The following is a 72,089-nucleotide window of genomic DNA, read 5'->3' as shown; positions in this document are numbered from 1 at the left end:
CGATTCAATTTGGATGATTGTGGATAGAATGATGAAATTAGCTCACTTCTTGGCAGTTAAGACTATGGACACCGCAGAAGATTATGCCAAATTATTCATTCAGGAGATCGTCAAATTGCATGGGGTTCCCTTGTCTATCATCTCAGACAGAGGAGATCAATTCACTTCCCAATTTTGGAAATCCTTTCAGAAGGGACTGGGTTCCAATGTGAACTTAAGTACGACCTTTCATCCCCAGACAGATGGCCAAGAAGAGTGCACCATCCATACATTGGAGGATATGTTGAGGTCATGTGTGCTTGACTTCAAAGGAAATTGGGATGATCACTTACCTCTCATAGAGTTTGCATATAATAATAGCTATCATGCAAGCATTCAAATGGCTCCTTATGAAGCTTTGTATGGGAGAAGGTGTAGATCGCCAATTGGATGGTTTGAAATTGGTGAAGTTGAGTTGATTGGACCCGATTTTGTTCACCAAGCCATGGAGAAGGTGAGAGTTATTCAAGATAGGCTAAAGCTAGCCTAAAGCCGCCAAAAATCTTACACCGATGTGAGGAGGAGAGACTTAGAGTTTGAAGTGGATGATTGGGTGTATTTGAAAGTGTCACCCATGAAGGGTTTCATGAGGTTTGGGAGGAAGGGGAAGCTTAGTCCTTGATACATTGGTTCTTACCAGATTGCGAGATGGATTAGGAGTGTCGCCTATGAGTTGGAATTACCCCCGGAGCTCACCTCTATTCATCCGGTATTTCACGTTTCGATGTTGAAGAAGTGCTTAGGCGATCCCTCGTTGGTAGTTCCCATTGATAGTATTGGAGTTAAAGATAGCTTATCCTATGAAGAGGTTCCGGTCTAAATTCTTGATCGCCAAATTCGCAAGTTGAGGAACAAAGAGATCGCCTCAGTCAAAGTCCTGTGGAGAAATTAGTTTATTGAGGAAGCCACATGGGAAGTGGAGAAAGATATAAAGTCTAAATATCCCCATCTATTCGTGCCTACCGATGAGAATGTTGAAGGTAATGCCTACTTTCTTGACTTAAATTCGTTTGTGCATTTTGAATTTGGATAATAATTTGATCGAAAATTTGATTGGTTGATTGGTTAAATTCCGATTATGATTTGTACATATATTCCATTCTTGGTTTACTCGTTATTTGAGAACGAATGATCCTAAGGGGGAGATATTGTAACACCCTCCAAAAATTTTCCCTAAGATTCGGATCTTTCTTGTATTTGTGTAGGGTCTAACTCTATTATTGTGGAGTATACGCATGAGTTACAATGAGTCCCTAAGAGATTAAGCAGTGTTAGAGGTGATGTGGGGTCACAAAGGGCCCCTATGACCAAGCTAAGTCCAAACGATTCATCGTGGCTAAGTTTTAGGACGAGTTCATATAATGGGTTGACTTCTAACGACCCTATCTTTCGAAAGAAGAAAATCTGGGTGGCCCACGACTTATTAAATTAAAGGTCGTCGAGTCTTCTTTCCAACGCCACCAAGAATGTAATTTTTGGAGTTCGGAGTCAAAAGATAGGACGATCCTAAGACAAACTAGCATGGTAGGAATTTCAGGCCTGGGTTGCAATTACTGGAAAACTAGGCTTGGCGCCACAGTGGCGCGACGCGCCACTATCACGCCAGGAATACACCTCTGTAGTTTGGTCCCTGGCGCGGTGCACCACTATGAGATGTGCAGGGTTTTCAAGCCTATTTTCCAGAACCCAGGAAATATGGCCTTGGCGCTGTAAGGGCGCGACGCGCCACTATCGCGCCAAGAACATGCCTCAGTAGTTTGGTCTTTGGCGCGGCGCACCACTAATAGATGTGCAGGTTTTAGGCCTAATTGACCTGGCACTGCAATGGCGCAATGCGCCACTATATCTCCAGGAGCATTTTCAGCCTATGTTTTAGAATTTTGGGAAAAGGGCGATTTGGGAATTGTCCCAAATTATATACGTATCATCCTTGAACGATTTTAGACTATATTTTTAGCCTCTCTCTCTCTAAAAAGCCCTAGAAAATTCTCTCTTCTTCTTCCTCTTCTTCTTCTCCATTTCCAACAAGGGTTTGTTCCAAAAGCTTCAAGACTTCAAGTTTCCATTGAATACCCAACAACAAAGTTTCTTCAAGAATCTATTCTAAGGTATGTAAGGCTACTCAAAACATGGGTTGAGTCCGCCCATGTGCCCTACACTTTCTTTGAGGTTAAATGTTCATAAGAATGGAGTTTCTTGATAGGCCTATGTCTAAATGAGTCTTATCATCCATCAATGTGATTCTTGTTTTGTTGGTGTTGTTGAGACAAGAAATTTCTAGAAAGGACCTTCATGTGAGTATGAGTTGATGAAGATGAGTTGTTAAACATGCTTTATTGATTTTCTTAGCTATGTGGATTAGGGGTGGGCATAAAATACCGGAAACCGAATTACCGGACCGAACCGACTATTTTGGTATTTTGGTATTCGGTATTCGGTACTTCGGTTCGGTATTCGGTACCAAAATTTAATATTTCGGTATTTCGGTTTCGGTTTCGGTATTTATAATTTTCCCGTTCGGTATTCGGTAAATACCGAATACCAAAATTATTTCTGTTGGGCCTCCTAAAAAATGACTTTTAAACATAAAGGGCTATAGGCCCATTCCTATAATTTAACTTGAAGTCCAGCCCAGTCCTTAACAGCCCAATTAAGTATGTTTTACATTCACTACATCTAGCCCAATTGAACAAGGGTTCTTATGCTCTCTACAGCAATAGTAATGGCAGAAACTGCTGCATCAGCTTCACTGCTTCACTCCGCTTTCACCTTCACCGCTTCACGCCGCCATCCGCTTCACTTGAAGGTAAGTTCTCTTTGCTTCTTCTCTTCCTCTTCCTCTTCCATTCTTCCTTCACATTCTGTCTCTATTTTTCCCCCAAATAATACGCGTACCCTAAATAACATTTCAAATAGATTATGAAGTTTTCAAATAGATCAAGAACCTTCAACATCAAGGAGGCCTTATGATCTACTTTGGTTTTCTTGGTTCCCGTCCTCTTGAAAAACACGGCTGCTCTTATTTTTAGCAATCTTCGACAAATTTGAGTTTGATGATGTGGTTTTTCTTTGTGTAGTTACAAATTTAACAAATTTTGATGATATAAATGAAGCTTAGACGAAGAACCAGAGGATTTAATATGTTGGTATATATTCTTGAAATTTGATAAATTGATTGATATTTCAAGACAAGTGTAAGAGTTGAGTGCTTGTTTTCTGCCTGGATTATAAAATTGGAGATTGCAGGGAATCTCACACTATCGACACAACAATAAAATTATATAGGTTGCTACTTGCTATTGCTGAAGATAATAAATACTGTTGTCAGAGTGGGACTATATTATATGGCAAGCCCCTCTTCTCCAGAATAGAATAATTATTGTTGCTAATGTGAATATTACAGTAGCTAAAAGTTGATACATTACAATTTTTCTCATGCTTTTAAATGAAATCTTCACATCTTTTGACTTCAATATGGGATTACCGAATACCGTACCGAACCGAATTTTGATTTACCGATTACCGAATCACCGAACCGAAGTTTGAAAGTTCGGTATTTGGTATATACTTTGAATTACCGATTACCGAATTATCGAACCCAAACTTTGAAAATACCGAACCGAATACCGAATGCCCAGCCCTAATGTGGATTATGACAAAATGCTAATTTTATTAACTATGTTGTTCATTTTAAAAATTGTTGGTCTAAAGCCTTAGAGTTGTGATGAGTTCCAAAGATTTGTTAAATGAATAGAGGAATGATTGGATAGATTTGTATGTTGTTATAAATGCATATTTAATATACTCTTGAAAAATATGATTGGGATCGATCGTATTGTATGATAGAGAGAGGTTTGATTGTGATGGAGTTGATGAGTTGACAAGGTCATAATGAGACTTGTCGATATGATTTGATTGAGTTGATTGGATGGAGTTTTATGAGAATTGAGTCTTGGGAGGAGTATCGAGCACCGAATTGGGTAAGAGTACAGTCCATACTCAAACCCAATAATTACGTCGCCAAACGTATGAAGAGATTAAACAGTTAAAGTCGGATGTTTCCCCAAAATTATTGTCTTGACATTATAGGACTTGGTTGGATTAGATCCATGATTGGTTGATCCGTTCATACCCTGGAAAAGTATGAACGGACGCGGCAACAACGTCAATTTGTTATGCTTTCACTAGCTCATAAGTGATGGTTGTCGGATAAGAAAAACTCCCACATAAGTCTTGATAGTACTCCGAGTCGGATTGAGTTGATTTGTATATGATATGGTCCCGTCTAAACTATATGCTTGCTTAGACTTAGGACGCTTGTCGAGTTATATTTCTTTTCTGAGTTAAAATTCCCGAGTTGATTTGGTCCTTCTAATGTTGTTTCATTCGGCCATTTTACATACTCTTACATTCCATGTACTGACGCCATTTGGCCTGCATCATTTCATGATGCAGAGACAGGTACTAAAGATCATCAACCGGTGCGCCATTGAAGATCCACACACTCCCAGCTAGTTGGTGAGTCCTCCTAGTTTCCGGAGGATGTTGAGTTTCTTATATAGTTTCGTATTATTTCCTTTATTTTGATTGTTGGTAGCCATGGGCTTGTCATTGGCACCCCCCTAGATTGTTGATAGAGGCTTCATGGACCAGAGTGTAGAAATATTGGATTGTTCTTCTGAGTAATTCTTTTATAACTGTTTGTTGTGTTGATAGTTATTTGGCCTTTGGCCCTAAATTATGAATAGTACTTCATTGAATCAGTCTTCCGCTGAGAGAATGTGTTTGAATGAATGTGTGACTAGACTAGGTAGTTCGCTTGGAAGCCAGAAATAACTTTCGAGTGCCGGCCACGCCTAGAATATCCTCCCGGGGCATGACAATGAGGTCGAGCAAGGGGAACGACACCTGATCGTGGACGAGATAGAGAGCCATCAACTGAGCCCATGTACGAGCATGAGGATAACTTGAGCAGAAGACTTAAGAGCAGAGGCTATCCCAGCCTCCTGTGGTTCCCGATAGTTCTCAGATGCTTTAGGAGCTACTGGTTCGATTATTGGCTAGACTGGATGGTGCTCCTACCTCTGGTATTCTTTCAAGTAGCGTACGTTCTCCTATCATAATTGGTGCTACACCGCCAGTTCAGGGGCCTAGTGTAGGATTTCATACTCATGGTTCTTCTTTAGTGCCTTTTATTGCACCTCTAAGATTTGCAGCTCCGCCAGTTTCTGCTAGTGCTGCCATGTCGATAGCTGAGCAGAAGAGCTTCGAGAGGTTTATTCGATTGTCGCCTCCAAGGTTTGATGGTACAGCCGGAGAGAAAGCCTATGACTTTTTGACTAAGTGCCAAGACAGGTTGTTCAACCTAGGCATCTTAGAGGCACATGGAGTAGCGTACACTTCATATCAATTTGCGGGAGTAGCCAAGGAGTGGTGGAGGTCGGTTCTTACCCGTGGACCTATTGGTTCTCCTTTGATGAGTTAGGAATAGTTTACTGAGATATTCCTTGAGAGATTTGTGCCTTATAGCCTCCGTGATCAGTACAGGGATGAGTTTGACAGACTAGAGCAGGGCTCCCTATCTGTATCTGAGTACGAGACTCACTTTCATGAGTTATCTCATTATGCTATGTCGAGTATTCCCACTGCATTCGAGCGGATTCCCAAGCTAGTGAAGGGATTCGCCGGTTATCTCCAAGAGGCTACAACCTCTCTTATACAGTCTAGAGGTACGTTTTAGAGTATTATTGATCATACCAGGATGATAGAGAGTATCCAACGTGCTAGACAGGGCGGGGCCAAAAGGTTTCATTAGCAGGGTCAGTTCAGCGGTCATTCCTCCAAGGGTAAAGAATATTCGGGTTCAGGAACCCATGGTTATCAGGGCAGACCGGTCCAGGCAGCTATTCAGGGTTCTTCGGGCTCCGGAGGCTGTTTTGACACTTTTGGTTATCCTCCATGGGGTTCAGGTCCTCGAGGTTGTTATGTGTGTGATGAGTTTGGGGATAAGGCCCAAGATTTCTCCAAACGTGCTCCTTCTACTGGGCGGCTTGGGGCACCAGTTGTTCGTTATATAAATGCTCCAGCTATTCGGGGTTCTTTGCAGAATACTAGAGGTGGCATCCTTGGTGCTAAGGGTGGAGCATGAGGTGGTGCTCATGGTGGTTTGCATTCTAAAGGTGACTGTCAGTTATGCTATGCTATACCGGGTAGATATGAGGCAGAAGCCTCTGATGCAGTTATTACAGGTATTGTTCCAGTTTGCCATTGTTCTGCTTCAGTATTATTTGACCCAGGGTCTACCTATTCTTATGTGTCGACTTATTTCGGTGTAGGTATTGATTATGTGAGTGAGTCCCTTATTGTGCCTATTACTATTTCTACCCAGTAGGTGAATCTTTAGTGGTGAATCGGGTATACAAGGGATGTTTGGTGATATTTTTGGGTAGAGAGACCCGTGCAGACTTGATTGTATTAGAAATGCTTGATTTTGATGTGATACTGGGTATGGACTGGTTATCTCCTTATCATGCTATATTAGATTGTTATGCAAAGACCGTGACCTTAGCTTATCTGATTGGTATGGAAGGGTAATCCGAGTTCGTATCCTAAGGGGGTGATATCTTATATTCGTGCTCGTCGCTTGATGGATAAGGGTTGTTTGTCTTATTTGGCTCATGTACATGATCTCACTACAGAGTCATCTCCTATAGAGACTATGAGGGTGGTGAGAGAGTTTATGGATGTATTTCCTACAGACTTGCCAGGAGTTCCTCCTGACCGTGATATCAATTTTGTGATTGATTTGGAGCCTAACACTAAACCCATCTCTATTTCTCCTTATCGGATGGCTCCGGTAGAATTGAAAGAGTTGAAAAAACAATTGGAAGATTTATTGGAGAAAGGGTTTATTAGACCTAGTGTATCACCATGGGGTGCACCGGTTTTATTTGTGAAGAAGAAAGATGGTACTATGAGAATGTGTATTAACTACCGATAGTTGAACAAAGTCACTATAAAGAACAAGTGTCCTCTCCCTCGCATTAATGATTTATTTGACCAGCTTTAGGGTGCATCGGTGTTCTCAAAGATTGATTTGAGGTCGGGTTACCATCAGTTGAGAGTTCGGGAATCTGATATCCCGAAGACTGCATTCAGGATTCGTTATGGGCATTAGAGTTATTGAAAGACTATGATATCACCATACTTTATCATCCAGGCAAAGCTAATGTGGTAGCGGATGCCCTGAGTCGCAAAGTAGTTAGCATGGGTAGTTTGGCCATCCTTAAGGTTGTTGAGAAGCCTTTGGCGTTGGAGGTTCAGTCATTGGCTAGACAGTTGGTCCGACTTGATATTTCTACACATCATGGTATTTTGGCCATTGTGGAGTCTAGGTCTACTTTGATGGACCAGATTCGTACACACCAGTTTGAAGATGACAAACGGAGGGCCATTCGAGATAAAGTGTTGAGTAGTGAAGCAAAATCAGCCTCTCTTGATCCAAAAGGATTTTTGAGGATTAATGGTCGCATTTGTGTGCCCAAGGTGAGTGAATGGGTACGTATGATATTGGAGGAGGCTCATTGTTCCAAATATTCGATTCACTCGGGAGTGGCAAAGATGTTTCATGAATTGAAACAACACTATTGGTCGTATGGCATAAAGAGAGACATTATTGATTTTGTGGCTAAGTATCTAAATTGCCAATAAGTGAAGTATGAGCATCAGAAACCGGGTGGTCCTATGCAAAGGATGCCCATTCCTGAGTAGAAATGGGAGCGTATCACTATGGACTTTTTGTCTGGATTACCCATGGCATTAGGTAAGTATGACTCTGTCTGGGTGATTGTGGATCGATTGACCAAATCAGCTCATTTTCTTCCGGTGAAGACTAGCTACAATGCGGATCAGTTAGCTAGGATCTATATTCATGAGATTGTTAGGCTGCATGGGGTGCCTATCTCTATTGTGTCGGATCAGAGTTCAGTGTTCACCTCTCATTTTTAGAAGGCATTACAGCGTGGTTTGCGTACGCGGCTAGAGATGAGTTCAGCATTTTATCCCCAAACCGATGGTCAGTCCAAGCGGACTATTCAAGTGTTGGAGGATATTCATAGGGCTTGTGTGATTGATTTTGGTGCCTGATGGGACCAACACTTGTCCTTAGCAGAGTTTGCCTATAATAACATTTATCACTCCAATATTCAGATGGCACCATTTGAGGCATTGTATGGTCATAGGTGTAGATCACCCATTGGATGGTTTGATTCTGTTGCGGTTGATGCATTGGATACTGACTTACTTAGGGATGCTGTGGAGAAGGTATGTTTGATTCAGGGTCGACTATTGAAAGCTCAGAGTTGTCAGAAGAGTTATGCTGACAGGAGGGTTCGTCCCTTAGAGTTCATGGTGGGTGATTGTGTGTGGCTTAAAATATCACCCATGAAGGGTGTGATGAGGTTCGAAAAGAAGGGCAAGCTTAGCCGAAGGTTTGTTGGCCCATTTGAAATGCTGAGGAGAGTAGGTGGAGTGGTATATGAGTTGGCCTTACCCCCTAAATTGTCAGTTGTCCATCCGGTGTTTCATGTTTCCATGCTTCGCAAGTACATACCGGATGAGTCTCATATGATTTCTTATGATGCGGTAGAGTTGAGTCCGGATTTGACTTATGAGGAGGAGCCGACAGTTATTCTAGATAGGCGGATTCGTAGACTCAGGACCAAGAAGGTCGCTTCGATTAAGGTGCAATGGCAGCATCGGTCTGCTGAGAAGGCGACTTGGGAGTTAGAGTCTGATATGTAGGCTCGATACCCTCAACTTTTTGAGACCCAGGTACTTTATTTTATCTTATGTTTGAGGACGAACATCCTTTTTAGTGGTGGATATTGTAATGACCTTGCGGGTAATTTTTGAAAATTTGTACAAAACACGCGTGAACAGTAACACACATGAACAGTAACACGCATGAACAGTAATGTTTTGGGCAGAAAATGCTCTTTTCTTCCCATTTCAATATTTTTCATCATTTGTTTGAGTTCTTGAACTCCTTGAGGTGATTTGAGAAGAGATTTCTAAGGCAAAGTGTTGGGTAAGTGATTTTTGACCTAAAATCTTCCCTTTTCATTAAGTTTTTGATGGTTTTAACCCCTAAAGTTTAGTTTCAAACCCCAAAAATCTTTGTTTCTTCCCTAATTTGAATTTAAGGAAAATGGTGATTTCTAACTCGTTTTGAGCTCTATTTTTATGGGTTTTTCAACCATGAATTTCTTATTACAAGTAGAATGTGATTGTCCAATAAATATCCAGATTTGACCTTTTTTAGAAATAATTATTTTTAGACTATTTTACCCCCGGTTCCGAAACCTATCAATATGGGTGTCATTGGACTCCTTGTGATGTGTATGTGTTATTGTTGATAATGGATTGTCAGTCCGGGCATTGAATTCGAGAATTGCTTGTTCGATGGAGGTGTTCGAGTGCAGTTTCGGCAATTGAGGTAGGTTTGGCTATCCTTCTTTGAGATTGAGATGGGGTAATTAGTCATTCATATGTTATAGACTTTGGGATGAGGTCATAGTATGATTTGAGAATGTTATATATATATAGATATATATATATTGTGATACCCGTGTGGGGGCTTATTTATTAATGTATTGCCATGTGGGGGTTTATTTATATTATATAGCCCGTGTGGATGCCTTATTTGTTATCTTATTTGCTTTGAGAGCATGTGATTTGTGATTTGCCTAAGAGAGAGGATTGAGTATATTATTTGACTTGTGATGCTCGCCTGAGAGGTTGAGTTGGGGGTTTTGAGAATGCTTGAGTATTGAAATATTGTTGAGAAAGGGATGAATATTCCTATTACTATTTATTGAGGATGAATATCATGTGTAGGTTAAGTTTTGAGAACTTTGAACCTTCTACCACATGTGAGTTGAATATTACTTTCATGTCATATATGTTTTGATGCATTCATCCTCATTCATCATAGAAGTTGAGAAATATGGAAATTCTTTTTGAGAAAGAAAATGAAACACTTTTAAACCTTTGTATCTTGAGTCCCTGTTCGAGGCAGTATTGCGGCAGGGTAGTAGATGCATTGTGATCCCTTGACCACGAGGAGGTGGCAAGGATAATGAGATATTGTGATTGAGGTATATGGTCTGCGAGACCCCCATGGGTCCTGCTTGGTAGCACAGCTCGGCAGGTGTATACGACAGGCTGTGCGACAGTCTTGATTCCACCGTACCACCACATCATTGCATCATCATATTGCATTGCATTGCATTGATATCCGTGCTGCTTGAATTATCTGATTAATTATGATTATGAGCTGTTATTATGGGTCTACTTTACTTGCGCCACTATATATATAAACTGGCGGCACCGATGCCGAAGTGGGACTGTTTTGTATGTAGGTGGAAGCGTTCCTTAGTTTATTTCATAGGTTTGATTAATTTCTTATACTCAATCAGCTAAAACCTACTGAGTACATGTGAATTGTACTCACCCCTACTTCTGTATCCCTTTTTGATGCAGATACTAATCGGGGTACCTCACGTGGCAGTTGATATTCTAGCGGATTGTGTATTCTCAGATTAGTGGTGAGGTCCCAAAATTTGGATCGTCACTAGTCTATCCTTATTTTTCAATCTCTTGTATCATTCAGAGACTTATGTTGTATCTTCAGATGCGAACCTTGTATTAGATGCTCTTTATACTTATGACACCAGGTTTTTGGATAATTTTCTCTTTATTGTTTTTCTTTATATTTAAATTGTGGCATCACTTTCTCCTTTGGGAGTCTTGTATGAGTTTTATTTTTAGGGTTATACATCAGATTGGGTTTTGAGATGTGAGCCATCATGACCTCGATTTTTGGGTCGTGACACCACAAAGGTCTATTGTACGTGTTGACACCCAATTTTGACCCTTCACAAACGAAATTAATTTTTATATAGTAATTTTTTCTTATAAATCTAACCATTTTTTTTTACTCCACTCTTAACCAAATTTCAAATCATTTTTTTTAAACTCAAAATTTGGGCCTAAATTCATCTTAATCCAATATTGTCATCCACTCTCTACAAGTCCAATAACAACAACAACCTACAATATTCTAACACCTATTCACCTAAAGCCCAATCCTTATAATAGTTTTGGCCCAACACCAACTTATTACAATACATATATTATACATATATTATACTTATACAATATTATACAATACATATATTATACTTATACAATACTAACCCCACCCCTTTTACTTTTTCCTTTTCCACCTCCCAATCCCACCTAAATCATCTTTTCTTAAAATCCCAAACATCATCATTCTCCTATCTTCATCTTTTTCCTTTTCCTTTTTTTCTTTTTCCTTTTTCACCCCACCAAAACCATCATTATTCAAAACTTCATTATTACTCTCACCAACCCCATTCTTTTTAAAAGACTTCTTCATCTTCTTCATAAGAAAAAAAAAAAGATGAACAAAAAAGAAGGAGACACCATTTTTTCACCAAGAACACACACACAAAAAAAAAATGAAGAGCACACACAAAAAAAAAGGAGAGAAAGGAAGAAGAACAAAAGGGAGAATTAACCTACAATCATCAATATTCATCAATATACAAGAAGAAAAAGAAAAAAAAAAGAAAGCAAGAACATAATACTACGAAAAAGAAAATCATAAAAAAAAAAAAAGTTTAGTCTTGTATTTTTCATTTTTTTTTTAGTTCTTTCTCTCATTTCTTGATAGGTTAAAGGAGTTCATCGCCCTCAAATTCGTCGTCTCAAGCGCTGCCCGAAAATAGGTAAGAATCTTTTCTCGATTTTATTTACTTAATTAATAATTATTTCATGTCTTCTATGTAGTTGATTTGTAATTATTTTTTTTAGTTAGCATGTGTTAGAATCAATTAGATTAATGATAAAAATGAAACTTTTTTTTTTGTCTTGCTTAAAGTGTAGAGACATCTTATAAAAAAAAAAAAAATCTCAATTTCGTTCATGACTTTTTTAGTAGTTTTGTTTGACCATATAGATTCTCATATTTTTAATTTTTTCTTTATCATGATTTAAATAATAAATATATACTTAAGTTATCATTGAGTTAGAATTTTCATTTTTTCATGGCTTAATTGATGTAAATCTTGCTTTAAAATTTGAGTTAGTTTACTATATAGGTTAATTTCATGTTCTTTAGTTATTTAAATATATATATTTTCTACATGTATGCATGTTGTTAGTCACTATATTGATGTAAATCTTGCTTTAAAATTTGAGTTAGTTTAATGTATAGGTTGATTTCATGTTCTTTAGTTATTTGAATATATTTCTCTCTCTCTCTCTCTCTATATATATATATATTATTATTATTTTCTACATGTATGCATGTTGTTAGTCACTATATTGATGTAAATCTTGCTTTAAAATTTGAGTTAGTTTAATGTATAGGTTGATTTCATGTTCTTTAGTTATTTGAATATATATATTATTTTCTACATGTATGCATGTTGTTAGTCACTATGTTACTTTATATGCACTTCTAGTTGCATTCTCCAAATTGACATAGAAAGATAATCTTCAATTTATTGTCTTAAAATATTATGTTATATTTGTTTGTTCAATTTAAAATGAGTAGTAGCTTATATGATTTTATTTTGGTGCATGTGACACCATCCGAGTCCATCTTTGGACTAAATCCTCGCATATCATTGAGTTTTGAGTCAACTTCACCCTTGTTTGAATTTTGAAAGCTGATACGCAGATGTAAAGGAGGTTTACTATAGGTTCCGGAGGAAGAAAATAGACTGATATACAATCTATATACAGGAGATACAGAAAAAGGGTGACTGTATATATTGATATATATTTATATATAATCATGATATACAGAAACGAAATGGGCCAAAGGTCCAAAATACAGGTGGCCCAATATCTTAGTCCAGGTGTACAGAAACTAAGTATTGGGCCGGATTTTGTTTTGTTTATATTGTTATTCTATTTATTTGGGTTGTAATAATTTAATTTATTTATGGTTGTGTATACTTGCTTAGATGTTAATTTTTAGTTTGGTTTGACTTAATCGAACTCTCCTTAAAAGAGAAACCATTTTTCTGTTAATTTGCTCTAAAAATGACTTTGTTCAAGTATTTTTCTTTTAGTTAGATATTTAAAAAAAAATAGAATTTTCTTTCAAATTATCTTAAAGTTTTTTTTTATATATAAGTTGATGTTCTTTCAAATCAATTGAGTTTAAAGTGTCTTTCGGTAAAAGAAAAAATATTCTAAATAGCTCAAATAATTTTTCTTATGTAATCAAAGTCTTAATCATCTTTAATTTTGCTAAAATATATTAGATCTACCACTTCTCTTTAAATATATTTAAAATCCATTTACTCAGTCATTTAATAGAATATATTTTCTTAATAAATTATCTCAAATATCTCAAGTTGATTTACTATTCAAATAAATATATTTATCTTTACTACTTACAAGTAATTTTTTAAAGTTAGTCAAATACTTTTCAAATCGTCGGATAACCGCACGTTAGCGGCCATTTTGAGTGCTCACACCTTCTCAAAGTGGAAATAAGAACCTCGTACCCTTTTCTCTGAATTTTTAAGACTTAAATCTGTTAGGGTCTTTTAAATTAAGTTTTCTTAATTTCTTTAAAAAATTAAGTGGCGACTCCTTTTTTTTTCTAAAATTGATTTTTTCTCTAAAAAGTTGAAATTAATTTTAAACCATCTTTTTTCGATATAACAGAAATGGCGACTCCGCTGGGGAATAATTAGGTTCTAACCATTAGATTTGATTGTTTATTTGACTAACTATTTGGGTTTGTAATAATTAGTAATTCTTGTTTTCCTTATTTGTGCAATTATGTGTTTAATTTATATATTAAATTGTTATTTGCATTTCATAGCATTTTTCCTATTTAATGTATAGTATATTAAAGAACGATTTTGCGGTACCGCAGTCGGGCTTTTTATACTTAACCCTTTTCGGAACGATCGACAATTTATTGATACGTCATGCGTCCAATAGTTGTCGTAAGTTCCAGCCTGAGTTGTCCGCTTGGGTTACCAGTCTTGTAAAAGCCACTCTTAGTCAACCTAGCGTAGAGCAAAGCCAAATCCCTAATTTAGTGCATTGGCCTAAGATGACCCAATACCCAAGGCGTATTGGGCCCATTAGAAAGACCACCTTGAGTTCAAAACGGCCCTCGGCCTAAATGGACAATCATACCTATATGTTTAAATTTGAAGGTTTTATACGCGGTTTGGCAAACCATTGTCCCTCGGGGTTGGGAGTTTTTTTTGTAGCTTAGTCTAGTCAAAGAAGGACCTTCAGTGAATGACACTTCATCCAAAAGGCGTTGACGTTCAGAGATGTCAAGAAATCAAGAAAGAAGGATTTTCCACGAAGGCTTAGTTGGGATTGTACCCCTGCGTGGGACTGATTATTTATATTCCTTTTTTCTATTTATGTATCCCCATTCAAATTATTCATAATATTTGTATAAATATAAGTTTTGGGGCAATGGAATGTTTCAAATGACGTAATACATCCTTCAAATCGTTAGGCCTACCTTTGGCACAAAAAGGTCACATATCTATTTAGGATGCGCAATAATTGTTTGTGTGTTATATGCTATAACTGTTTTGTGAATATGTTGCTTTATTTGGAGACATGCTAGTCTACTCTTTTAGATTTTTTTAGAGCCTTATAGGCATAAATATCGAGTCATTATCGATAGTGCGTCCAAATATTCAATGAGTCTTTAATTTCCTAACAAAATTCGAACTTTACACTCAAATCATAAACTTTGCTTTCTCATATCCACAAAAAAAAAATCAAGTGGTCGAACTACGTAGGACCTGAATTCTCCTTTGTGAGATACGTAGGCAGTCTTTCAAGGCTCGGTCCCTGTTTTTGAAGTTTTCAGTTTTCCTCATTCTTTCAAAGAAATTGAGAACTTTTTCTGCATCTAAGAAAAACAAGGGTACAAAAGTTGAAACGCAAAAAAAAAATCTGTGATTCACAAGTCAACTTTTCTCACACATTTATCATAAAATTAATTTTTGTCCGTTTACTCTTTCTTCACCCATAGATTAGTTTGTCTTAAAACAAAGCAACATTTATGTGTTTAGAATTATGTGATATTTTGCATTAATTATTACAAGCACAGACTAATACTTTGGCTTTTGAGTTATTTTTCTTTTTCAGGGAAAGACTAATTTATGTCGGAAAACAAACTTGCTTACTTCTCAAAGATCGAGGGTTCAACAAAGTTGTTTCTTTCTTTGTAGGGGCTGTTATCAAAGGACATCATGCGATAAATGAAAGGATCTCAATTTGGAGGTCAATTCCCTCTCCCTAACTAAGAAGTTTTCTTTGTACACAGAAGAGACGACATTATTTCAAGAGAGGGGATCACGGGACAAAGAGTTCATGGGAAATAACGATGACATTAAATTTCACAAGACACCAATACACAGCCTGAAAGATAAATCGGGGGAGTCTTTGACTATGAAATCTTACTCCTATATCTTGTTACTTATTTTTTTTTTATATATAGAATGGCCCCGCTTTCACACTTTTCTCATATCTTTGCAGGAAAACTGTCCCCGACAATAGTCGGGGATGGTTATAACAACGTATGATTCTTTGAATAGTTGGAAGAATTCAAATCATAAGAGACAATCCTCAAGAAAAACACAACAACAATAACCAGAGCTCAAGAAATTGGATTTATTGGAGAAGTATCAATTTGAGGAAGAAAGATATAGGGTGATAAACATCCAACGTCTATATTAGATGAAGAATTAAAGAGATACATATTCCAAGAGTCTCCTAAAAAAATGATATAAAAATTCAAGATAAACAAGAAATAGATACTGAGTATGACAGCATAAAATACTGAAAGCAGAGAGCTAAATATTGGGACAAATTATTGGAAACAAGTGTTCAACAGGATGCAAATACTAATTGAGAAATTATAGGAAAGCATAGAAAACATTGAAAGACAATCCTCTCTAGTAGAAGAATTATCCCAGATTCTGAAAAGAGCAGATAATTCGTACAATTTGTCCTCCAAAATGCACCTGTTATTATCCGTCACCAGGACAATGAGTTATGTTATCTACAATTGTTTGTCAAGTCTGCATGAAGAGGACATCATCAATAAATAAATGTAAAGATTTTACTAGTACTGATGTAAAGGAATCTCGAGACTTCAAATGAGAGGTTTTGGAAAGGGGAATATCGGCAAAGAAGGGATTATTTGGGTCAAAGAATTTTCTAATATATGTTGAACCTGTGTTCAGTAAGGCAGGAGAGACAATTGTTGTAAATTACATAGAAATGGAGATAACTGATCAGATAAGAAAAAGAGAAAAAAAAATGGCAAAATTGCAAGAAGAGATAGTTGTACATAAAGCCAAGGAGACTGAACTTAACAGAGAAAACTATGCGAGAGAAACAAATGCTTGCAACCATGTCTCATTAGATTAGATCCTTTTGTCAGGAGTGGTCAATATGATCGAGATTTTTTCTACCATAAAATTAGATAAAGAACTTCGTCAGCTTGTGAATGTAATATTGTCTTCAGGAGATTTGGTTCTTCAACTAATAAATGACATCATTGACCTTTCCAAAGTCGAATCAGGAGTAATGAAGTTGGAAGCCACAACATTCCGACCAAGAGAGGTTATAAAGCACGCTGCAGCATCTCCACAGAAAATATTAATATTGGAAGACCACACCAAGTTTGTCTAAAGCTCTGAATTATTTTATATATCATATCTGCAAGAACTACGCACACCTGATTCTCATCTCGATGAGATACGTAGGCAGCCCTTCTTGGGTTCGGTATTTCTTTTTTCAAAAAAAAATGATTAAAAAAATAGAAAATAAATAAAATAAAAAATTGTGTACATATGTTAAGTGTCATATCTTCTTGATTGGAACGAATACAGTTAGGAGCATGCGAAATATTTGGTATGATCAAAATGATTGGCTTTGTGGTAAACCATAGCTTCTGTTGGTATCTTTCATTCGTACTTTTGTGATGCTTGAAAATTCTCTTGCGGGCATTCAAGGTAAGAATATAACCAACCTCATGGCTTCATGTGCATTGTGTGGTGAGCTTTAGATTAAAATTCAATTGCATCGCACTGTTGATCTAGAACTTGGCCTGATATGTTTGTTGAGGCGAAATCCTGAGTTATGTTTGGTTTGAGAAAGGATTGTAGGCCTTTTTTGACCCGATTGTGCCTTTCAGAGCCTACCAAATAACATTAATCCCTAGTTTTCCCACCTTGAGCCTAAAACCTTTTCTTTGGACAACCACATCTTAGCCCTTTCCCTTCTGAGTGCTTACATGCACTATCCCTCTCTTGGCCCAACCTCCTTGAGCGCACCAAAGACGCGCAAATTATAGAAGAAGATCCAACTTCGAAATTGCCAAAGGCAAAAGACGTAAAGTCTCCAAAGTCAAGAAAGCAAAGACGACTTTCTCATAAAAAAAAAAAAGAACCTCCTACAAGGTCGATGTAAGACAAAAAGGAAACTACTCCAACAAAAAAGGAGAAACCTCAAAAAGGAACGAAAAGAGAAAAGCTCTAACAACTAAGGACTCAAAGAAGTCAAGACAAAAGAAAGAGGTGAAAAGAGGAAAAACTCTATCAAATAAAGACTCGAAGAAGTTGAGACAAAAGAAAGAGGATTAGACGTCAAAAGGCGTATCGATCATCAAAAGCACAAATTCAGTGTGATGCTCAAGGAGAGATTAAGTCACTTTTATCCCAAATTAATATCCCACCCGTTCCCTTAGCCTACATTACAAACCAATAAACAAGCCCTATATGATCTCATTCCAAATATTCTCACATTAGTGGAGACTTACATGCAGGCCAAGCATATGGTATCACAGTTGCATGCGTTGAACTTTCTTGAGAGTGTGAGTGCACTTTGTAAAATGTTCTCAAAATCAAACACTTCATATATGTGCGAAATAGAACTTTCTTTATTGTGAGGGCACTTGAAACATGATGATTGGTATAATTCTAAACCTTTGTTGGAAGCAGGATGAAAAAAAATCTTGTCGACACTTAAGTATGTTTGAGGTACTACTTGAAGCTATAAGAATTACCTTGAAGTCAATCTCAGTTATGAGAAAGGAAATGAGAAAGGAAATGAGAAATATTTCTATGCATTCCTAACTGTTGATACCAATTGTAGTCAAAATTTGACTATCTCTTTACATTCACTAAAAAAAAAAAAAAAAAAAAAAAAAAAAAAAACTCTTGCATTTGTCCTTTGAAAGTGGGTAATCCCATTGATGTGAGATGCCTATTTTACTTCATTGGATCGTCCATATCAAACTGGTGGAATAGCTCGTGTTTTAAGCTGGAAATGTTGTAAGTAATACAGTTTTCCATGTCATTATGCTCATATTACACATGTGTCTACTGATTATCTTGTCTCAGATTTTGCAGCATTCATCATCCAGAGAATTGGAACTACATTTGACCTGATTCCTGCACCAACAGGATATGTAGGCGCCACAATGGCTCGGTCATGTTCCCCGTAAGATTTTCATTTCTCCCTTTTAATGAAAACTGGGACAGAATTTTTGAGATCTTCTCAAAAATTCAGAAGAAGATACTATCTCCAGCAAGTCAAGATTGGAGATCATGTTAATATATGCAACTGGGACAGAATTTTTGAGAAGATCTCAAAAATTCCATCAAGAATTGTCAGAAGTTCGAAGTCAACTTCAAATAATCTCCAACATTGCTAGAATGAAGCGAACTCAAATTCAAGTTGCGAGCCACCGAGGCCTCGTATAACTTCTATCAAAGACATGAGTTCCAACGAACACAAGTTGTTCAAAAAAAAAAAAATAATAATAATAATAATAATAATAAAAATAAATAAATAAAAAAATTGTCAAATCATCCAAGAAGATGACAATGCATTTCATTTCCATTGCATTTTCATTGCCAAGAGGGCCATTGCATTTTCATTTGCCAAGAGGGCCATTCATATTTTATTTTATTCATATTATATTATCGGAGGTGGTAATATCATTTGCCAAAAAGGCCATTCATATTTTATTTTATTCATATTATATTACCGGAGGTGGTAATATCATTGCCAAGAGGGCCATTGCATTCATATTATATTACCGGAGGTGGTAATATCATTGCCAAGAGGGCCATTGCATTCATCATTGCCAAGAGAGCCATTGCATTTTCATTGCCAAGAGGGCCATTGCATTTTCATTTGCCAAGAGGGCCATTCATATTTTATTTTATTCATATTATATTATCGGAGGTGGTAATATCATTTGCCGAGAAGGCCATTCATATTTTATTGCATTCATATTATATTGCCGGAGGTGGTAATATCATTGCCAAGAGGGCCATTGCATTCATCATTGCCAAGAGGGCCATTCATATTTTATTTTATTCATATTATATTATCGGAGGTGGTAATATCATTTGCCAAGAGGCCATTCATATTTTATTGCATTCATATTATATTACCGGAGGTGGTAATATCATTGCCAAGAGGGCCATTGCATTCATCATTGCCAAGAGGGCCATTGCATTTTCATTGCCAAGAGGGCCATTGCATTTTCATTTGCCAAGAGGGCCATTCATATTTTATTTTATTCATATTATATTATCGGAGGTGGTAATATCATTTGCCGAGAAGGCCATTCATATTTTATTGCATTCATATTATATTGCCGGAGGTGGTAATATCATTGCCAAGAGGGCCATTGCATTCATCATTGCCAAGAGGGCCATTGCATTTTCATCTGCCAAGAGGGCCATTCATATTTTATTTTATTCATATTATATTACCGGAGGTGGTAATATCATTGCCAAGAGGGTCATTGCATTCATCATTGCCAAGAGGGCCATTGCATAATCATTGCCAAGAGGGCCATTGCATTCATATTATATTACCGGAGGTGGTAATATCATTGCCAAGAGGGCCATTGCATTTTTATCTGCCAAGAGGGCCATTCATATTTTATTCATATTATATTACCGGAGGTGGTAATATCATTGCCAAGAGGGTCATTGCATTCATCATTGCCAAGAGGGCCATTGCATATTCATTGCCAAAAGGGTCATTGCATTTTAATTTGCCAAGAGGGCCATTGCATTTTCATTTGCCAAAAGGGTCATTGCATATTCATTGCCAAGAAGGTCATTGCATATATCCAACCAATGGATTTTCATTCGTCCTACCAATGGACATGCAACATATCCTACCAATAGATCTTCATTTGTCCTACCGATGGACAGATAGTTATTTTTTCAAGTATCCTATCAATGGATCACAATCCTACCGATAGTGCAGCATTATCCTACCAACGAATCAATGAGGATTTTTCCAACATGCAAAGAGGATGAAAGAAAGTGCGAACGACATCAAAGAGGATGCAGCACAACGTGGAATCCTTTTAGCAGCGAACTGGGACACAGTCCAAAGAATAATGTCAAACTCATAGGACACGAGCTAAGAAAACGACTTCCACCACAATAAACTATATTTCTATCGGAAGGCGTGTGGTTATTTTGGGATCTAACCATAATCCAAAATCCGTATCAACCTTTTTTAAAAAAGATGAAATATGGTCAGTCAAAATTGATTTTGTCAATTTTCTTTGTCCAGGATCTCTTTCATCGACCCTACCCAAAGAAAGGGACAGCTGTTGACACCCAATTTTGACCCTTCACAAACGAAATTAATTTTTATATAGTAATTTTTTCTTATAAATCTAACCATTTTTTTTTTACTCCACTCTTAACCAAATTTCAAATCATTTTTTTTAAACTCAAAATTTGGGCCTAAATTCATCTTAATCCAATATTGTCATCCACTCTCTACAAGTCCAATAACAACAACAACCTACAATATTCTAACACCTATTCACCTAAAGCCCAATCCTTATAATAGTTTTGGCCCAACACCAACTTATTACAATACATATATTATACATATATTATACTTATACAATATTATACAATACATATATTATACTTATACAATACTAACCCCACCCCTTTTACTTTTTCCTTTTCCACCTCCCAATCCCACCTAAATCATCTTTTCTTAAAATCCCAAACATCATCATTCTCCTATCTTCATCTTTTTCCTTTTCCTTTTTTTCTTTTTCCTTTTTCACCCCACCAAAACCATCATTATTCAAAACTTCATTATTACTCTCACCAACCCCATTCTTTTTAAAAGACTTCTTCATCTTCTTCATAAGAAAAAAAAAAAGATGAACAAAAAAGAAGGAGACACCATTTTTTCACCAAGAACACACACACAAAAAAAAAAATGAAGAGCACACACAAAAAAAAAGGAGAGAAAGGAAGAAGAACAAAAGGGAGAATTAACCTACAATCATCAATATTCATCAATATACAAGAAGAAAAAGAAAAAAAAAAGAAAGCAAGAACATAATACTACGAAAAAGAAAATCATAAAAAAAAAAAAAAGTTTAGTCTTGTATTTTTCATTTTTTTTTTAGTTCTTTCTCTCATTTCTTGATAGGTTAAAGGAGTTCATCGCCCTCAAATTCGTCGTCTCAAGCGCTGCCCGAAAATAGGTAAGAATCTTTTCTCGATTTTATTTACTTAATTAATAATTATTTCATGTCTTCTATGTAGTTGATTTGTAATTATTTTTTTTAGTTAGCATGTGTTAGAATCAATTAGATTAATGATAAAAATGAAACTTTTTTTTTGTCTTGCTTAAAGTGTAGAGACATCTTATAAAAAAAAAAAAAAAATCTCAATTTCGTTCATGACTTTTTTAGTAGTTTTGTTTGACCATATAGATTCTCATATTTTTAATTTTTTCTTTATCATGATTTAAATAATAAATATATACTTAAGTTATCATTGAGTTAGAATTTTCATTTTTTCATGGCTTAATTGATGTAAATCTTGCTTTAAAATTTGAGTTAGTTTACTATATAGGTTAATTTCATGTTCTTTAGTTATTTAAATATATATATTTTCTACATGTATGCATGTTGTTAGTCACTATATTGATGTAAATCTTGCTTTAAAATTTGAGTTAGTTTAATGTATAGGTTGATTTCATGTTCTTTAGTTATTTGAATATATTTCTCTCTCTCTCTCTCTCTATATATATATATATTATTATTATTTTCTACATGTATGCATGTTGTTAGTCACTATATTGATGTAAATCTTGCTTTAAAATTTGAGTTAGTTTAATGTATAGGTTGATTTCATGTTCTTTAGTTATTTGAATATATATATTATTTTCTACATGTATGCATGTTGTTAGTCACTATGTTACTTTATATGCACTTCTAGTTGCATTCTCCAAATTGACATAGAAAGATAATCTTCAATTTATTGTCTTAAAATATTATGTTATATTTGTTTGTTCAATTTAAAATGAGTAGTAGCTTATATGATTTTATTTTGGTGCATGTGACACCATCCGAGTCCATCTTTGGACTAAATCCTCGCATATCATTGAGTTTTGAGTCAACTTCACCCTTGTTTGAATTTTGAAAGCTGATACGCAGATGTAAAGGAGGTTTACTATAGGTTCCGGAGGAAGAAAATAGACTGATATACAATCTATATACAGGAGATACAGAAAAAGGGTGACTGTATATATTGATATATATTTATATATAATCATGATATACAGAAACGAAATGGGCCAAAGGTCCAAAATACAGGTGGCCCAATATCTTAGTCCAGGTGTACAGAAACTAAGTATTGGGCCGGATTTTGTTTTGTTTATATTGTTATTCTATTTATTTGGGTTGTAATAATTTAATTTATTTATGGTTGTGTATACTTGCTTAGATGTTAATTTTTAGTTTGGTTTGACTTAATCGAACTCTCCTTAAAAGAGAAACCATTTTTCTGTTAATTTGCTCTAAAAATGACTTTGTTCAAGTATTTTTCTTTTAGTTAGATATTTAAAAAAAAATAGAATTTTCTTTCAAATTATCTTAAAGTTTTTTTTTATATATAAGTTGATGTTCTTTCAAATCAATTGAGTTTAAAGTGTCTTTCGGTAAAAGAAAAAATATTCTAAATAGCTCAAATAATTTTTCTTATGTAATCAAAGTCTTAATCATCTTTAATTTTGCTAAAATATATTAGATCTACCACTTCTCTTTAAATATATTTAAAATCCATTTACTCAGTCATTTAATAGAATATATTTTCTTAATAAATTATCTCAAATATCTCAAGTTGATTTACTATTCAAATAAATATATTTATCTTTACTACTTACAAGTAATTTTTTAAAGTTAGTCAAATACTTTTCAAATCGTCGGATAACCGCACGTTAGCGGCCATTTTGAGTGCTCACACCTTCTCAAAGTGGAAATAAGAACCTCGTACCCTTTTCTCTGAATTTTTAAGACTTAAATCTGTTAGGGTCTTTTAAATTAAGTTTTCTTAATTTCTTTAAAAAATTAAGTGGCGACTCCTTTTTTTTTCTAAAATTGATTTTTTCTCTAAAAAGTTGAAATTAATTTTAAACCATCTTTTTTCGATATAACAGTACGCAGTCTTACCTTCCATTTCTGCCAGATGCTATTTTCAAGGCTTGAACCCGTGACCTCCTTATTACATGACAGCAAATTTCTTATAATTTATTCATGTATTAGTTATGCGATTATAATTTAAATATCATATTAATTATATATATAAACTTACTTTCTAACTAGCTATTAAATATTATATAATTTATATAAAAATTAATACATGACTAAATTACATCTTTACTAACTAACAAACGACCCCTTAATTAATAAACTTTATTTTCCGTTGGTATCCTCTTGAGGGTTGACATTCAATTTCATCACTCTTAAGACATGGATTTGGACATTTCTCTTTAACCATTCATATCAACTAAACGGGGGGACTAAAGGAAATTTTGTGAAGAGAAAATGAATTATGGGAGTGTGACTTGAACTATTGATTGGTCTGTGTAGATATATGTCTGCCATATGAGAATTCACAATCAAATGTGTCTCTTTGTTCTAATCACTGTGTAAGCCCTATACATAGAATAGGTTGGTTTGCTTAAAGAGAATCTTTTCTATGATCTGAATCATGTTGTACATGGACAGGCTACGTAAGATCCAGTATAAGTAAACTAGATAAAACGGAATATATATCCTAATGCTATTTGACCACCTTATTCATGCTAAGGCTTGGCATATGTATCCTTCTTTTATTTGATCAACTTATTTATTTTATGTGTTGTTTGAAAATACTTTTATTTGGAAAGTTTTTGTATGTTGATCTATTTTGAAGTGATCAATGAAATGAAAGAAAGAGTTTTCGTTCGATTATCACAAAAAAATAGAAGAAAAAACAAAAAGATTTCTTATTTTAGAAGTTCTTACACATTTATTAAAAACAAAAATTCTCAAAAAGAAAATACTTCTATCACAAAAAGAGTTTTTTTTTTTAGTTTCTTTTGTATACATAAAAACAAAACACAAAAGATTTTGCCTTCATAGCACTTTTATGGAAAAAAAATATTACATTGGTCAAGTCAAATTTTAATATCTAAAAATTTTCTTAAATGTGCACACTTAATTCTCATCCTTATGAGATACATAGGCATCCCTCCTTACACGGTAATCCTTATTTTTAAAAAATAAATAAATAAAATTTGATCCTTATTTTAAAATTCAAAAAGAGAGGTAAAAAGTTTTGAATTCTTTATGCAAACAAAACAAAAAAGACCGAGATTTTCTTTTGTTAATATTTAGATTTCATTTTGATAGGAAATTCAAAACTAAAAAGAGAATTCTCTTAAATTTAACTTAGTCTGGCTATTTAAATTTTTTATATTTTTATTGATCCAAAACAATAAGTTAATATTTTTATCATTATATTTTTATTTTTTAAAACAAAACAAAAAAAAGTAATTTTCTAAAACGAAACATAGAAACCACCTCACTAATCCTTAAAAACTCCTCAACCTCATATAACCCCTTATGACCTCCATTAATTTGCAACACACACATAGCATGACACAACACATACATATATAATACACACACCTACAGGCTACAGAGAGAAAAAGAAACAGAAAAAAAGATAGGGAAGGGAGAAGCAACACAAAACAGATTGAAAAATAAGAACAAAACGGAAGAAAGAATAAAAAAATAGTGAGAGTTTAAGGTTAGAGTTTATGATAGAAAATCGTTTTGCTCAAGAAAAAAAAAATCAAGACCTACAGAATATAGGATTTCAGCAGCCACTTTCCACTAACTTTAAAGAGTGGCTTCAGATTATAAATCTATAATTTAAGGGACTAACTATTCTAGTACCTCAATCGCAATAGTTAACTATTACTGTTTTAACTATTCTCCAAGAAGTGACACTAACTTCTTGTTACAAGGCTTACCAGCACAACTATTCACTCCAATATGTAGAAATTATTACAACTCAATAATAACCCTAAAACAATACCAATTCAACTATTACATAAAGAATAACTGATGCTCTAATTCTTCTTTCTTCTGCCACTAACTGTTCTTCTTCCGCTTTTTGCTCTTTGTTGAGATCTCAGATTTAGTGTGTGCAAAAGCACTTGTACAAGTCTTATAACTAATAAAAAGGTCCAACAACTTGAATTATTTTTTTTACAACATGAATCAAGGAACAATTGAAGACGAAGACATGAGTGATCAAGAACTAGACCAAGAAGCACGAAGAAGCACAAGGAGAATAGGGAACAAAAGCAGTGGATCCAAAATAAGTTTTCTTGATTTATTACTCTCTAACATGGCTGAATCTTTTGTCACAAAGAGCCTAGAAAACATTAATTTCCAGGATGAACAAGACAACCCCCAAAATCATCCTAACTTCATTCCTATCACTGCCAATGATAAACTAAGACTCTACACTCCCTGGAAACAACGCCTTCATCGTAAAGCTAGTGGGAAAAAAATGGGTTATCTAGCCTTACAAAACAGACTCTTGTACTACACAACCTATATCCCCAATCAAAAAGCCTATGTCAAATCTAGGAAAATCTAACCAACTAAATCCCACCTTTTGGGGATCAAATCCTACTGGCCAACCGGAACCCCTCATTACCACAAATGGAAAAATAAGTTATGGGTGTGAACCTGTTATAGTACAATTTAGAGACTTTTGGACTGGCTTATAAGTTACTTCTAAGCTTTTTTCAGCTTTTTTGAGTGTGTGGCTAGCCGAATTAATATCATTTTATGCTTAAAATAAGCCCAATAGATAATTGAGTTTGTTTGGATGGACTTATTTTAAGTCGTTCATAAGTTGAAAATAGCTTATAATTCAAAAAAAAAAAAAAAATTGGACTGCACCTACTTAATTTTTTAAAACTTATAAGTTACTTAAAATTAATAAATCCATCCAAACAGATTCTTAATCAATAATTTAATCCGTCATCCAATTAACAAATACATACACTTGGATGTTTTAGCCATAGAGAAGAATTTTATTTGTTAGAGATAATTTACAAGCCCAAAGGCTAGTGATTTAAAACTGCTCTCTTCCTAGAACTTTGACGAAGATGTCAGCTAGCTGGTTCTCCATTTTGCAAGATTTCATGATTCCCTTTTAGACATTGTCTCTGAGAAAATGGTGACACACAATGGTATGTTTGGTGCTCTTGTGATGTACTGGATTCTTTGACATGTTGACAACTCTTGTGTTATCACATATGATCGGTATAAATCCCATAATTATTCCAAATTCAAGTAGTTATTGCTTGATTCATAATAGTTGTGCACAATAAATGTAGCTGCTATATATTCTTCCTCCACAGTAAACAGAGCTACTGAATTATATTTTCTGATTGCCCATGATACAAGCCATGGTCCTAGGAAGTAAGTCATACCTGAAGTGCTTTTTAAATACATAGTATATAATGTGTAGTCAGCATCAACAAAGCCTACTAAGTCGAATAAATGTCTAACAGGGTACCAGAAAATATTGTTTTGAGTCCCTTTGAGATATTTGAGAATTCTTTTGACTGCCTTCATATGGGACTATTTGGGGTAGGACTAAAATCTAGCACAAAATCATATATTGAACCCTGTATCAGGTCTTTTGGTAATGAGATATAGTAAGATCCCAATCATTCCTCTGTATTTCGTATCACCCACAAGAAGTCCAGGTTCATCCGTTTCAAGTTTGGTAGTTGTAGCAATTAGAGTATCATTAACCTTAGCCCCTTCCATATCAAACCTTTTGAGAAGCTCCTTGATATACTTCTCTTGATGAATTGGCATTCCTGTTGAGGATGGTTTGATTTGCAGTGCGAGGAAGAAGTTGAGTTTCCCCATAATTCTCATTTTGCATTAACTGCTCATCAATCTTGAAAAATCTACCCATAATTTATCGCTTGTTCCTCCAAAGATGATGTCATCTACATACACTTGTACTCAATAGATTGTGTTTTAACCTCAGGATGCAATATACACTCTCGATTGCATGTAAGTGTGTTCATCCAAAGTGTTTAATTCTAATTATTTCATCTTTCTTTCTATTTTCAAAGGCCACACTCCCCCCTTTGAAATCTGTGAGTGAGAGAAAGTTTTCTTTCTTTCATGTCATGCATCTAGTACAAATGTTCTCTAGACACCAAAGTTTTTGCTTTCCTCCCACTTGTACCTGTACAAGCGGTCATAGGTTAGTTTTGGGTACCCACATCCCTTGGTCCCCTTTTTGTGACTGAAAGGGTGTATTAGATTTCTCTTAGCACATCAAGGAAGTGGCTTAGTTTTAGGAACCAGGTTCCTAGCCTTTCCATGTTTATGCCTCTTAGTAAATATCATATAATTTTCAGTTTCTTTATTATTATTATTATTTTGCATAATTGCTCTAGTGGCCATATTGACCACAACAGGTGTAGAAAGTCTTATTTTGATTTTCACTTAGATTAGCCTTTTGTTCTTTATTAAAGCCTATATTGTGTATGATTGAGGATTAATTTTTCTGAATTTGGCCTAATATTTCAGAGGATCTGGTCCATCTCATGTTATGCTCTAGCTTTAGATTTTCCTAATGAAGTTCTTCATGGAGGATCTCATTATTCTTAGAGATAGTTTGCAGATTCTAGCTTTCTTTTGGAGAATGATCCAAAAAAAAATTAATGTAAATTTATTTTTACCTTTGACTGTTTCTGTTCTTCCTTAGCGTTAGAGTCCGATCCTACTATCAGTGTCATAATGATCTCCTTTGGTTGACTGTCATTCTCTTCTTCACCTGAATCAGCTATTAAGACTAATGCAAGTGGATCATCATCGTTTGATTCTTATGTCACAGATAGAGATTGATTCTTAGGTCCTCCATCAAATTCTTCTCTAGACGAGGTTTTCATGGAAAAAAAAAAGCTTTTTTAACTGCGAGATCAGCTTCTTGAGTGATCATTCTCCGACTTGAAGGAATAGTATGATCGTTTGTTGTCTCCTTCACCTTCTCTGGATTGTTCTTTTTGTTCTCCAAACTCCACAATGGACGGAATATAATAAAGTGATTGAACTTTTATTTTCGTGATATAGCTATTCCCTGAGTTCTTTGTCCAACATCTTTTGTGAGTTCCTTCTTTAAAACCCTTGATGCTTTTTGAACATCCTTTGAAATCTTCTAGTCATACGGATCAGATTTTCTTCCTCAAATTCATTCTTATCTGAAGCTTTAAGAACTAGGTTCTTGTCCTTCTTCTTATTCCTTATCTCTTTTTCTTGATTCTTCTTGAGTTTATACGTTGTGAAATTTCCTAGGATTTCATCCATGGACAATGTATCAAGATCACGAGCTTTAGTAATTGCTTTCATTTTGCTTTTTCATGATTTTGGAAGGATACCCAGGATCTTTCAGATTACCTTTCCAATGGGAATCATCTCTCCTAATGAGCATATCTCATTAATAATTATTGTGAATCTTGTGTGCGTGCCTTGAATAGTTTCACCCTCATTCATTCTAAATAGTTCATATTGTCTGTTGAGATTATCTAATGGACTTCTTGACTTGACTTGTTCCTTCATGAGCAACTGTGGTGTATCTCAGATTGAATTGACATTTGAGTATGCTGAGATCCTGTTGTATACATACGGACCTATTCTACATATATCTTTTTAGCCTTAACATTATTTTAGATTGCTAACTTATTAGCAGTATCCCATTCCCATCTTTCTTTAGGAACTTTATTTTTTCCATCTTCTCTTTTCTTCATTAGAATTGTGGGACCATCTAAAATTACTCTACAAAGATCTAGATCTTCTCCAACTAGGTGGTCCATCATTCTAATTCTCCACCGGCCATCATACTTTCTGTTGAACAATAGTGGTCTTGTTTGTGAAGTTCCTTCTTACGCAATTGGTGGTGCAGCCATGAATCTTTTTTCAAGGTGTTAGCCTTTTGATAAAAAGACCCGCTCTGATATAATTGAAGAAACCAGAACCAACTAAGATTTATGGGAACCTGATTCCTGTAAGACTAGCGCTAAACAATTGAGAAAAAGAACATAAGCTTGTAGAAAATCTTCTTGCTAAAGGAAAGAAAAATCACGACCTACAAAATATAGAATTTCAGCAATCACTTTCTACTAACTTCAAAGAACGGCTTTAGATTACAACTCTAAAATCTAAGGGACTAACTCTAATACCTCATTCTCAATAATTAACTGTAACCGTTTCAACTACTCTCCAAAAATTGACACTAACTTCTTGTTACAATCCTCAACCATACAAATATTCACTTCAATCTAGAAATTATTACAACTTAATAATAACCCTATAACAATTCAACTCAACTATTACAGAAAGAATAACTAATGATCTAGTTCTTCTTTCCGTTTGTTGAGATCCCAGAGTAAGTGTGTGCAAAAGTACTTGTACAAGTCATGTAACTATGCTTTTATAGTTGGACTTGTAAAACCCTAATTGAATCCCAGAAGGAAACTAAATCATAGTCAATTAGATTTTCCTTCAATAGAGTCCTACGCAGATTCCAACATCAACTTTGGCTCTGTCCTTTTAATTTCCTACTTCTCTGACACTGATTTTTATTACTTGCGAACCTGGTCCTTTAGCATATTTATCCATCATCAAAAATTCCATGAAATCTGATATAGGCTTTCCATCAAGTAGATTGAATTAATATTCGCAACAAAAAAAAAAAAAGATAATGCTCAATATTTCTTGGTATAGTTTTTAATGTCAAAATTAAATGAAGTACGTTCAGGTAATTATTTTTACATGCAAAAATGTTTATATGCCAATGCGGTTACGTATATTGTTTACAATTTCATTTTTTCTTAGTTGAAATTTTACTCCATAAACGAAAATATATTTGTTAGCTTATATGGAAGATCACCGTTAGTCTATTGTAGAATTACTAATTTTAGTTTAAGTAATTTGATGAGTGAGTCATTGTAGTGGGTTAATTTGGTTGCTGCTGAAATAAATTTAAATATTGGAACTAAGAAAATTTTTGTTATTTTAATTCTCATAGAGTGTTGTGATTATTTACATTTTATTAAGTAACCCTATGATTAAGCTTATCAAAGTTCCGGAAAAATAGTAGTTTTGCCAGATTAGTAACGTTAGATGTTAAAAATGAGAGCTAATTATATATTTAGAAAAATTTTATTTCTTGAATCATTGCTCCAAAAGTACATTTCTCAATTTATTCTTAGTGCGGTAAAAGTTGTTGTTGTCTGCTCACGTCTTTCCTTATTCCACTTTTTAGTCATGTTTAGTTAGTGCTCATATTTGCTATGATGATTTTTTGTCAATTTCTTTATCATTTTTCCTTATACAATAATGGTTAATTAGTGCTAATTGTGGAAGTATTTGTTTAATGCAATGAATAGAGATTTCATATTGTTTGGAATTTATTTTTATTGGACAATGCCGTGATTACTCGGATTTCAAATATTTTATCCATTGGTTCTTTAGGATCATATCTCAATCATCTTGGATAGGGGCAAATATTAAGGTATAATAATTATTGGGTTGATTCGCAAATATTAGACAATAATAAAATTTTATTTAGATTAAGAATACAATTACACATTTTTTCTGAAGCGTTTGAAAGAAATTTAAGGATGCAATTATGTGGCTTGGCCAAGTTTTTTTAATAATTAACTTTCATCAATCAAGACATATAACAGAGATTATTAGGTACAATGGCAATAATGCACTCGAACAAGAAAGCAGTTATGCTTCTAAGTCGGTCTATGTCTAGACTGAAAATGCGATTACACATCCACGTTGAGATCAATAAAAGTTTAATAATAAGTAAAATCATGGCCAGTACTTCTGAGTTAAGAGAAAGAAAATAGACACACTCTTACATAGCCTTAATTAATAATAATATATAGGGGGCACAATTTTTCCCAAAATTTTAGTTTAATCTGAATATTAATCAATAAAAGAGATTGTACTAAAACCACGTGACTTGAAGGGTGCCTTTACCTTTCCCGCAATCAACATAATTTCTTACTTGATATTTTATTTGTGTGGACCAATAAAAAGAGTTATTTTTCTTTAGAACCTTGCGATTTTTTTAGGGATGTTAGAAGGCGTCACTGGGGCTAAGTCTATATTCATCAAGCTCAATACTAGACCCATCAAACACATAAGTTTATTATGATATCCATTATTACATTTACAAATTCGATTACATTTATGAATTATCATACAATCCAAAATAGTTAAAATTAAATAAATGGGTCATTGCAGTTTTGCAGCTGGTCTTTAATTTTTTTCCTCAAGGCAAATAATTTTTTTGTGGGGCATAAGTTTATATTTTCGCATCATATTAATATTTTACAAGTTACGCCCTGCTTTCTTAAAAAAATCCATGTCCCGCTAGACATAAGTTCGATTATTAAAAGCAAAATTAAAGATTAGCCTATCTAAAGAATAAAAATTAAAGATTGATTCATTTAAAGGATAAACTGTGCAATTAAATGATATTTTAGGTAATGTAAACCCATTTTTTAACCATGAAATCTAAAGAGCTACTTGTATTGTTTCCTTCGTGACGTAGTTATCTAGAATGTCTAACTAGTTTTGCACTCTTATATTGCCAAGTATGGATAGACAATTGGTAAAAAATAATAATAATAATAATAATAATTATTATTATTATTATTATGGATAGAACCTGCCTAGATGGAAGATAAAGAAAATTGTATTTCAACCTGATCAAAGAAAAAAAATGTTTCTATATGTAACTGTCTCCATACACACAAAAATATAAAATAAAGAGATATAGTTTAGGTAGAAAAAAAGAATATTTGATAATTAAAGTATGAAACTCCTGAGAAATTGATAGCTTAAATATGTTTTTGGCCATTATCTACAAATAAAATGCAAAAAGTTGTGCACCATTTTTCATATTTGGCTACAATAATTAAGTACTAAACTTGTTCCCTATTATGCCTTCACTAATTAAGACCTACATACCTGAATAACTAATCATATCTATTATACTCTAATGTGTAATACCAATTTACTTAATTAAGAAATTGGGAAATAGCATTTCATTTTGAAGAAGCAAAGGAATTATTTTATTAAAAAACTTATTATTAACCGACACACAATTGAAAGAAAGAGTTGATCACAATTAATTAATAGTTACTAAAAGTTTAAAAGTCACTTTCAAGAAAATTGAGGGTGATTATTTGATTAATTGGAGAAGATGACAAACGAAAATTTTAATTTTGATTGAATAGTGAGTCTTTTTAATTAGGTGGGATGTGGACCTCCAATAAAAGGTCAGGTGACATAAATGATTTTGTAAAATTGGATATATTTTTTTATTTAAAAATAATGGTACAAATAAATATTGGAAAAAAGCACCGATTAATTCCTGTTCCTTTCGGATCGTCTTCAAGTAGAAAATAATAACAGAGAAATTTAAAGAGAATAACAACACAAGATTTAACGTGGAAACTCAATGCGGAAAAAACCACGGACCACCCAGAAAAATATTTACTATATGAAAAATTGTTACAACTATATAATACACAATATTTCTCTCACACACCTCAATTCCTAAAATACTATTTCCAAGGAGATCTTCAAGAGAATTATCTCTAAACTTCTCCTCTAGTATACAAAAAATTAAATTTTTGGTGATGTTGTGTTCACGGTGGAGATGCCTATTTATAGGCGATTTAGAGGCATGGTTGGTGATATAAACACATTTATGCTACCATATTTGACAAAATACGTGAAAACAATTAGTCTTCTTTCTTGACTTTCACCAACCAAATGTCCATAATTTTGACATTTTTCTTTTTTATTCAAACAAATACAACAAATCTCCACCTTTGAAAAAGAAGAAAAATATAACTCGTTGTCTTTTGCAACTGTCCAACTACACATAATAGAATCAGTTCTTCACTTGATTCTAAACTCGGCCAACCATGCGCAACTGCAAACTTCACATTGTATGCTACCGACAATCATAATTCTAATATCAAGAATTATCATATCCCCACCATAAAGAGTACATCCACTCAGATTGAAAAATCAATCTAAGAATTTTCACTTGAAATCACTTCACAATTTCAAGAATTTCAATTTCGGATCATGTCGAAAAACTTGTTAATAACTTATGGTGCAACCCTCTTGTTGATTTCTTGAGAGTTCATGTCACGCCCCGGGAGGGTACCCTAGACGTAACCGGCACTCAGAAACCATTCTGGCTCCCAAGCGAACCACATAGCCTGATCAGACATCCGTTCATCCATTCAATCAGCGAAAGACTTAAAATAAAGAGGATAGTCGGTGGGCAACTCACAACATCAATCTAACTCATGAGTAAAGGCCATGGGCCAACAAATCAATTCTAATATTTGTCATAAAAAATAGTTTGACAAAAATAATTCTAGGAAAGAAATACTCAATCGATCCATCACTATCTAGTATATGAAGCCTCTATCACTACTATCTAGTTGGTGCCAATGACATGTTCATGGCTACCTCAAATCAAAATGAAAAAGGGCTAACTCGATGCAAGAATGATATAAGCGGTGTCCTCCGGATATAGGGAAGGACTCACCAATACGCTGAGTGTGTATAGATCCTCAATGGTGCTTCTATTGACGATCTCTTAAACCTGTCTATGCATCATGAAATGATGCAGGTCCAAATGGACGTCAGTACATGGAATGTACGAGTATGTAATATGGCGGAATGAAACATACCTCAAGGAAGAATAACATATGTTCAAATATCTCAAATCAGAAAGATAAGAGAGATTCAGTCAAAGTATCATAAGTCTAAAGTAAGAATACATTTAGACAAAGACCAATCACACACCATACAATCCAATCCAATCCAATCATGTACAATACAGTTCAAATCCAATCATATACCATCCGATCCGACCCAATCACATACCATTCTATTCAACCCAATCACATATCATCTAATCCAATCCATCACACATCCAACCAAATCTTGTACAATCCAATCACAATTCGTCTAACCCAATCCAATCATATACCATCAACTCAACAATCAACTCAAAGGACTCAACTCAATAAATATGCAAATTAAATTATGCAATGTTTTACAATTCAACTCAATAATCTACAATCACAATCAAGCCAATCATATCAAGCACAGTCTATTCAATTGGGAGTTTCTCTAACCGACAACTATCGTCATATGAGCGAGAGATAGTACAACAATCCGACGTTGTTGCCACGTCCGTCCATACTTTTCCAGGGTATGAACGATCAACCAATCATGGATCCAATCCAACCAAGTCCTATCATGTCATGACAATAAAATGGAAAGCATCCGACTTTAACAGTTCCATCCCTCGGGAAGCATCCGACTTTAATGGTTCCATCCCCTCCTACGTTTGGTGATGTAGTTTATTGGTTCGAGTATGGACTATACTCTTACCCAATTCGGTGCTTGATACTCCTTCCAAGACTCAATATGCTCATATCTATCAAGTGAGTAAGATACTCAAAATACTCATTTAGTCTCATTGGACTCTTTTCAAAACTCAACTCAAATCTGGCCTCATTGGACCTTCTTTCAAATTGACTCATCTCAAATCATCAAACTCTTCTCTTTAAAATTTATACAATCTCGACTCAATCTTAAAAATCAACATTTTTAAAGTAGAAATGCTCAACTCATTTATACTCAAAATACTCGTGTTCAAAAATAATTAAAAGACTTCTCAAACTCAACTCATGCTTAAACTCTTTTTAAATCATAGATGAAAATAATCATTCTTTAGACTCGAAATAGTGTATAAATAGTTTATGCAAAAAGGTTCACACATTCTTTATTTAAAGCTCCCTCTCAAAAGATTATTTATTTTCAAAATATTCATAAGACTCTAATCAACTCAAATTATGCAAATCACATACCACATAATCACATTAGACTCTGATCCACTTCATCACACAATATCCTCATCAACATAATATCTTCATCAATCATTCTACATATATTAAATAATCACCATTCACATCATCATTCACACCATCATTAAAACATCATCATTCGCATCATTATCAACATCATCATCCATATCATTATCAATTATTATCATCACCTCATTGTCAAATGTCATCATCACATCAATATCAAACGTCTACTCCACAATCTTCATTTTACTCCTATGTTCAATTTATAGAAGCAAAAGGACATTCTTAACTATCCAATTCATTCTTTTCATTCCCATCAATACACATATACACAAAACCATCCATCTCAACCTCAAGACAATTATGACAAGGAAATCTTATCTTGGGTTCATGCAAATGAAACATGAATCCATACTCCCAACAAAACTCAACTCAAGAATACCGTCAATATCTATAAATCTATATCCAAAGATCCATTTGTAGTCAATAATATGAAGATGACTATTTAGTAACTCAAGTCATTAAAATCATCAATCAACCAATAGTATCTAAAAACATTTTATAGTTTGGGAAAACTTTCAAGAAAATCTTCCTAGAAGGTTCAACTCTTTCACAACTCCTATCCAACACATCTATGGGCATATGGAAGAACTCAATCCATATTTTAGGTTAGCCTTACATACCTTTGCTTCAAGATCATCTCACCGGAAACCAAGACTTGACTTGAAGATCTTGAATCCTTGAGCTCTTGAGGACAAATCTTGTTGGAGATATTTGGGAGAGAAGAGAATGGAGATTAGGGTTTTTAGAAAGAGAGAGAGGGACTGAAAAATGGTCCCAAAAATGTCCAAGGATAGTGTATATATAATTTGGGGAAATACCCAAATTGCCCTTTCTCAAAAATCTGCAAAATAGGCCAAAAACACTCTTGGCGCGATAGTGGCACGTCGCGCCACTACAGCGCCAAGTCGAATAGGCTTAAAAACCCTGTAACCCAATAGTGGTGCGTCACACCAGGGACCAAACTACTAAGGTTGTTTTGTGGCACGATAGTGGTGCGTCGCGCTCTTACACCGCCAAGCCCATATTTTCTGGGTTCTAAAAAATAGGCTTGAAAACCCTACACATCTCCTAGTGGTGCGCCGCGCCAGGGACCAAACTACTGAGGCTTGTTCCTGGCGCGATAGTGGCGCGTCGCGCCACTGTGGAGCCAAGCCCAGATTTCCAGGAGTTGCAACCCAGGCCTGAAATTCCTTCAGTACCCGTCCGTCTTAGGATCGTCATATCTTTTGACTCCGAACTCTAAAAATTATACTCTTGGTGGCGTTGGAAAGAAGACTCGACGACCTTTAATTTAATAGGTCGTGGTCCACCCAGATCGTCATATTTCAAACGATATGGTTGTTAGAAGTCGACCCTTATAAAAACTCCTTCGACAACTTACCCAAGACGAATTCTTTTGGACTTAGCTTGGTTCTAAGGATCCCTTATGACCCCACATCACCTCTAACACTCTTTAATTACTTAGGAACTCATCCTAACTCATGCACACGCTTCACAATAATTGAGTTCGACCCTGCACGAATATAAGAAAGGTTTGAATCTTAGGGAAAAATTTTGGGGGGTATTACAGTTCATTAGCCATCAACATCCTTTACACCACACACCTTGCACCACCTATCAACCAATGCCCATGTGCAAACTTGTGGACCAGCTACCAATTAAACATCCTCTTCCATGACAATTCTAAAGGTAGCATTCATGCCATGAGGATTTTTATCTTTCTTACAAAAAAATATCACCCCCCCTCTCTTCTAGGGAGACAACATTGATAGCATTTTTTTTGGAGCTTCCAGCCAAACTAGCCCCATTATTTGAACATCTCTTAACATGTCTCGATTGACCACAATTCTAGCAAACGTCCTTCTTCTTGGATCTTTTATTTTGCTTCTATTTTCATTTAACAACAAGAGCTGAATTTTCTTGAGATTTTTCATCTCCGTTCTTTAATCTTTTTTCCTCAGAAATTAATTTGCTCATCACTTTCAAAAAAATCACAATTTTCTTTCCATACATTAAAATGGGTTGCATGTGCTTATAGGAAGATGGAAGAAACCAGATGAGTCGAAGTACCTTGTCTTCATCATCAATTTCACTCCAATAAATTTCAATTCAGAAACAATCTCATTCAAGACACTCAGATGATCAGAAATAGTTGTACCTTCATCCATTTGCAATTTATGAAATTGTTCCTTCAAATATAACATATTTGAAATACTTTTGGTTTGGTACAATTCCTCAAGTTTCTCCCACAACTCCTTTGTTGTAGACAATCCAATCACATATGCAAGAACACTTTTACCTAAACACAAGCGAATCTGACTTGCCTCTTTCATGTCTAGCTCTTCCCATTCTTCATCACTAATTTTGGATTGTTCATTGATTTTTCTAGAACCCTTGTCATCTTTTCTGTTAGTTGGTCTCCCTTTCAACGCCTTGTGTAATCTAGATTGGATTAACACATCCTTGACTTGCACTTTTCACAAGCCAAAATTAATTCTCCCATCAAATTTCTCAATCTCAAATTTTTTTCCCCATCTTGCTTATTAGTACTAATAAATGGACAATAACAATAAAAATTACCCACTAAATTAGTTCTCAGGAAAGAGAGGTGGATCACAATCAATACACTTAAGTACCAAGTCTTTCTTTAGCCATAACCTCTTTAGATTCTACTTATTCCCACTATTATCAAGTATACAAGTACCCCAAAGTAGCTCCACCAGGATAACAAACTCCACCAGAATTAGACTCCACTTGCTATTTCACCAAGACGAACCTTCTGCTTGAAAACAATTATTCTAATTCAGAAATTTTTTCTGATGTGGAAAATCAAACAAAGCTGCAACCGCAGAGCGTATTAAAATTTTAAAATAATCATTTCATACCTAAGGCTCTGATATCACTTGTTGGAAAAAAAAATAATTCACGTCCCTTTCGGATCGTCTTCAAGAAAAAAATAATAACAGAAGAATTTAAAGAGAATAACAACAGCACAAGATTTAATGTGAAAACCCAATGCGGAAAAAACCACAGACCACCCAGAAAAATATTTACTATATGGAAAATTATTACAATCATATAATACACAATAAAGCTTTTTCTAATAGTAATAACATAGATGAGCCCATTTCTTAATATATTACGTAAATAGTCTCATGATAAAAGATAAATTATTGTAAGAGATATTTAATCTTAGCAATTACTTTCATTGGTTACGCACTACATTTGAGAAAGAAGAGTAAAGAGTCAAAAATTAATTTTATTTTCAAAAAAGAGTCAAAAATGTGCAATCAATTAAGGGCATTTTGGTATGAAGGAAAATCAAAGTAGTAGCCTAGTGTTTGGTCATAAATTTTAAAATATTTTTGACAAGTTATTTTTAAGTGAAGTTATATCACGCGTTTGGTCATAATTGTTTTTTTAAAAAAAATGACTTTTTAAAGAAAAATAATTTATATCCATAAATTTTAAAAACTATTAAAAAATATTCATAAATTTATATTATCATTTTATATTGAACATATTTCGTGAAAAGTCATAACTATGAACATATAACTAATATGAATATGAAAAGGAGGAAGAATACAAATGGAGAATACCATTGATTTATATACGAAAAAATGATTATTGTTACTTATAATTAGAAGTGACTTTAGAGAACAAGATCAGATAAAAACTATATGTAATTGTATAAATTTTATACACCGGCTAAGACTGAAATTCAGTCTAAAAAGATAAATGATGGATATTTTTATTAAATTTAAAATTTTGGGGTAATTTTTAAATTTTTAAAAATTTTCAAATAATAGAATTTGGCCTAAATTTTAAATTTTTTTCAAGTATTTGAAAATTTAAAAATTTTGCCAAAACTTTTTATCAAATAATGACAAGTTATATGTCTAAACAGTATTTATAAAAAAAATTCAATTATTTATAGCTAAACAGGTCCTTACTATACAAACTATTCTTTTCTTGGAGGAGATATTGTAATTGTAACGATCCGAACCGTCGTTAGTTAGGTGGGACCAAAAATTTTATGAACTAAGTTGGCTGAACCTATAACATCCCGCCATAGCGGGAGTATTCCCACCACAGTGGTGCCCCCATGGCGGCATGAGTCCCTCTATAGTGAGACAGTTGGGACAAAATTAAAAAGACGCAAATTCTTATTTTCCTCTTTTTTCCCTTAAATGTCAAAATAGACGAGGGTTACCCTAGAACCCCCCCCCCCCCCTCTCCAAAAAAAAAAAGCTTCTCTAGGCTTGGATAGAAAGGAGGAAGGAAATTCTACCTCAATGAAGGCTACAACTCACAGATTTCACGTCTGTCTTCGTTGTTTCTCTTTTCGGAAGTCAGAAATTATTCGATAAATTCTTTTACAACTGTTTGGCATCTAGGTAGGTTAGGTTTTCTCAATTGACTAGTTATAAATTTGTTCTCATCGCTTAATATAATGTAGAATGACGGGAGATTTCATTTCTAGGCCTTCGGACACGGAGTCTGCATGGTTAAATGATCGTTAATTGTTGTTTAGAGTGGAAATACATGATGTGGGTCATGATTATTATGTGACTAGTGATAAAGGTTCTATCTTTGAATGTTAACCTTGGTGAAAACTATTTAGAATTGAAGGTCAATGACTCTTGCGGGATTAAATGTAGACAATTATTGGGTCATATGTGATCCTGAGATTTGTAGGCTATTGGCTATTGATGTATATAGAGAGATATGTTTATACAAATAATTGTGTGTTTTCATGATGGCTACTCCCTGTGAAATACTTGAGCGATGCGTATCATGAAATAAAGGGCGAATGTGAACGAATTAGTGTTGATAAATCTCATGCCATGAACCTATTTGATTACTTGTGGTTGTAGGTTATGGTTTTGTTTATATCATAGAGAGACTCTTAATAGTGATTGAGTAATGTTGTGAAGTTTTCTATGCATTTAACTATTGTGGTTTGGGTGATTGATATATTGTTGTGATTGGTCTACAATCTCAAGACCGTAAAATTCATAATCTTGAACTTGCTATAACAAAAGTGATGTCTTGAATAAAGAAGGCTTGATGAAATACTGTTAAAAAGGGGAAAGATGTAATCAAACCTTAATGAAATGACAATTGTGATCAATTACATACAATGAATCTATTACTTGATTGTGCAAGTATGTGAACTATTCGTTGTGGACTGTGATTGTCATATATTGGATTGGGTGTCACACACACACACACATATATATATATATATATATATGTGTGTGTGTGTGTGTAATAAAACCTTAATGAAATGACTATTGTGATCAATACATGCAATGAATCTATCACTTGATTGTGTAAGTATGTGAACTATTCGTTGTGGACTGTGATTGTCATATATAGGATCGGGTGTCACATCGACACAAACTAACTATTGGATCGAATTTCACGCCAACACACAAACAGTTTGGGTATGGATCCCATGAAAGGACCAAGTATGTATTAAGGTTCCATGAAAGAATCGTTGTGTGGCTATCATCTGTGAATTGATCTTGAATATGTGTGTGATGATAGAGAAATTGACCTGATTATAACTGAGCATGCCCATCATGTGTAATAATTGTTATGAAAGGACCGAAGGTCCAAGTGTTGCCATATTGACTGTTATATTTGAGATTAACACTGTGAAACTGTATATTGCTTCTGAAATGATAAATTGATAATGTGTTCCTTGCCTGTTTGGATTATGTTATGATTGCTAGATGTGTTCGTATTATAGGTATGAGGTTGTGGGTAAACAAGTGGAGATCAGTTGATGTGTTGTTTAGTGAGATTAGTGATTTAGAGTTAGATATTGATGGTGTCTTGTTGGTACATGTGTAAAAGTGGAGATTGGGAGAAAATTCAGAGGTTCTGCCTCCACACAAGCTGCCCTGGCGGGAGAAATCCTGCTATGGCGAGGCCACCATAGCCTTCTAGGTCCCGCCATGGCGGGACGGTGAGGATAGGATGGAGAGGAGCCTTAGACCACCTATATGTTGTCTTCTTGCAAGTGAGATGTCAAATATTCTAAAGCCACATGCCGGTGTAAAAGTTTGAGGAAAGATAGTAGATTGATTAGACAAAGTTAGTGGTGGCCATACTTCAGAAACTCCTCTATGTGTTAGAAGAGCTAGGCCTTGATTTGAATTAGAGTTGGCAGCAGATCAACTAGAAGGGATAAGTGTTAGATTTAAAGAACATTGGGAGGTTAATGGGGATAGTAAGATTTTGTGCTTAAAGGTTTGACAGTGTATTTCCCTAAGAGCATGTTTTCTTCTTGTTGATTTCTTTATAGTATGCGGTAGGTATTGGTGTATGTGTTGTTTGTACTAATACTACTATTACTATATTACTTGGCATAGTCTGGTTGTAGGGTCAGTGATGTTTCATAGGTGCAGACAAAGATGATTCTCCAAAAAACTTATATTTTCCTTCCTATTGGTAGGACATGTGTCATTATCTTATTTATACATTATATCTTTAGAAGCTCTTGCACATGTTTAGACTAGTATCATTGGGGGTGTTAGAGTGCCTCTCGTAATAAATCATGGAGTTTAATTTGATATATAGAAACTCTATAACTCTTTTAGTCTATTATTCGTATTTTGTTAAACTTCCTCATGACATTTCCATTTAAAGGATTGAAAATTCTCCAACTTAAGTATAATGAATGGGTGCCCCCACAACCCGATGGATTGAATCGTGACAGGAATCAACTCAACTTGACACTCCAGTACAACAATTTAGAATATATATAACTTTTAGTCCTCTCAAATTATAATAATCATTTTTGAGGTTTTGGTCTTGTCCTCTCCGCTTGATTAGTTGAAAATTATAAATAAATAAATAAGAAGAAAAAAAAAAGACGGACAACTGAAAATAGAAATAAAAGTAGACGATATTAGCATGAGTAATATCATATTTTTATTTGTGGGCGTTGCCTGGTCTTTCAACTTGACCAAAGCAAAGAAGATGTTTCTAGGTAACTTATTTAAGACAATCACAAACAATGACTTTAAATCGACGAATTAAATTTTAAAAATGATAAATGACATTTTGTTTTAAGATATTAAATTATTGCTAGGATATATCATTAATTATATATTTAATTATAGTATATATTTTTAAGGGATAATTACGCCATATGGCCATTTGGTAAAAATAATTATCAAAAAAATGGTCATTCGTTGTATAGTCATTGTATATTTCATGTATAGTCAAGCTATATTCAGTTTTTGAGTGTATCATAATGTATATTCAGTGTATAGCTCATGTATAAGTAATGTAAATAAAACATGGCTCTATTTGTTGTAAACTAATTAGTTTGTTGTATATATTTGAAATTGTCCCTGTTTTTAATGGATTATTTATTTATTTATTTATTCAATTCAATAAAATGTTGTACTAAATTATTTTGTTATATATGTGTCATTTAACTTATCTACAGGGCCGGATCTAGGGGGCGGATGGGGTTAACCCAAATTCCTCGGCAAAAAATTATATTTTATATATAAGGTAAACTTTTTGTATTTATGTACATATATTAATTTTGAACCTCCTAAATAAGAAACAAAATGTAACGCAGTGATATAGTGCCTTTCAATTTGTCCCTGCGTTCAGGCTTCGAATCACACTATAAGCATTATGTTTTTACCTTCTTGTATTTTTTTTAAATTAAATTTTGGGAATACACACACAAATATATATATATATATATATCCATCACTGCTTATATAGTAGATGATTTGATGTATAAAGTTTAAGCTTATATACAGATCATTAGTTTTTATAAGTTAAAAATTATTGTTTACTATCGTAGCTAAAAAATTGGACAAATCATTAAATTGATTGTAGCACCACATTAAATAATTTGTCTTGATTACGGAAATGGTAAAATTCTAATTTCTCGTGTTATGACATTTTATATGTATTGAATAAGACCACTTAGAGATAAATATTTTTAGAATGACCGACAAAAATATACTCTCTAAACTAGAAAATGTACTTCTATTCTCAATTTTGATTTAGTTGTATAAGGTAGTTATTATTTTGATTTATTAAAAAGGTGAGATCCAATGATGTATCAACATGCCTAATTGATTGGATGATAAAAATATATATTTAGCGAAATAATGAGTTAGTTAATGAAATTCATGTCTTAACATAGAATATTGATGATATGCCTTTCCATGTGAAACTTATAAATTTTCATTGTGTCAAATATAATAAATAAAATAAGTTAAGCAATCCTCTAAAACAAATTAATCATTTAATTAAATTTATAATATAATTTAATTTATTGATTAATATAAGTAATCTTAATATGAAATTACAAAAATATTTAATGAGGAATTTTGAAATATTTGAAGTAGTGCAATTATAAATTGGTTAGTAATTTATTACGGTAAAAATAATTCAAATTAGATTTTTGAATTATCTTCATAATAGGAGAGATCAGTAATTAATATTGTGGACTTGTGGTCTCTGTTGTCTCCATATTTAATTAGGACTCAAAATCTTATTTCTTGGTAAAAAAGAAAAGAAACTTATTTTTATCTTTGGTCATGGACAGGAAAAACTAGGCGTATTGGATCAAATTTGGGCGGGTCATACTGGATCAAGACAACAAACGAGTCAAGACTCAACTCAATTCAAATTTGTTTTGATCAAAACGGATTGAGTCAACGGGTTGAGTAATGGGTTATAGAATAGGTCAAGACCCAACCCAAATTATTTTTTACTAAGTTTAATTATTTGATTTATTCTTTTAAAATTTTGCACCTAATAAAATTATTTTTTCTTTATTATGGCTATATATAACATAAATTTTTTAAAAAAAAATTAAAAAATATTTTTACAAAATTTCTCATGAATCAATTTAGATTACATAGATTAACTTAAATTGATTAAACAAATTAAATGGATTGGATTTAATTTTACCACCTAGAAAAAACATACCCATATGTAGGCTCTTCCAATACTTGGGCGAGCAAGTTTAGAAAAAGTTCAACTATTAATTTGGAATCTCGGTAGATTGGAAGGTATTTGCTTAGCTTCGAAAGGTATTTTTCAAATTATATTTTATATGATCATGTGTTATTTATTATTAATGCAAATAATATATTTAAGATAAGTTTTAAAAACACACTTAAACTATTCATTTTTTTTGAGTTTCATATCTAAACTATTGAGAGTGTGAGTTTCATGCCTAAACTATTACTTCTTAATTTGATAAACACATCTTTCTCTTTTATTTCACTCTCACCATGGTGTGTATGCTATACTCTCTCTTTCATTTTAAAAAAATTATCACATCACACTCCACATAGACAAAATATTCCACCTAGACAAAAATTAAATAAATTCTTAGAATTAGTTAAAATTAAATATTAAAGTATTACTATCTCACCCTCAAAAAAAATATAAAATAAAATATAAAATATTTTTATTAGCTCACTCCCCCACTTTTTCTCACCATAATCCCCCTCCCCCCCCCCCCCTTCAAATTTTTTTGTTTTATTTTTATTTTCTAAAAAATTTTTATAAAAGTTTTTAAAAAAAATTCTTACTTCATCTTCCCCCCTTCCCCTTCAAATAATAATTTAGATATTATTTTAATATATTTTTTTAAAAAAAAAATCTATCCCGCCACACCTAACCCTCCGCTTCCAAAAATTTTTCTCGTTTTGTGTTAGATAGATACACATTAGTGAGAAAAATATTTTAAACTTTTTAAAAAAATAATTTTTTAAAAAAAATAATTTAATTTTTGAAAAAAATAATTTTGATTTTTTAAAAAATAATTTCTTTTTTTGGGGATAGAAATACTTTAGTTTTAACGTTTAACTAATATTAATAGCTTATTTAATTTTATCAATATAGAATATTTTAGCCATGTGGCAAAAAAATTCAAAAAATAGAGAGAGTAGAGAGTGTATTACACAAACCAAGGTGTGTTTCTCAAACTTAGAAGTGATAGTTTAGGTATGACACTCACACTCTCAATAGTTTAGGTATGAAACTCAAAAAAAGGGATAATTTAGGTGTGTTTTTGACACTTATCAAAATATATTTCTAAATACTTCTATTATACATTATTTTCCAACTATTATAGCTTGTGTATAAAATTGCTAAGCTAATTTCATATTCTTCCTTCACTAAATAAGACCTACTTTAAATAACTAATCATGTTTATTATACTCTAAATATGTAGTACCACCTTCCTTAGTTAAGAAATTCTGAAATAGCATTTCATTGGCAGAAGTAATTACTGTCTTTTTTAAAAAAAAATATTAAAAGAAAAAAAGTAGCTGTAAACCGACACAATTTTTTTATGAAAGAAAAAAAAAGTGATTTTCTAGATGAACACTTAATTGAAAATATAACTTTTTGAGATATAAATTTTACTAACTGAGTGACCACCGAAAAATCAATCCAAAAAAGAAATTATCATTGTTTTTTGTCAAGTAAAACTCGTACGGTATGAGTGTTATTATTCAAACCAAAACCCATTTGATTAATTGGTTAAATTAATAATTGAGCTAATCCAAGCAACATTACCACTTCCATTTCAAAGTTATTTGGTTGTAGAAGGTCTTATCATCCTTTAGAAAAATATAATTTTTGTTTTACTCTACTTTAACTCGACGAATTAAATAAAAAGTGTTAAATGGAATTTTGTTTTTGAAATTTCGTTTTTAAGATATTAGAAGACCTAGACTATAAAGCTTGTATAGAATACGAAGTTAAAAACATATCAAATGATTATTTTAAAAAATGTTAAGTAAGCATACTCTCATTCACATTAATATAATAATAATTGATCATTCTAGAAAGAATAAAACTTTAAAAGTCTATATTTCTTTTTAAAATTAAATATGATTTAAATCTTTGAACATGCATATTATTTTAAACTCCAGGTCGTCAATGCTTTGCTAGCTTTGATGTTGATTGCCAGGATTGTGAATGATGAACAAATTTCGTGTTTTTTTTCCTCTTAAAATATGCCATGTGGAGAAGTGTAACGATCCGTCGTTTTGAGTATTAAAAACTTTTTTTTTCTTAAATGACACTTTCCATTGGTTGTGTGGTTTGTTGATTTTGTTTGTTTGTGTAGGTACTCCAAGAAGCTGAACCTGATCACAACAAAGGACCTCCCTTCTTGTGTAATTGACACCAACAAGCAGCCTAATCACAAAGAAAGCAACAAGGAGATGCACATTTGCTTGTTCCTGTACTCTTCTGCTTTTGTTTGTCCATGCAGGTATCCCAAATCCAAAAGAGGGATCTACAATAAGCATATTACCACTTCAGCTACAGAGGCAACAAGAAGCTGGTTACAGGACTGCAGCAATCTTCATTGCTTGCTTCCTCTGCTATTTGTATATGCAGGTTCACAATTGCACATCTGCTACAACTTCAAAGTTGAGTATGCTTGGCTTCTCAGGGATCCTACAGCCATCATCACCCACCCTCTGTACCTCCTATATGCAGCACAGCAGCAGCAGTATGCAGCATATGCAGCACACAATAGCCATTGTTTGCTTGTGTGTTTTTCTGGTGTTGTTTGCCTGTGCAGGTACCAAAAGAGAGATCTACTGCTGAATCTAACCTGCAACAACAAGCATGCTATCGCTGCAGCTAGAGAGGCAGCAAGGAACTGGATACAAGACTGTAACAACCATGTTTGTTTGTTTCCTTGGCTACTTGTAGGTGCAGATCCTCATAATTGTAAACAACTGGATACTGAAGCATGGCTTACTAGGGCCTCTGCAGCACATCAAGATCTGCAGCAACCATATATTTGGACCCCCATGCAGGTGGTCGAATGCAGCTACACTTGTTCTGATATTCAGGCTCTCAATTTTTTCCACAACAACTCCAAGGCTGTTGGATACTATAGCTCCACATATTTCCTTTCCTTTCAGCCACCATAGCTGATAGTCATGATACTGATGCAATGGCACATTTCACTTGGATTTACTTGGTACGACAAGACTAAAAAGAGCAAAGATGAAAAGAATTTTCCCATCCCATGTGAGATAGAAGTTTCGTATACTTGTTCTTCTTCAATGTAGCTATGTCTGGTACGTAGCATAGTTGGAATAGGACTAGTGTAGGTTACTTTCCTTTTTTCTCATGGAAGGGGAGAGTCTCCCTCATTTATGCTTTCATAGTTGAATTGTACCGGGAGGAGTCCTCTCACAGGTTTACTGCTTTCTAGTTATAGTTAGTCTCTTCTTTGTATCGGGGATGAGTTAGCCGACCTTAATAGGTTAGCCGACTTATGAACCACCATAGGATCGGAGGTAAGGTTTATGTCCCCCTCCTTGTATTTTTAATTTTGATTATTTATGTTAAGGCTTGGGGGTGTTGCTTAACCCCTGACTGTGCACGAGAGGTGGGAGCCTCGTGTAGGGTCTGTTCCCCCCCCCCCAAAAAAAAAAAAAAAACGTATTTTATGACTTGTGGGATGGATAACACGGATCGATGGACTTTGTTGTGTTTTGTAGAAGAAAAACAAAAGTAGGAATTTGGAAACTTAAAGAGTTGATTAATGTCAATATTTTGGGTTAACGTAATCGGAATCGAGGTTTGAAAGTTCCTAGAGATGTATATGGTTATTCAGGACTTAGATGAATAGTTTGAAAGGGTTCCGATAAACATGAGAGTGATTCGATGCTTAAGTTGAAATGATTTTGAAGATAAAGAGTCGACCACCACGATGAAGCTTTGCTAAAACTCGTAATCTGAATATCTCAAGTAAGAATTAGAAACTCTTAAACTAACAGAAGTGGCAAGTGTTGACCATACCCACCAGTTCCATAAACAGATGAGATGGGATCTCTGCAAGATGTAATCTTGTGGAAGTGGCGGATAGAAGAAAGAGAGTTTGTCAGATCTAGCATGAATCATACAGGGATGATAGTTGGAGTCTACAGCTCTCCTAAGGTTCCCTAATCTCAGAGATTTCTGAGGAAGAGGATCAAGTTGACACTTGTGCTGTGAACAGTTTGATCACTATCTACCCTCTAAACCAAACTCCGCAAAAACAAAAATAAAAAGGAAGGAAAATCCACCTACTACGACATCACCCCAAGGATGCCCACTGTATGGGTAGTGACGTATGGCAACTTTCTTATGATTCCTAAATGATAAATGCTCATTGGAAGAGGGGGGATTATAAAAGATTCAGATATTACTGCACTAAGTCGTTCCAAAACTACAAGGAGATTAAAACCTGGCTGTCAAAAAGTCCATGGCCAGCATGATTCTCTTTTTATGATAAAAGGTGTTATCTAGACCAACTTTCGTGAAATCCAACTAGTACACTAGGAACATTAACGGACTCCCATCAACAAATATTTTGGGGCAACTCCGTCTATCAAGGCTTAAATGAGAAAAAGTGACCATCCTTGTTATTATGGTTGAAATTTAACCATAACCTCCCATCATCTCAATGATTAACTATAGGAGTACTCAACAAGAGAAACACAAATTCCAAAATGCTATAGTCTATAAATTACTCAATGTATTAAGATTTACAGGCTATAGGCCCATCTCCTCTGAATGAATAAATGGCTCCCCCTCCCCCCCCCCCCCCTTTTTCTACTTTACATCCAGTGGTAAATACCAACTGGTGTTGCTAGTACATTTTAAACCTAGCTAAGCTATCCAAATGTACAATTAGCTTGCCCTATTCAAGCTATCCAAATGTACAATTCACTTGCAAGGAATCATCCACAAAATGAAAGAGAAGTATACGGCCAGGCCCTCTTCATAATGCAAAGGAGGGTATGGGAGTGGGGGATTCCGAGTCCAGACAATAGAATACAAAAACTGGAGGTTTGAGAGTTCACCTATCAGAACTCCTAAATTTCCAGCACAGGAGTTGAAGTCAGTTTCTCTGTTGGTAGATGCATGTTCATCTCCAAGCCAAAAAGATCGATTCAGAGATGATCTTACAAACAAGATATCATGTGGTTGAATACTCAGTTTTGCAGTAGAAGTAACCATCATTCCTCCTATGAGGAATTGGCTCCCTATTCAGTGTCTGAATCACTATTTGGATATCCGTCTAACAGAACGACGCTTGCGACGAAAATTAAATGGACCATCTGATCTTTTTCTACCGCTCTTCATTGATACTCCGTCATTCCCACCAACAAGCAATGAAGCTGTGTATTCATTAAGAATAGGTTCAGATAACTTCAACAGAAGAACAAAGGAGAAGAATAATTCAGACGAACATATCTCATCTCACATATAACATCTATCATGCACTTTGAGAACTACTTCAAAAATGTACAAATAGCATCGGAGTTCCGTAAAGTTACTCTAGGTGCGTGTATGTGCTTATATTAGAGTTTTCAACTTTATCATATTATGCATCCAAACATGACTAGTCACAGAACAAATAATTGTGGTCTATTTACCCTAAATAATATTTGTTGCAATTAGAAGTATTAGCCCACACTATAAATGCACATATAATGTGAATGTTGACATTTCTCAGTTTCTCTTTCTAATCTCCAACACAATATCTATAAATAGGGAAATACCAGTGTCAGCCAATGCATCCAAGGAAGAGTCTTTGGTTTGCGGCGGCTTCCCTGAGTTCAACCCATTTGCAACTGCAGAATCCCCACCTGCGCCAAGCCTAAGTGAAACCCAATCCTCAGTGTGAACGCCAGTTGACACACCTGGCTGATGCGCCACATCAGCCTCAACTGATGCATCCGATGGTAGAGGAAGAAATATATGAAGTGATCCCTCAATACCATTACATATTACGGTATTCTTAACTAAAGCATTCGAACGATCAACAGAAGATTCAGGAAGAAGAGTACAAGATCCAATGCCAGTATCTGCAGCCAACGAGTAGCCATTGGTAGAGCTTGCATAGTTAATAGAACCCTGATGCATATCTGAACCAAATAACTGAAAGCTTGGGGGGGCCTGGTTAACAGTAGGCAAAGGCCACATATTCATCCCAAATTCTGCATTCAACAGCCCCAGGCATGAATTACCATCATTAACAAGTGCCTGGTTGTCATGGCAAGAATCTGAAATTCCTTTAGGCCTACCCGCAAAAGAGACTATAGGTGCATCGGTATGGTTGTTATTATAAGTGGATGCAGAAGAGATGAATGGCTCATTTTCTTCGTCAGAATCACTTATGAAAATAATTTCAGCACCTCTAACTGGTACTGGGGGATTCCGGTCATTACAACCATATGTTGGGACAAAATTTGGAGAAATGGTTTCAAGTTCAAACCCATTGGTAGGGAAATCAAAGCTAACGACACCAGCCTGATTAACACTGGGATCTTCACCTTCCTTGCCACTCCCAGTGGCACTGCTGCTCATGGGAATGATATCTTGAATATGATTTTCTAAGTTCTCTCTTACTCCATCACCATATGGAAATGTCTGCATACCTTCAGGTTTGTTAATTTCCCACAAACCATTTCTGTTCTTCTTCAACCCAACTTTAAGTCCACAGCTTTCAGAGCTTCCTTCCTGTAGAACATGCTTAAGAATTCCAGGCCTGGGTTTTGACTCTATATCCTGAGATTCAATGAGAGTCCCATCAGGTAAGTGCCACTGTCCAAGATCCCCAATACTCCTTTGATCCCCTTCTGCCTTTGCACGCCAAGAACCATCAGGTTTCACTTCAATTTCCGACACTTCTTCTCCACAAGTTTGAAGCTGCACCAGAAAAGCCAAAACAAGAAACACAAAAAAGAATAATGAGGTTAACATAGTTAGGTCACAAGCAAAACTAGCCATACCTGGGAAGTGAATAATAAACAACAAGATTAAGATAGTGTAGTATCACAGATAATTACTACCCATACCTGAGAAGTGATCCGATTGAAATACGGATCTATAACGATATGCTCCAGAGAGTAGTTCTTGAGACAGATTGGGCATTGCCACTACATCATATCAATAATATTTGTTACTAAATAACAGCAGATACAACAGAGATTTTAATCTAAGCCTGACAGACACGTAAACCTGGGGCATAGTTACTTGCCTTCCTCGACCTTTGATTCATTTCAACAAAGACTTCAAGATCAAAGCAGCCCATATGTACACAGGGTTTGAATCTTCCGGCAACCTTCATTCTTGAACCACTCATCTGCACATAGATGCACACAAGAAAATCATAATGTGATTCATGCTGCCTTAGAAAGTGGTAAACATAAGAAACCATCAAACAAAATAAAACAAATCCAATGGAAGCAAATTATTCAAATTTATGATAGACCCTTGTGGTCGGGCCCTTCCCCGGACCCTGCGCATGGCGGGAGCTTTAGTGCACCGGGCTGCCCTTTAAGATAGGAACAATCTCTCTTTTTTCCAGATAATAACAGGAGGAGCTGGAATTTCGAGGCGAGTCAACAATAAATCTCTTTCCCTTTCTTTTTTTCCCTTTTTTTTTTTTTTGGGGGGGGGGGGGGGGCTCCAAAATTTAAGTACCAACTTTTATCCATGGTAGGGTTGAACTCATGATGTGCGTTATGTGCCTAAACCAGACATCGTGTGTTGTGTTCTTTTCACTAAGCCAAAGTTCTGGGTGCTGGAGAAACAACATCTATTAACATCCTCTGCTGATTTGTCGTTCATCATCTGACTTGATAAGGTGATGCCTCAAACAGAAAAGACAATGCTTTGAAGAAATAGACCCCATTGTTGCTCCTTTCAACAATCAAATGAAAACCTAAATTCCCTAGAATGGCTACTCCTGAGCAAAACCAGACTCTTCAAGACATGCCTACTATTAAGGAGCTTAAACAAGTAGTTTCTTCTATGAATCCAAACTCAGCTGCTGGTCCAGATGGTATGAATGGCAAGTTCTTTCTATCCTGCTAGGAAATCATTAAGTTGGACCTGTTAGCTGCTGTGCAATCTTTCTTTTCTGGACACATTATGCCAAAGTTCATGACTCATGCATGCCTTGTTCTTCTTCCTAAAGTTGATAATCCTCACAAGCTCACGGAGTTCAGGACAATAAGTCTCAGTAACTTCACCAATAAAATCACATCCAAGCTTCTTTGTCTTAGACTTGCTCCCATTCTTCCTAATCACATTTCAGAAAACAATCTGGATTTGTGAAAGGTAGGAGCATTTCTGATAACATCATGCTTGCACAGGAAATCATTCATGGAATCAGAAAGCCTAAGGATGGCGATAATGCGGTGATCAAATTAGACATGGCTAAGGCATATAATAGGGTGTCTTGGTCCTTCACTTGTGTGGTTCTGCGGAAAATGGGTTTTGGGGAAGTATTCATTGATATGGTTTGGAGAATCATGAGCAATATTTGGTATTCAATTATCATCAATGGTACAAGATATGGCTTTTTCCGTTCCACTAGAGGTCTCAAGCAAGGAGACCCCCTCTCCCCAGCTTTATTTATTCTAGGAGCTGAAGTGTTGTCTAGAATGCTGAATCTTTTGCATCATGATCAGCTCTATCATGGTTTCAAAATGGAGATTAGTGGACCTAAAATCAGCCACTTGAGTTTTGCTGATGATATTATTATGTTTACATCTAGTAAGAAGCAATCTCTTCAACTGATCATGAATACTCTTTCTACTTATGAGACTGTCTCAGATCAGCTTATCAATAGAGAGAAAAGCCATTTTGATGGTTCCTGAAAAGACCCCTGCTGCAGTTTCTGATATGATCAAACATGTTACTGGTTTCACCAAGAAGGGAAGTCCCATTACTTATCTTGGTTGTCCTCTATACATTGGGAGACAAAGAATCATCTACTACTCTGATTTAGTGGCTAAGGTGGTGAAAAAGATTAGTGGTTGGCAGTCAAGGATCCTAAGCTATGGAGGTAGAGTTACTCTTGTAAAACATGTCCTTCAGTCTATTCCAATTCATACTCTATCAGCTATTTCTCCCCCCAAAACTACCATCAAATACATCAAGCACCTCACTGCTGATTTCTTTTGGGGATGAGATAAGGAAAGAAAGAAATATCACTGGGCTTCCTGGGAAACTCTCAGCTATCCTTATGAGGAGGGGCGAATAGGGGTAAGAAATCCTTTGGATGTTTGCACTTCTCTTCAGTATAAGCAGTGGTGGACTTTTAGAACAAAACCTACTCTTTGGGGTCAGTTTCTGAGAGCCAAGTTCTGTCAAAGGGCTAATCCAGTTGCTAAAAAGTGGCACACTGGTCAGTCACTATTGTGGAAGTATATGATGAGGAACAAACACATTGTGGAGACTCATATCAGCTGGAAAGTCAACTCAGGGACATGTCATTTTTGGTGGGATGATTGGCTAGGTGTAGGGGCTCTGGCACACTACAGAATGGACAACTCCAGGCCTAATAACATCAAAGTTTCTCTGTTTTTGGAGGATGGACACTGGAATGAATACAAGGTGAGGCAATAGGTTCACCCTCTTTTGGTTCCCAAGATCTTGGCACTAATGTTCAATACCAACAAGGGGTCCCTGATGTTGCAATCTGGAAACCTACAGACAATGGTAAGTTCACTTGTAGCTCAGCCTGGGAAATTATCAGACAGAACAAAACACAGACAATGATCAATAATTATAGTTGACATAAAAACATCTTTTTCAAACATTCATTTCTAGTTTGGAGGGCTTTATGAAGGAAACTTCCCACCAATGACAAAATTACTGTGTTTGGGGTGGAACCTGCCAATTGCTCTTGTTGTATCAGACCTGGACTTGACAACATTGAGCATATCTTTGTTACTGGAAATTTTTCTCAGTATATTTGGAAGTGTTGTTCTGAGCATTTGGGTATCAACCATAGTCCCATTCCCCTAAGGAATCTATTGATGAGATGGTGGAGTATGGGATTCAAAAATGAAGTTCAGAAACTCATATTTCACTCTCTCCCAATATTCATCTGCTGGAACTTATGGAAGAACAGGTGCTCAGCTATATATGGCGCAAAACAATCAAGCATTAATACAGTCAAGTTCCTGATTCTCAAAGACATCACACATCTCCTTTTCACTGTTTTTCCTTACCTGCACTGGCCTAACAACTGGAGGCATCTAGTTATAATGATGGAAAAGTGCAATCATGATATGAAGGTCACTACAGTCACATGGATTAAACCTCCTAGCAGCATTTACAAAATCAACACTGATGAGAGTGAATTGGGGAACCCTGGAGAGATAGGAGGAGGAGGAACTCTGAGGGATCCTCCGGGTGCTTTGATCTATGCCTTTTCTACTCTTGGATTTAGGACCAACAATCAAGCAGAAATACAAGCAGCTACCTATGGCATTCACTGGTGTGTTCAGCATGAGTTTCAAAGGATCATCTTGGAAGTTGACTCTGAACTACTAGTTAAATGGCTCACCAATAATACTACTTCCCCTAGGATGATCCAGCAATACCTCAAGGAGCTTCGTGTCCTAATTGAGCAATTGGAATTTTTTCAATGCAACCATGTTTACAGGGAGGCTAACTGTACAGCAGACTACTTGTCCAAGTGGAGCCACAAATTTGATATCTCCCAGCATTTCTACACTCAACATCAACTGCCAGCACAAGTTAGAGGAAGCTACATTCTGGAAAGAATGGGAATGACAAATTTCAGGGGGAGGAAACTAAAAAGGATCAAGAAACCCCCTTAGTCCTACTGTAAAGGGACTTCTAGTTCACTGGTATAGATGTCCTCTATACCCCTTTTGTTCTTCCTTAACCTTTTCAATTTAGCTATGTTCTTTTTTAAGTTTATAGCTTTTTTGAATAGGATTAGTTTTGTATTTTCTTTTCTTACTTTTGTAAGGGGAGAGTCTCCCTTATTTATGTTTTCCTAGATTCTATGTATCGAGAGGAGTCTCTCTTCTAGGTGTTTAGATTCTAGGTTTCCTTTTATAGTATTGGGGATGAGTTGGCCTACTTTAGCAGGTTGGCCGACTAATGAACCACCATGGGATCAGAGGTAAGGTTTATGTCCCCCTCCTTGTACTTTTGCTTTTAATTATTTATGTTAAGGCCTGGGGGTGTTGCTCAGCCCACCCCCCAAGGGTCGTTAAAATTATTTTTTTTTAAAAAAAACAAATCATGTATACTGCTGAAAAATGTGCATTACAATTGCTCTGATTGCATGTGAAGAGACTTCTATGAGAAAGCTATTGCCAACTTTGCAGCTTGACTGTCTACTTTAAACCAAACGTAAATGGGAGGAGGGGGAGAGAGAGGGGGGGTGGGGGTAAGGATATATCCCATAAAAAAAAATTATGTGTGATGCAACCATAGCATATTAGCAGCTACCAAGGTGAAGATAGTGAAACTCATCAGGAAAATGCCAAATTTTAAATATCAATCACTTTCTTCTTTTGGCAATGAGAGAGAATACAAGAGAAGACTAACACCACAGGGAAAGTGGAGCAGAGATGATGCAATAATTAAACATAAGAACATCGGAAAAGGGCAGTGGAAAAAAAGAAGATTACAACATCAGAATTTGCTTACAGGGCATCGAAGATTCACTGGTATAGAATCCGCAACCACTTCGAGGTCACTGTCGCTGTCAGCATTTTCAGTGGAAGTCCCCCCACCAATGCAACGACGAACGCGCGCAAGAGCATCATCAAATGCCTCACCATCTGGCTCTTTAGGGATAGTATTGAGAATCTAAAAATAAAACAAAATTTTATTCAGACACCACCATAAAAGGGTCATACAACAGGACCCATGTGCATGTACATGTCTATACTATTAGGCAACCTAGATGAGTAAAGCGAGCAGAAATATACTACGAGAAGGGGAATTAAAAGTAATATTAGAAGATAGCTTTTTAAAAAAAAAAAAAACCTCAATTACAACTACATATCACCAAACTCCACATCCCCCAAATGAACTTTGCTCAAGAGATGATTAGCAATGCAATTGCCTGAGCCTACTTCAAGACATGCCTGAGAAACAAAAATCCTCTGACTAGTCTTTAAGAATCTCAGAAATAACACCAGTTACTGCTCATTAGGGCAGATATAGTGCACAATTCTTAGAAACACATAAAGCAGCTGTGGTGCAATACTATTAAAGAGAGAAGATGATGAGACGAAGTGATAACATACACAATAAATTGTTCCCAAAAAATAATCACAAACTTCTCCGAAATACTTAATATGCAACAGCTTTTGAAACAAATAAGTTACACATGTAATTGGAGAAATTTGACTACCTGTACGAGAGTACGACGCCTTACAAGTCTAACTCCAAAGCAAAAGATACGAGCATCACATCCTGTTAACAAAATTTTGTTGATTCCACCTCTGGAGAATACTGTGATCTGTCAAAACAGCAAGACATAAACTTGAGAGGAACATTCAGGAAAACAAAAGCTCTTCTGTATATATGTCAATACAAAAACCAAGAAATGGAAAGTAGCAAGCATTAAATACAACTACAAAGTATAGTCACAGATAGTTTTGCCTTAGGCAACCACGAGCAGCACATATATGTACAACTAACTTGCCTCTCCCAAAAAACTAGGAAGATAGAAAGGTATGCATAAATGAGATACTCACCATTGGACCATCATCTCGACCATTTGCACCTAATAATTGTGAGCCAGGTCTATTTATGCAACGTACTGGAACTCCTGTTGGTTCAAATATAATAAAAATTACTGAACTGGCAAAAAATTCTTTAACAAAATTAGAAGTGAAACAGTTTTTTATCATGTTTATGGAGATTGCTTTTGGAGAAAACAAACAAGAACAAAGACAGAATATATTTAACATGAGAAGGGTACAAATAAAAGTCAAAAACACTGTTCTAAGTTTGCTTGCGCCTGTGAGTTCTACAACTGCATATTCCATATCAAGGCTGACCAGGCCTTTGCATCGGAGAGAAGAAACATATCTAACACATAATATACAGAATATGTTGCCAGACCCAGAGCGAGTTACTGGAGAAGGATATATTTTCAGCACATAATTCCGCATGGCTCGAGATTATATAAATGAAGCAAGAGAGAATAGAGCATACCATTGACCTGCAAATCAGCATACTGAGGCCACTGCATCCTAAATTCTACCTTGTCATTGAGAAGCATGCACCAAGCCTGAAATTTTACAAAACAAACACCATGAATACACAATAACTACTCACGGGCAAGTCATTATATTCAACCAACAACCTGAACATCGTAGTCCTGCTTTGCCAATAACTCCATGTCGGCTCTACTGAGGTGAAATAATTTCTCAATCGTTTGCATTTGGTTTGTGCTGAAAAATTTTCAAATGTTAAAAGTGATTCACAAATGAAATTATAGTTGCGCCAACACAATATAACGTCAATATGAAAAAGGCAGTATGGTCACAATAGAACAAGCAGTTTAAAAAGGCAAAATCAATTATTATTATTTTGATAAGGTAAAAGTTTTATTAATAGAAATACCAAGAAGGTACAGAAATGTACAGAAACAAATATCCTACAATAAGTTCAAGTTACATAATTCCCAAGTGAATCCAAGAAATCCATATTTTGATCCATATTGTCTAGCAAATTTCTCTCACTCCAAAAATAACAGTTTTTGAAGACGCAAGTTCTTGACTCTAGAAATATGGTTCTTCTCTCATTCCAAATGGTCCAGAAAATACACAGGGACAATCTTCCAAAACTGTTTCTGGATACTTGTAATCTTCTGCCCATTCCAGTTTTCTAGTAGACTACTAACATCTGAAGGCATTACCCAGACTACAAGACACAGATTTAGGAAGAGCTCCCAGCATTGCTTAGCCACTTTGCAATGAATAAATAGGTGATTGAGTGATTCCAGATCCTCTCCACAAAAATAACATCTATTACTTAACATGAAACACCCTTCTTCTGCAAATTATCTTGGGTTAAGCATGCTCCTCTTCAAAGTATAGCATGAAGAGGACCAAGAAGAGTCGTTAAACTATGACCAGAAAGCACATAATAGATCATCTCGATGAGTTAATATATCTACAATAAGTTTTAAAGAATACTCCCTTCGCCCCAAAAGAACATTATTATTACTATTTGAGCAATCAACAATTTTCTTTGACCGTCATTGTCAAATATACTTTAGATGTCTTAACCATAATAAATTGTGATTATTGTATTTTTTGCAGATTTCTAAATGTAAATCTAATTTCGAAAAAGCTAAGAATTCAATCCAATTTCACACCAAAACTTCCTCATACTCCATACACCCAACATATTTTGCGATTTCAACTTGACAATGTACACAAATACATATCACAAACCAGCATAAGGAGGGGGAATGAAGCAATGGGAGTCATATACTTAAAGGGATAAGACATAAACACCCCCTCAACGTGTCCCGAATTTCAACTACACACCTAATGTTTGTGGCAGTCCTATGACTCCAGACTGTTCTGAAGTGGAATAATCACACCATCTTTTGCTGCAATGGCATAGAGAGCCCATTCACTCCATTGAGGTGTGTAAAGAGCAAAATCAGGTTAAAATTTTATTATTTACAGCATTTCCTTTCATCAAATATATTTTCCCACTGTTCTCTTATTTCTCTTCATTTTACTTAGTGTCATCTCTCCCATTGTCAGTGGCACAAACTTTCGAGAAAAGAAAACAAAGCTTGGTTGTAATAGATTTTCTGGCAATTACTCTTTTATCTCCTCTGTCCCTTTCTCTTTTTATTTTCAAAAAAACTCCTCATAAACCCCTTTAGCTCAGATTTGTAACAAAGAAACTTTGACCAGAAAAATCCTCTCCAGCGAGACCTTTTTCTTTCCTTTTTATTCTCCACAACACCCCTCAAGAAACTCACTTGAATCCAATCTAAAATGATTCTGCAGACTTGGTCAAATGGAAAATAAATTGCTCAGAGAACTCTATAGAAGGACCTCCATTCCAGTATGGAAATAGGAAGAATCCTCTAGTGAATGGTGTCTGTGTCCATGTGGACAGATGTTGGTTATGGCAGTGAAGGAAAAGGTGGGGCTTTGAAGTGAAATGAGAGGTGGGTTGCTGGGGTGTGGTGAAGAACTGAAAATATTGTGGTGGATATGGCAATGAGCGTTTTGCTTGGTGGTTTATTGTGCATGGTTATCACTAATGGGTGTGTATAGGAAGACGAATGGGAAGGGGCTTTAGATATGGAAAATTGGTGGTTGAGATGTTCTGATGTGTCGAGAGTGGAGGGATGAAGATAGTGCCTTGTGTATTTGCATATAGTGCGTGGAAAAAATGGGCATTGTTGTGATAGTGAAGGTCTTAAAGAAGAGAAAAAAAGAGAAAAAAAGTGGGGAAAAATTGAAGGGGTAAAATACATGTGTGAGTGCCGTGTGTGTATATGAAGACGAATGGGATGGGGCTTTAGATATGGAAAATTGGTGGTTGAGATGTTCTGATGTGCCGAGAGTGGAGGGATGAAGATGGTGCCTTGTGTATTTGCATATAGTGCATGGAAAAAATGGGCATTGTTGTGATAGTGAAGGTCTTAAAGAAGAGAAAAAAGTGGGGAAAACTTTAAGCGGTAAAATACACGTGTGAGTGCCGTCTATTACAACCCTCGACACGAAATCTGGTTGTCCATAGAAAGCAAGTATTTATTCTACTTCGAAGAAGTCTTAAGGAGATAATAAGATCCCTGCAAAGTTTAGGTATATAGTTGAAAATTCGGGACAAGTTGATGGGGTATGTATGTGTTATCCCTACATTAAATGCACACTATGACTTGGATGTAACTGAATGTGATTAAAATTAGTAACATATTTCTACATGATGCCAATCTTACATTTTCAGATATTTTTCATCTTTAATTGGTACTTCGGACCTAACATGGTGTAGATACAAATACAAAAAGATCTGTCATTTAATAATATACTAACTTTGCATACACACCAGATGCAAGATTAAACTCATGCCGTGACCCCATTTCAAAAATGCTTTAATCACTCAAATACCAAACCCATCACTGAGAGAGACAAAGATAAGATCATATCCTATTATTTCCACCTTTATGCCTCTCTTCTGCATCAGACAATAGAAGGCAGAAATAGAATAGCACCCTGTTACTAAGGATAATTAATAAAAAGAAATTACTTTTTATTTATAATTGCTTATGTAAATTAATGTGCAAAAAATGTGATAACTAATAATTAGCTAGCACCCATATATTAAATTTTTATTTAACAGAACGCGTTTTATGCTAGAAACAAACCCCATCCTATCCCATCTGTACGAGGGAAAAGAAACAAAATTCTCCTTTCTTAATAACCACCAAAATAGGCATTAAAAACTGTCTGCTCTGACTTCGTTGACACAGTTCAAGGCAGTGTCATTAAAAGCCATAACTTCTTCGATTAAAACAACAAAGCAATACGAAGAAAGCGGTCATCACTTCATGGGCAAAGCCATGCACTTTACACAAGTGTGTTCCAAACAATGACATGGAAAGTGATCACAACAAGAATCAGTCAATTCTTTGATACTCAACTTTGATAAGTTGGATTAATATTGACATTATTGCACATCGACATCGGATGATAAGATTAGCTAATTTAACTGAAATGTTATTACTATAGTACTAAATTCATATATGTATCAAATTGTAAAATGTCCAAAACTATGTGAGTCACTTCTTGCTTTTTGCTTCATGACCTTGTCACCTTTGTTGTGCTTTTGGATTTTTGAAGAAAAAGAACTTGCTTTAAAGAAATTAATAACACAAACAATGTAAATTTAAACCCAAACAAGAAGGAACAGCAGCTGACCTATTCCTAGACATAATAGCTTCACAAGACTAACAGGATAGAAGTAACTCACCTATCTACAGGTAAACTAGTGATAACCCACTTAGCAGGATATAAAGGGATTGACACTGTCACCCAGAACCTGCATATAAATAATCTGATTAGTGAAGGCCAAAGCACTTACAATCAAAAAAAAAAAAAAAAGGCAACACTTAAGTATATATATGCACAGAAAATGAAGTGTCATTTCATAGTACAATTAACGCCAGTCTCTCCTTTAATATTTTACTCCCACACTGGCAATGCTTAAGGATATCAGACCTACAACAAGGATATAAATATGAAGTGGCAATAACTCGTTCTGTCACAGATTAATCCACAGGCTCTTTAAAGCCAAATTCTCCCACCCGTCTCCCACAACTGCAACCACCAAATCCCAAAAAGGAACAAAGGAAGAAAGTATAATTGAATATACATGACTGTATGCACTATGATGTTTAACGAAGAAGAAAACAGAATGTACTTGCACTGTAACATCCTCTGGTTTAGAAAATCAGATGAAGCTAGGTAAACAGAAGAATAAGTGACAACTTACGGATCTGCACGGCTCAATCTGCACAATTGACAGTAAAAAGTTTCAGGTAAAACTGGAGGAGAACCCCCCTCCATGGGCTTTTCCGGAATGATGACACAGCTCGCATGTTGCCATGTGCGGCATCTTATATTTTCACACTGCATGCAAAATTCCCTTTTAAACACAAAATGAAGTGTAATAAATAAAAAGAAACAGAAGCTTCAAATACTAGGGCTGACATCATATATTGATACATCATCACATACAAACAATGCATATGCCCCTCACTGATACAGAAATAGAATAATGAACACATAATTTCTGCTCAAATCACAGCCATGCAGCGATGAAGAAGATGAAGATATGCCTACATTGAAACCTTAATAATGCTCATAGAGTATAACAAAGGTCAACAATAAAACATCTCAAATCTCAATATTGGTACAGGCCTATATTAGACGAGAAAAACCTTGTACAAATTGAAGATGTCTGGCGTACAAAATTTACTACACACTTTCTTTGAAAGATAATCTGAACATTAGAGGAGCCTTTCCTCAATCAGGGCAATACACAGGATACTTCTGCATGTGCAATTTATTTTCACAATTAAGGCTGATGAAGAGATCAGCACAGAAGAAAAACCTGAATCATCGTTTCAGCTTGCAGCGAGCTTTCACAGGGACATCGAATCTCCATCTGGTAAGTATCTTCAATTTCCTCTTTTAACTTTACATTACTGCTATCTGAGACAATTTCTGACTTAGATGCTAGGTCAGTTGCCCCATTCACTTGCATTTTTCTGGAAGAAGCAACAAACATTACTACAAAAAAAACAAAGAATTCCTGAATAAAGTCTACAAGGTAAACAATTATCATGTCTGTTTCATCCAAGTTAACAAGGGCAAAATGAATTAAACAGAATCATGTCCCACTGATGCAAATGGACATTTGACACGAAGAAGTAATACAAGCTTATTTCTCGGTAAATCCTGATAAAAGAAACCTTCTCTCCTGTTACTTAAAAGTACTCAGGAGCAGGGCTGTTTTATACCTGTAAATTCCATCAACAAGTTTCGCAACCTCTTCCTTTCCAACACTATTTTTCTTTGTACACATTCCTGAAACTGTTTGAAATCACATAAATATGTTAGCATTAGCTATTCAAAATAGTACAACTAAGAACATGGTTTTCTGTGCAAGCATGAAAGCCAACACATACCACAACTAAGAGCAGGATATTAAAAGTAAAGCTAGCATTTCACATAGAAAATTACACGAAAGGAAGAGGAACTCTTTACTCTAATTGTGCTTTCAAAGGGTAACCGAGGCAAGCAAAGAGCAACAAAAGTCTTAGTTGTTTGATAGGCTACACTTAGAAATATGGTTTGGTTTGTTGCACAAATATGAAAGGAATCAAATCCTACATTAAAAGAAGGATATTCGAGTATAATAAAAGTTGAACATAAAATAACAAAATAGAAGAAAATCTCTCAACCCGAATTGTGGCACACAAAAAGGGACCCAGCTAAGTAAGAAGCATGATAATCACAATCAATGTAGTATCTCAGTCTTTTCTTTTACACGAGTAAACCCAAAATTCAATGGAAGGATTTGTAGACAAACTTATTTCCTTGTCCCATTTCCCCTTATGGATATATATTAATTTGTCATTGAGTGCCTCCAAGAATATACTTTTTTTCTTTCTTTGATACCGAGAAATCCATCTAGAGTCAACCCTTAGGACCAACCACAGTCTTTGAAACTCGGGGATGGTGGGCCCACACCTCTACCCTTCTCCACTTCAATACTAGGCTTAGTTCACTTGGAGTAGGACTCGAACTTAAACCCTCAAATCCCTCAACCTTTGTCAAGAGAGCTAAGCCCGGGGGCCACCTCCAAGGAATATACTTAGATTCAATCAGTGCTTTTTCAACCTCTGTAACCTTTTCTCTCCATAATTATTTTAAGTCACAAAACTTTAACCGAGTATTTGTGTTCACCCAGGTTTTTGGGGGGTTTGTAATTGCAAAAACTTTTTTCAAATTGTGGGTTATACTTATTCATTCATAAAATTTAACCTAAGGAGGTTCTATTGGAAACAACCTCTGTACCCTAAAGGTAAGGGTAAGGTATGCATACACCTACCTCTGTTGTTAAAAACACAAAAACATTGTTGCTTATGTACATAAAAAATTTAAAGAGCAATAGTCCCAAGTCTTGCTCTGATATTATGTGAAAATCTGAATATCTAATCCAAAATCTTAAGGCAATGAACCGTGCAGGTCAAGACCTTTTTAAACCCTATATTTGATGAAAAAACAATATTAATGCCTAACAATATAATTGATAGAAAATTTATTAATATCTCTAAAAGGAAATAATAAAAGTTGAGTCAAATTGAAAGGATTGGGTTATGGTCCATCATCTTTTAGCCCAAACAAGCTTTGGGCAAGGTTGGCCATTAGCTCATCTATTGGTTCAACCATCTTAACCCGCCAAACTTCAGCCCAAACGGCCCATTTATCATCACTACACTTGGGAGGAGGGGAGTTCCAGAGGTACTAAAGTAGATCTCTTGATGTACATGAATGAACGACAAAGACAAAGTTTGACAAGGTCACACTAAAAAAAAGTACATAAGAAACAGGAAAGGTTAGCATTTGGAGGAAGGGCAGTTCTAGATATACTAAAATGAATTTTTTGACATCATATGGAGTTACTACAAAGAAAAGTTTGACAAAGTCACCCAAAAAATGAGTGCATATCACTAGTAGGAATGGTATGAAGAATGAAAAAATAGTTGAGAACAAAAATAGATGGTAAAACTACACAAAAACAATATCTACAAGTAGAATACGTCTAACAGTTCCCTGGAATTTATCCAAGCAAGATATGTGGCTGCTCACCTTGTTCATTTGAAAGGATAGCTAATATGCGATCAACAAGATCCTACATCATGACAAATATGACTGTCAGACACATACCAATGATAATAAAAAATAATTACTAATTCAAAGTTGGGCTACAGTGAAAACCAACTTGTTATAAAGAAAGGAAACCTGTGAATCATAAAAGCAAAATAGCCAAAAAATTAAGCATACTCTCACTCATACTAAAACTGATAACAAGATTCCAAAAGTAAGCCCTTATTCAAAAGGAATAGTAGACAACACCAAAGTCTTATTACACATACTTGCCAACAACTGATGAAAAGGACCAACTGAATAAAATGTAATTGACCCTACAAATATCATGATATAAATAACTTATAAAGAAATAAAACAAACTGTTTCAGGACTTATACAGCACAATATGGCTTTAACACAACACAGATGTAACAAAGATACAGGAAACTGTTTGGCACAAAGAATCCAAGTTCAACATACAAGTTCAACATATGAAACCACGAACAATCAATAAAATGTTCAAACCTGCTTCTTTCCTTGCTTTGAGAGACCAAGTTGAGTAAGCACATCTTTGAGCTCCTTTATCCGAAAATGTGCCAATTTATCCTATAAGAGAATACTAATTGTCACTTAAAATAGACAGGTGCATCCAGTTCCCTAACACCAAATTGTACCTCAGAAGGACATTATGTGAGATAATGCCCAGATTAATTTCCTACTTCACGTTGCTGTACTTTTTTATTAGACTATAACAAACTCTGACGACAGAGTACATCAACTACTCTACCATGAGGAGACTGTCTTGAAGGTGAGATGAGATCAACTATCCCAAGCCTCCATAGTCCTCACTCCTCATAAACGGGAAGAGGTTGGACCAATCACTCTGTTAAAGGCTCGTTTGAGTTTGAGGCACACTTCATCCCTGAAAACTCACTTAAAGCCAAATTGTGTGCTTGGCTTCAGTGGCGCTTCAGTGTGGGCACTAAGGTGCCAAGGCATGCGCCTCATTACCTATGGACTCTGTCTATAAGAGTGCAACAGCAGAGAGTAAATACAGTTGGTAAATTGATACATTAATTATTTTAAAATGTTATGAAGGAACTTTTATTGATTCAGGAAAAAAATCAAAAGTTAGTTTTTTAAAAAAAAATAGTTTTAAAAGCCATAAAACTATTATTTTTTCATCCAAATCAGAATTTTAAAATGGCTTTTAAACTTGATCATATATTTTGATTATAGTTATTCCAATTCCCTTGACCAACTGCTTATTGCTTGGAAATGGTGAGATCAGCGAGGATGTCCCACATCGTATTGAAGTGAGGTGGATGAAATGGAGGCTCGCATACGGAGTCTTGTGTGATAAGAATGTGCAAAATCCAGCACCGAAGCACCAACCTAGAAGTTGTACTTTAAGGATATTTTGGTCCTTTTGACATATCCTCAAGTAAACGTATTTGTTCCACAAGTTAGGGATCTTAATTATGGACCGTATACTGAAGATTTCAGCCAAGGAACTTGGGAGAGAGATTACATTCTCCTAATTGGTTCACAATCTAGCTGTTCAAAATCTATGAGTTATGATATGAACTCTTTTATGGAGTAACTTTTCTTTATGGAAACTTGATGATGTAATAGTTTAGATTTTAGTTTCTTGAATTAATACCTATTGTGTATTTTTTATGGTGAATTCATCGAGATTGTAGCTTAATTTACACAAGAGAGGAATTCAAAGGGAATCGTGTGCTTGAAGTATTTTCACTAGTGGTTCTCCTACAACAAGTTTATTATGAGAGAAGAATTGGTTGCAGGAGACTGCTATCAGAGTTGGAGTATTCGAGAGAAGCTTCATTGTTATCTAAAATATGCTGTTTATAAACACACATAAATTGAATTCTCAATGTGTTTCTGGTATCTTTAGGTTATAGTTATTCGAGAGAAAACTTAGCATATAGGGGACAGAAATAGACAATTATATCTGTGAAGCTAATTAATATTTATGCTCTTAATCAAAGAGAGAAATCTAAACTAATCATCTCAAGTCAGGTTTCCCACTTTCTTCCTTCAGTAAATCTCTTTAGTCTTGGCTCAAAACTTTAGATCACTTTAAATATTTGTTTTATGATGTTTGAACAAATTATTTGATTTAAATTGCTTTCAAGTTTCAACTACCAACAACAAATTGATTTGAAAGCTTATTTAGTCCCAAAGTCTCCACTTTTCATGCCTCTTTACTAAGAGATGCACCGTGTTGCAAGGAATCAGCAAAGACCTAGTACACGTCCTCGGTGGGGAATAATTTATTTCTTATTATTTTAGAAAAAGATGAAATGTACATGTAAAGATCTATTCCTTTCCTATTCCTAGGTGGAACACTTTTCTTCTATTTTTTAATCTTCTTTCTTTGAAATGAGTTCAATTGATTTGTTTCAGCCCTAGTTTCAAAAGTTGGGTTCTTTGTGGGGTTCGAGCCCTAACTATACTATATCTGACTAGCACAGGCTTTATTTTTAGTATTGGGGTTCTGCCCTCATCAATCAACTACCATCAATCTACCAATGTATCTCATTCTTGTATTAAAAAATTCATCTTTTTTAGGAAAATTACTCTATCTAACTCACACTGATCCTACAGATATATACTATAAAAGAAAGCAACAAACTCAATGACAAAAGGTGATTAAATGAATGCCAACAGTAGAGCAAAAAAAAAAAATATCAATGACATTCAATTAAACCTAATTACCTTGCAGCTAAGCATTTTCACAAGCCTGATGATACTCCACTACCAAATGTTTTGGCCTGATCATAAATTCACCCAGAAACAACACATGAAAACATCAATTCATATCCAAATTATTACCGGAAAAAATCAAAATCCTTAAAAAAAAAATCAATGGAATTCCTTAGCAAGTTTCAAATAAAAATCCGATCATAAAATGTAAAATTCACAAAAAACAACAGTTAGAATTGAAGTATTAATCAAAAAAATTGAGAAAAAAATTACCTTCAGGATGAACCTGGAATAACATAGGGTTTTTCAGCAAATAGCTGCTGCTTCACGGCGATTTAGCTTCTTTTTTTCTTATTTATATTTCAAATTACAGACTCTTTTGGACAATAATTCATATAATCTATAATCAGATTACAACCAAAAATTACGGACGTATCCATCATTATCAAATACGGTTTATTTCATGCAAACAAATCCGGGTTTGTAACCCCTAGTATCACTTAAACTGGGATATCAAGCTCTTAATTTTTTTTAATTTTTTTCTTTATTTATAAAAAAAAAATTATTATTTCTTACGTTTCAAAAAAGAATGATATTTTTAGTGAGTCAGAAATCCAAATGATGTGTGAAAAAAGAAATGTGACCGATTAATAAAGTGCAAAATTAAAGTTGATAAAAATTAGATATAGCGCCACTTTTTGTCTGATTATCAACAACTATGAGCGAAGGAGTGTGACATTCCTAAAATGGCATATATAGCGCCGGTAAAACTGGCAACACTACAAAAAGTATTGGTAGTTTAGATTTATAGGTATGTTATTTTTTTGGTTTATTGTATGATTTATTCGTCGATCTTATTTTGTGTTGATTATTTAAATCGATAATAACTATATTGATCATTAAGGAATATATGAGCAATATAATATATGCATTAAATTATATAAATTAATTATAACGTCAAATACAAATTTAAATCAGTTTGTTCCACAATGCTTAGTCCTTAAAACACCTTTCAGCTTAAGCATTATACGATCCCACCTCTCACCATCGACATCATCTCCATCTCCTCTACCTCCACTTAAAAGGGGATGCTCTAAGAAATGATTGTATGTTTGAGTATGCTTGGATTGGTGATAGCCAACTCGAGTTTCCCAAAGAAGGAGGACCACTTGGTAACCTTCCGTAGCTTAGTGGCTAAAACTCAGATAGATTTTTTACTCCTCAGGAAGGATGATAAGGGTTTGTGCAAAGACTGTAAGGTCATCCCGATCGACAACCTTACAACCCGACATAAGCTCTTAGTGATGGATTTAGGGATAAAGATGACAAGGACGAGGAGGGTCGGGGAAGAACGACCTAGGATCAGATGGGGGAGTTTGACAACGGTTAGTGCCCTCGAGATGGGAGAGAAATTGAAGGATATGGGGGCCTAGGATAGTAGTGGGGATGCGAACGATATGTGGGATAGGACAGCTAGTTATATTAGGGTTGTAGCAAAGGAAGTGCTAGGAGTCTCGACAGGCAGTCGTAGTCGGCATCGAGGGGACTGGTGGTGGAATGGAGAAGTGCAAGGGAAAGTGGAAGCAAAGAAGGTGGCGTATGCTAAGTTGATGGAGAGCAAGGATGAGGTGGAGAAGTGGACAAATGGAGAACTGTATAAGATAGCGAGGAAGGAGGCGAAGTCGGCGGTTGCAACGGCAAAAATAGCAGCTTTTGAACGTCTTTATACTGAACTGAAAGAGAAAGGTGGGGACAGAAAATTATTCAGGCTAGCCAGGGCCCGGGAGAGAAGGGCACGCGATGTGGATCAAGTGAAGTGCATTAAAGACGAAGACGGAAAAGTATTGGTAGAGGAGACCCTTATCAAACAAAGATGGCAGTCATACTTCCATAAACTTTTGAATGACAAAGGGGACAGAGAAATTATGTTGGGAGATTTGGAACATACAGGAAGGAGTCACGATTTTGGGGGTTGTAGGAGTATTACGGTCGATGAGGTTAAGGATGTTGTTCGTAGGATGCGCTGGGGAAGAGCGACCGGACCTGACGAGATCCCTGGAGAATTCTGGAAGAGTGCGGGCTCGGTAGGTTTGGAATGGCTGACTAGGTTATTTAATGTCATCTTTACGACGACAACGATGCCCGTAGAATGGAGATCGAGCATCATGATCCCGCTTTACAAAAATAAAGGGGATAGCCAGAGCTGTGACAACTATAGAGGTATTAAGCTTCTAAGCCATACTATGAAAGTGTGGGAAAGAGTAGTAGAGATGAGGGTGAGGAGAGGCGTGTCTATTTCAGAGAACCAGTTCGGATTTATGCCGGGATGCTCAACTACAGAAGTCATCCACCTTATGAGGAGACTAATGGAGCAATATAGGGAGAGGAAAAGAGACTTGCATATGGTGTTCATCGACTTGGAAAAGGCTTACGATAAAGTCCCACGAGACATACTATGGAGATGTTTGGAGGCTAAAGGTGTACATGTAGCGTACATAAAGGTGATCAAGGACATGTACGAGGGTGCCAAAACCAGGGTAAGGACAATAGGAGGGGACTCAGAACACTTCCCAGTTATGATGGGGTTGCACTAAGGATCAGCTCTTAGCCCGTTCCTATTTGCCTTGGTGATGGATGGATTGACGCGACAAATTCAAGGTGAGGTGCCATGGTGTATGCTTTTTGCGGACGACATAGTCCTCATCGATGAGACTCGTAGCGGAGTTAACGCTAAGCTGGAAGATTGGAGACGCACCTTGGAGTCTAAGGGGTTTAAGATGAGTAGGACCAAGACAGAGTACCTAGAGTGCAAGTTCAGTGAGACACCTCAAGAGGTTGGCGCGGAAGTTAGGCTCGGGGACCAAGCCATCCAAAAGAGAAGTAGTTTTAAGTACCTTGGTTCTATCATGCAAGACAGCGGAGAGATCGACGAGGATGTCACACACCGTATTGGGGCAGGATGGATGAAATGGAGGCTCGCCTCCGGTGTGTTATGTGACAAGAAGGTGCCACCACAACTTAAGGGCAAGTTCTACAAAGTGGTCGTTAGACCAGCTATGTTGTATGGGGCGGAGTGTTGGCCAGTTAAGGTCTCCCACGTGCAAAGGATGAAGGTTGCCGAGATGAGAATGTTGAGATGGATGTGTGGGCATACCAAGAGTGACAAGATTAGAAATGAGGCTATTCGAGAAAAGGTAGGAGTGGCCTCGGTGGAAGACAAGATGCGGGAAACGCGACTGAGATGGTTTGGACATGTGAAGAGGAGAGTTCCAGATGCACCAGTGCGGAGATGTGAGAGGCTGGCCATGGATTATTTCAGAAGAGGTAGGGGTAGGCCGAAGAAATATTGAGGAGAGGTGATCAGACAGGACATGGCGCATTTACGACTTACCGAGGACATGACCCTAGATAGGAGGGTATGGAGGACACACATTAGGGTAGAAGGCTAGTACATAATGGTTTTATTCTCCCTTATTCGTAGGCGTATTAACGCACTATGATTTCTTGTACTCTGATGTATGCTATTTATGGTATTTATGTTATTATCCAATAATAATATCTACTGTTTTTGTGCTTTGATTATAATATTGTTTGGACCATTTTCGTCATCTACTTATTTATTCTAATATTCTTGTCTGACCTTTTTCTATGCTTTTATTGAGCCGAGGGTCTTTCGGAAACAGCCGTCCTACATTGGTAGGAGTCAGGTCTGCGTACACTCTACCCTCCCCAGACCCCACAATGTGGGATTTCACTGGGTTGTTGTTGTTGTTGTTGTTGTTTGAGTATGCTTCTTTTCTTTTTTTTTGAACATCAATGTATTTTTCATGAACCTTGGCGACACATTCTAGGAACCATGCCTTTACGTATATTGGGGATTTTATGAACCCTGAATATAACCAACATAAAAGTCGATCTATCCGAATATAACCAACATAAAAGTTGATCTATCTCCTCAACCCTCTCATCAGAAGTAGCATTTGTAATGGGATGCTCGACAAACTATTGTTTGACGTAGTCATGTATGGCATCAACATTGGTCCAATTGCTATATGATATATTAGTAAATTGTTTCGGTAGTTGGTGAGCTTGTATAATAATATGTGTAATTAGTCTATACTCTGCCTGTAATGACCCGTTTGGTCATTTTAAGAATGAGTCATTTCTCTTCCATTAAATATTTTCTCCGTAAATTTAAATTAGAAATTTGGACTTTTCGATAACTTCGATTAATTAGTTGAGGGATAATTTTAGAGAGTTAATTTAATTGATGGGCTAAAGTGTAAATTTATTTGGTACCATATGGCACTTTGTTTACTAAAACAAAAAGGGATTAATATTAATTGGATGATACCACAAACCGCTTGCAACCCTTATTCTGCATTCTCGCGTCGTCGACAAAAAAAAACCACGAAAAACGCAGCAGGTGATCTTAATTAAGTTTCATATTTCGGCTTATGTATGTTGATAGTTGCAGGCATACTTTTTATGATTATTTTATTATTTTGTTAAGTAGTATATAGAATGATAAATAATGTATTGTTTAAAGATAAGTTTGAATCA

The 72,089-nt window shown here is 35.3% G+C and overlaps 1 protein-coding gene and 1 pseudogene across 2 annotated transcripts; one reads left to right on the top strand and one right to left on the bottom strand.

Annotated features, from left to right (window-relative positions):
* Nucleotides 1-49,337: 49,337 nt before the first annotated feature.
* LOC129899308 (E3 SUMO-protein ligase SIZ1-like) lies at nt 49,338-68,010 on the bottom strand (annotated as a pseudogene). Its single transcript, XR_008769498.1, has 17 exons — nt 67,800-68,010; nt 67,539-67,594; nt 65,322-65,402; nt 64,797-64,839; nt 62,942-63,014; nt 62,533-62,689; nt 61,912-62,048; nt 61,390-61,458; nt 57,749-57,836; nt 57,598-57,673; nt 57,135-57,208; nt 56,789-56,896; nt 56,077-56,238; nt 51,632-51,736; nt 51,450-51,530; nt 50,151-51,300; nt 49,338-49,766 (listed from the first exon to the last, which is right to left on the bottom strand). The product of XR_008769498.1 is annotated as an E3 SUMO-protein ligase SIZ1-like (transcript).
* A 2,117-nt stretch (nt 68,011-70,127) lies between these two features.
* On the top strand, nt 70,128-71,290 carry LOC129900248 (uncharacterized). The gene has a single exon (XM_055975179.1). It carries the CDS (start codon nt 70,157-70,159, stop codon nt 70,874-70,876), a length of 720 nt encoding a protein of 239 aa, XP_055831154.1. The 5' UTR covers nt 70,128-70,156; the 3' UTR covers nt 70,877-71,290.
* Nucleotides 71,291-72,089: the final 799 nt, after the last annotated feature.

Source organism: Solanum dulcamara, chromosome 8, assembly GCF_947179165.1.
Source record: "Solanum dulcamara chromosome 8, daSolDulc1.2, whole genome shotgun sequence".
NCBI classification, from domain to species: domain Eukaryota; kingdom Viridiplantae; phylum Streptophyta; class Magnoliopsida; order Solanales; family Solanaceae; genus Solanum; species Solanum dulcamara.
Note: the sequence above shows the minus strand (reverse complement) of the source record. Positions and strands in the feature narration are given on the sequence as shown.

Excerpts from the sequence above, each read along its gene's own strand:
- LOC129900248 (XM_055975179.1), top strand. The coding sequence starts at position 70,157 with ATGGATGGATTGACGCGACAAATTCAAGGTGAGGTGCCATGGTGTATG.